Source organism: Coregonus clupeaformis, chromosome 18 (genome assembly GCF_020615455.1).
Source record: "Coregonus clupeaformis isolate EN_2021a chromosome 18, ASM2061545v1, whole genome shotgun sequence".
NCBI classification, from domain to species: domain Eukaryota; kingdom Metazoa; phylum Chordata; class Actinopteri; order Salmoniformes; family Salmonidae; genus Coregonus; species Coregonus clupeaformis.
Window position 1 is genome coordinate 12,472,834 of NC_059209.1, and position 72,089 is coordinate 12,544,922.

The 72,089-nt window shown below is 42.3% G+C and overlaps 1 protein-coding gene across 5 annotated transcripts; it reads left to right on the forward strand.

Annotated features, from left to right (window-relative positions):
• Window positions 1-9,797: 9,797 nt before the first annotated feature.
• Window positions 9,798-48,787, forward strand: LOC121587477 (bromodomain-containing protein 3). 5 transcript variants are annotated; one of them, XM_041904445.2, is made up of 12 exons: window positions 9,799-10,034; window positions 10,946-11,275; window positions 11,929-12,066; window positions 12,350-12,497; window positions 12,589-12,779; window positions 13,000-13,371; window positions 13,629-13,757; window positions 13,842-14,039; window positions 14,446-14,514; window positions 15,598-15,818; window positions 17,978-18,267; window positions 46,768-48,787. In XM_041904445.2, the coding sequence occupies exons 2-12, from the start codon at window positions 11,084-11,086 to the stop codon at window positions 46,884-46,886; spliced, it is 2,067 nt and encodes a 688-aa protein (XP_041760379.1). In that variant the 5' UTR covers window positions 9,799-10,034; window positions 10,946-11,083; the 3' UTR covers window positions 46,887-48,787. The 5 variants fall into 5 exon arrangements, with proteins under 5 accessions (XP_041760381.1, XP_041760379.1, XP_041760378.1 ...); XM_041904444.2 differs by having other exon boundaries at window positions 9,799-10,026; XM_041904446.2 differs by having other exon boundaries at window positions 9,799-10,026; window positions 13,842-14,024.
• The last annotated feature ends 23,302 nt before the right edge of the window (window positions 48,788-72,089 follow it).

The window sequence follows — 72,089 nt, forward strand, 5'->3', positions numbered from 1 at the left end:
ATCCCAGAACAACAGCAAAGCACCTTGTGAAGATGCTGAAGGAAACAGGTCTATATCCACAGTAAAATGAGTCCTATATCAACATAACCTGAAAGGCTGCTCAGCAAGGAAGAAGCCACTGGAATATTATGTGGATATATTGAAGCAACATCTCAAGACATCAGTCAGGAAGTTAAAGCTTGGTCTCAAATGGGTCTTCCAAATGGACAATGACCCCAAGCACACTTCCAAAAAGGACAACAAAGTCAAGGTATTGGAGTGGCCATCACAAAGCCCTGACCTCAATCCTATAGAAAATTTGTGGGCAGAACTGAAAAAGTGTGTGCGAGCAAGGAGGCCTACAAACCTGACTCAGTTACACCAGCTCTGTCAGGAGGAATGCGCCAAAATTCACCCAACTTATTGTGGGAAGCTTGTGGAAGGCTACCTGAAACGTTTGACCCAAGTTAAACAATTTAAAGGCAATGCTACCAAATACTAATTGAGTGTGTCACGGTTCCCTCAGACAGAACCCAGAAGCAGACCAGGACAAGGAGAGTTGAACGAAGGTGAGGGTTTATTACAGATTCAAAAAGGTGCAGAATAATCCAGGGAACAGAGCGGGCGGCGTGGATGAGTTGTTGAGGGTGCAGTTTGTTGGTCCAATGATGGCTCGGCAGCCGCCGACCATCAGGCAGAGGTAGGGTGAGGGTTCCGGACGAGTGACTGTAGATGGAACAAAAACGGAGGTAAGTCAACAATAAACCAACAAGGTACAAAACAACAAAACTAACGCTAGAAGCTCTAGGACTGATACTCTGATAAACCTACTGTTCATGGCTAACGATCCGGCAGGAACTGGATGTTTGGCCAGAGCCTAAGAAGGGTGATGATCAGGACCAGGTGTGCAGATTGCTGATGGGATGCAGGTGCGGAAAACAAGAGAGCTCCCCGGAGCGTTCCCGAACCCTCGGGAAACTGGAGATCACGACAGGAAAAACTAGTCACCAGACAGGACCCGACTCAGACTGCCGGGATCGTTACAGTACCCCCCCTCCGACGAACGCCACCGGGCGGACCTCCCGGAGCGCCAGGATGGAGGCGGTAGAAATCACTGATGAGGTCAGCATCTAGGACCTGTCGCCGCGGAATCCAACTCCTCTCTTCAGGACCATACCCCTCCCAGTCCACGAGATACTGGAAACCCCGGCCCCGCCGTCTGGAATCCATGATGCGACGCACCGTGTAGGCAGGACCACCTCCGATCATCCGAGGAGGAGGAGGAGGAGGCGGAGGAGGCAACAGAGGACTGAGGAAGACAGGCTTGAGGCAGGAGACATGAAAGGTGGGATGGACTCTGAGCGTCCTCGGTAGTTTGAGTCGAACTGCCACTGGATTGATCACCTTCTCCACCACAAACGGACCAATGAACTTCGGTAACAACTTCCTAGACTCAGTCCGTAAAGGAAGATCCCGTGTGGCCAACCAGACCCTATCTCCGATGGTGTAGGTGGGAGCGGGGATCCGGCGACGATTCGCCTGGAGCTGATACCGGTCCGAAACTCTAAGGAGTGCCTTCCTGGCCCGATGCCAGGTCCGGTGGCAACGACGAATATGGGCCTGAACAGAAGGCACTGAGAGCTCCTTCTCCTGAGAAGGGAACAAGGGAGGTTGGTAGCCATACAGGCACTGGAAGGGAGACATCCCAGTGGCAGATGTAGGGAGAGTATTGTGGGCATACTCAACCCAAGGCAACTGAGAGACCCAGGAGGTGGGGTTGGAAGAGACCAGACAGCGTAGCGTGGATTCCATCTTCTGGTTGGCTCTCTCCGCCTGACCATTGGATTGGGGGTGAAAACCAGATGTGAGACTGACTGTAGCTCCAATGGCCAAACAGAAGGACTTCCAGACAGCAGAGGTAAACTGAGGGCCACGGTCGGAAACGATATCACTGGGCAAACCGTGGACCCTGAAAACCTCCCTAACCAGGATCTCGGACGTCTCCGAGGCAGAGGGAAGCTTGGCAATTGGCACAAAGTGGGCGAACTTGCTGAATCTGTCCACGATAGTCAGAACGACCGTGTTCCCCTCAGAAGCGGGCAACCCAGTGACGAAGTCCAGGGCCAGATGCGACCATGGTCGCCGGGGAATAGGAAGGGGGTGAAGTAGTCCAGAGCTGGGCCGATTGGTACTCTTATTCTGCGCACACACTGGACAGGCAGCAACAAAACCCCGAGTATCCTCGGCCATGGCAGGCCACCAAAACGTCTGCGAAGAAACGCCATTGTCCGAGCCACGCCAGGGTGACAAGCCATCTTACTGGCGTGGGACCATTTGAGGACAGCAGGACGAACCGACTCAGGCACAAACAACCGACCGGGTGGACCGTTACCGGGACCGGGCTGAGTCCGAAGGGCCGCCAGCACCTCCTCCTCAATCTTCCACATAACTGCTCCCACGACGCAGTTCCGGGGGAGAATTGTCTCGGTCTTGGACCCACTCTCCTCCGTCTTGGAGAACATCCGGGACAAGGCGTCCGCCTTGCCGTTCTTAGATCCAGGTCGGAACGTCAGGAAAAACTTGAATCGTCCGAAAAACAACGCCCACCTGGCCTGACGGGAGTTGAGACGTTTAGCCGATTGCACGTAAGCAAGATTCTTGTGGTCAGTCCAGACAATAAACGGTTGCTCCGCCCTCCAACCAGTGGCGCCACTCCTCCAAGGCAAGTTTCACCGCGAGAAGCTCCCGGTTACCCACATCGTAATTCCTCTCCGCAGGCGAAAGCGCGACGAGTAGTAGGCGCAGGGATGGAGTTTACTGTCCGTGGAGCATCGCTGCGACAGGATGGCGCCAACTCCCACATCAGACGCGTCCACTTCAACGACGAACTGACGGGCCGTGTCCGGTTGAGAGAGAATCGGTGCGTTGGTGAATCGCCTCTTCAAATCCAGAAACGCTCGATCCGCCTCCAGATTCCACTTGAAGGTCCTGATACTGGAAGTCAAGGCAGTTAATGGAGCGGCCACACGGCTGTAATCCCGGATGAATCTGCGGTAGAAATTCGCAAACCCCAAAAATCTCTGGAGCTGCAATCTCGTACCGGGCTGGGCCCATTCCAGAACCGCTCTAACCTTCTCCTGGTCCATCCTAATCTCTCCCCTGGAGATGATGTACCCGAGAAAGGATGTCGTGTGGGCGTGAAACTCGCACTTCTCGGCCTTCACGAACAGGCGATTCTCCAACAATCGCTGCAGAACCTGCCGGACATGCTGGACGTGGTCGGAAGGTTCCTTCGAGAAGATCAGAATGTCATCCAGGTAAACAAACACAAAGAGACCGATCATATCTCTCAGGACGTCGTTCACCATACTCTGGAATACCGCTGGAGCATTGGTCAGTCCAAACGGCATCACCTGATACTCGAAGTGACCCATCGGTGTATTGAAACCCGTCAACCACTCGTCCCCCTCTCTGATCCGGACCAGGTGATACGCATTGCGTAGGTCTAGCTTGGTGAACACCGTAGCACCCTGTAAGGAGTCGAAGGCAGAACTCATCAAGGGCAGGGGATACTTGTTCTTGACCGTGATGTCATTCAACCCCCCGATAATCAATACACGGTCGAAGAGAGCCATCCTTCTTACCCACAAAGAAGAATCCTGCCCCCAGGGGTGATGACGAGGGACGAACGAGACCAGCAGCTAGGGACTCCTTGATGTAGGTCTCCAACGCCTCACGTTCAGGTCGGGAGATACTGTATAACCTTCCCTTGGGGTAGACAGCTCCAGGAACCAGGTTGATGGCACAATCATATGGTCGGTGGGGAGGGAGTGACAGAGCCTTCTGCTTACTGAAAACTTCCCCCAAATCGTGATATGTCTCGGGAACCAGGGACAAATCTGGGGGGTTTAGCCTCAATCACCTGACTGGGAACCGAATGGGGGCAGGCAGTCTTGAGACAGTTAGCATGACAATCAAGGCTCCAACTCGTTACCTTGCCCGTCACCCAATCGAACGTGGGATTGTGTTCCTTCAGCCAGGGGTATCCAAGGACCAGAGGAACATGGGAAGACGGCAGAATGAAGAATGAAATCATCTCAGAATGATTCCCCGACAACCGCATCTTAACCGGTTCAGTCCTCATCGTGATACGTGCCAGACTACTGCCGTTCAGAGTGGTCGCTTCAATGGCTTCCGGCAATTGCTCCTTGGAAAGCCCCAGCTGTTCCACCAACTCGGCATCAAGAAAGCTTCCATCGGCACCTGAATCGATAAAAGCGTTAAGCGCTAAGCTCTGATTCCTGTTCACAAGGGTAGCCGGAAACGGGGTCTGACAGAGGTACTGAGAGGTTGAAACTGGCTCGCTAAAAGTCCTCCCAACTTTAGCGAGCCGGGCAGTTTGACGACCGCCGGGAACAAGTGGAGATGTAATGTCCCGAGCTACCACAGTAGAGGCAGCAGTTGGTCTTACGTCTATGTTGACGCTCCTCCTTGGTTAACCCGTGCCGCCCCACTTGCATGGGTTCAGAATCGGGAGAGAGGACCTCTCCACTAATCCATTGTGGTGGAGAATGATCGACGTGTTCTGGTCCACCACCCGACCCGACTGGGAACTGAGAAGCTGATCGATTGGACGGACCCCATTGCTTCTCCCTCCTTCGCTCTCGGACTCGATTATCCACCCGAATAGACAAGGCTACCAAGCTGTCCAGGTCACTAGGCTCCGGATAGGAGATCAACTCATCCTTGAGCTGCTCCGACAGCCCCTGGTAAAAGGCCGCTTGCAGAGACTCCTCGTTCCACCCACTCTCCACCGCCAACGTCTTGAACTCGATCACGAAGTCGGCCACGCTGCGAGTTCCTTGGTGAAGCGAAAACAGGCGCCTAGCTGCGTCCCTCCCTCGGACGGAATGGTCGAAGAGCTTCCTCATCTCGGCCGTGAACCCCTGGTATGAAGCCATGCAGGGGTCTTGTCGTTCCCAAACGGCTGAAGCCCACTCCAGCGCTCGACCACGCAGCAACGCAATCACAAAAGCTATCCTAGCCTTGTCTGTGGCATAAGAGTAGGGCTGTAGATCGAACACTAATCCACACTGCATAAGGAAGGAACGGCATCTTCCCAGCTCCCCCTCATATCTATCCGGCGTCGGAACCTCGGGCTCACGGAAGGACACAGCTCCAGAAGCGGCAGGCGAGATGGGTGAAACCGGTAGTGGATCCTCCACCGGAAACTTGCGTTGGTTCTGGACCTCCGTCAGACCGGTAGAAAGGTTCCGAACTGACAACGCGATCTCCTGTAGTACCGTGCTATGATGGCCCAACATCTTCTCCTGATGGGTAATGGCATGGCGAACAGAGTCCAGGTCCGCTGGGTTCATTACTGGCCGGATCGTTCTGTCACGGTTCCCTCAGACAGAACCCAGAAGCAGACCAGGACAAGGAGAGTTGAACGAAGGTGAGGGTTTATTACAGATTCAAAAAGGTGCAGAATAATCCAGGGAACAGAGCGGGCGGCGTGGATGAGTTGTTGAGGGTGCAGTTTGTTGGTCCAATGATGGCTCGGCAGCCGCCGACCATCAGGCAGAGGTAGGGTGAGGGTTCCGGACGAGTGACTGTAGATGGAACAAAAACGGAGGTAAGTCAACAATAAACCAACAAGGTACAAAACAACAAAACTAACGCTAGAAGCTCTAGGACTGATACTCTGATAAACCTACTGTTCATGGCTAACGATCCGGCAGGAACTGGATGTTTGGCCAGAGCCTAAGAAGGGTGATGATCAGGACCAGGTGTGCAGATTGCTGATGGGATGCAGGTGCGGAAAACAAGAGAGCTCCCCGGAGCGTTCCCGAACCCTCGGGAAACTGGAGATCACGACAGGAAAAACTAGTCACCAGACAGGACCCGACTCAGACTGCCGGGATCGTTACAGAGTGTATGTAAACTTCTGATCCACTGGGAATGTGATGAAATAATAAAAGCTGAAATAAATCCTTCTCTCTACTTTTATTCTGACATTTCACATTCTTAAAATGAAGTGGAGATCCTAAGTGACCTAAGGCAGGTAATTTTTACTAGGATTGTCAAGAATTGTGAAAAACTGAGTTTAAATGTATTTGGCTAAGGTGTATGTAAACTTCCGACTTCAACTCTAGGTGTTCCTTTTGTCCAGGTGGGAAAGGGCAGAGTGGAGTGGGATTGAGATTGCATCAATTGTGGATCTGTTGGGGCGGTATGCGAATTGGAGTGGGTCTAGGGTTTTCAGGATGATGGTGTTGATGTGAGCCATGACCAGCCTTTCAAAGCACTTTATGGCTACCGACATGAGTGCTACCGGGCGGTAGTCATTTAGGCATGTTACCTTCGCTTCCTTGGGCACAGAGACTATGGTGGTCTGCTTGAAACATGTAGGTATTACAGACTCGGTCAGGGAGAGGTTGAAATGTCAGTGAAGACACTTGCCAGTTGGTCCGCGCATGCTCTGAGTACAGGTGCTGGTAATCCGTCTGGCCCAGCAGCCTTGTGAATGTTGACCTGTTTAAAGGTCTTGCTCACATCAGCTACGGAGAGAGTGATCACACAGTCGTCTGGAAGAGCTGGTGCTCTCATGCATGCTTCAGTGTTGCTTGCCTTGAAGCGAGCATAAAAGGCATTTAGCCCGTCTGTTAGGCTTGCGTCACCGGGAAACTTGCGGCTGGGTTTCCCTTTGTAGTCCGTAATAGTTTGCAAGCCCTGCCACATCCGACGAGCGTCAGAGCCGGTGTAGTAGGATTCAATCTTAGTCCTGAATTGACGCTTTGCCTGTTTGATGGTTTGTCTGAGGGCATAGCGGGATTTCATATAAACGTCCGGATTAGTGTCCCGCTCCTTGAATGCGGCAGCTCTACCCTTTAGCTCGGTGCGGATGTTGCCTGTAATCCATGGCTTCTGGTTGGGATATGTACGTACGGTCACTGTGGGGACGACGTCGTCAATGCACTTATTGATGAAGCCGGTGACTGAGGTGGGATACTCCTCAATGCCATTGGATGATCACGGAACATATTCCATTCTGTGCTAGCAAAGCAGTCCTGCAGCGTAGCATCCGCGTTATCTGACCACTTACGTATTGAGCGAGTCACAGGTACTTCCTGCTTTAGTTTTTGCTTGTAAGCAGGAACCAAGAGGATAGCATTATGGTCAGATTTGCCAAATGGAGGGTGAGGGAGAGCTTTGTGTGCGTCTCTGTGTGTGGAGTAAAGGTGGTCCAGAGTTTATTTTCCTCTGGTTCCACATGTGACATGCTGGTAGAAATGAGGTAAAATGGATTTAAGTTTGCCTGCATTAAAGTCCCCTGCCACTAGGAGCGCCGCTTCTGTATGAGCATTTTCTTGTTTGCTTATTGCCTTATACAGCTCGTTGAGTTCGGTGTTAGTGCAAGCATCAGTTTGAATAGACGGCTACGAAAATTATAGATGAAAACTCTCTTGGTAGATAATGTTGTCTACAGCTTTCCTCAGGCGAGCAATACCTAGAGACTTCCTTAATATTAGACATCGCGCGCTGTTATTGACAAATAGACACACACCACCACACCTCGTCTTATCGGACGTAGCTGTTCTGTGCTACCGATGCATGGAAAACCCAACCAACTGTATATTATCTGTGTCGTCGTTTAGCCACGACTCGGTGAAACATAAGATATTACAGTTTTTAATGTCCCGTTGGTAGGATAGTCTCGAACGGAGCTCATCCAGTTTATGCACGTTGGCCAATAGAACGGATGGTAGAGGCAGGTTACCCCCTCACCGACGAATTCTCACACGGCACCCCGATCTCCGCGCCCTGTACCTCCGTCTTTTCTTCACGTGAATGACAGGGATTTGGGCCTGGTCTCGGAGAAACAGTATATAATTTGCGTCGGACTCATTAAAGAAAAAATCAGCAAACTGCTCACTCATAAGACACCATACATGTGGTATGCGGTTGTGAGGCCGGCTGGACGTACGGACAAATTCTTTAAAATTACGTTGGAGTTGGCTGATGGTAGAGAAATGAACATTAAATTATCTGGCAATATCTCTGGTGGACATTCCTGCACTCAGCATGCCAACTGCACGCTCCCTCAAAACTTGAGACATCTGTAGCATTGTGTTGTGTTACAAAACTGCACATTTTAGAGTGGCCTTTTATTGTCCGCAGCACAAGGTGCACCTGTGTAATGACCATGCTGTTAATCAACTTCTTGATATGCCAAACCTCTCAGGTGGATGGATTATCTTGGCAAAGGAGAAATGCTCACTAACAGAGATGTAAATAAATTTGTGCACAAAATTTGATAGAAATAAGCTTTTTGTGTGTATGGAACATTTCTGGGCTCTTTTATTTCAGCTCATGAGACATGGGACCAAGACTTTACATGTTGCATTTATATTTTTGTTCAGTGTAATACACCCTAGCAGTTTATAAAGAATTTAGCTAGTGTTTCTACATAACAGTATTCTCTCTTGAATAGAGATCCTGGAGTGTCCCAGCCGTACCCTGCCTTGGCTATATGTCTGCGCTCTAAATCAACAAAGGTAGGCATAAAGTTATTGTTTAAAAATATGTATGATTGGTACTGGCAGCTAAACTTAGCAACACTAAATAGACAATTTAACTATACATGCCACAATTCCAGACGTAACAATGCACAAACAGTATTTTCTGGCAATTTATCTAATTAGCATAATACAAAAATCCCCTTAAATTTGTCAGTTTAAGCATTGGATGCCACTCAATCCACCACATCCGCCCATGTCGCACTTCGTTTGTCTGACGATGAGATGGTCTTCTCACAAAATTGTCTGTAGCGTTCAAACTATTATGATGAGACTCCCACGAACACAATGGTGTTCTCTGTTTTGCTCTACGACCCCCACAAGCGTCTTGGGACTCATCTGATTGTCCTTGTCGGTATTAGATAGAACACCCACTTGTGGGGAAAACATCCTGTGGTTACCTAAGTTACCCCATTGGCTCACAGCAAAAACATGACCCCATTCAAACGCAATTTTCTTGTTGTCTGCTTGTTCTAGTGAATTACAAAACTACATTTAAGAAAAGTACATGTCTAAAGATTACAGCTCCAGAGCGTTCTCACTACTTAGAAAAACTTAATATTGTAGGGCCGCTTTTCATAACAGTGCAAGCAGCCACTTGAGTGCTAGCTAGCTACCGACCGGAACATTAAGCTAGCCAAGACCAACAACACAAACAAATAGACTACACAGATGCAAGTAGTGAGTGGACTTACAAATGGAATATACTAACAAGTTAAATGTCTTATTTGTGATTAAATGTTTTCCACACACATAGCTACTTGTAGCCTACTTGGACACTGTGTCCCCACATTTCACACTCCCATGCCAAATAGCCTGAAGCCACATAGCTCTTCTCCCAGGCTCTATTTCCCTACTTCCCTACTTGGGAGCGTTGCGATCCTTAGGTCTGGATTTTTGACCTTGTTACATGTACATTGAACAACACAGCAGCTTTTGGCATGTTTTGTTTTTCTGTAAAACAAAATCGACGAAGTTGGCTTTGGAGTGGTGGTAAATTGGAAAGAATGTTTGTTTTCCCCAATCTGTGGGCGTGGTCGAGGGAATTCCTTATTATTATATGAATATCGACTTGGAGTGTTGTGTGACGATATGCTTAACAACCGCGTGACGCAACGTGATAACGTAAACGCGATTGGTCGACAGTCTGCTGGGTAGTAAATGTCCATTGGGATTTCTATCTCCTCCTTTCTGTAATATCTCTGGCCTTTACCACTCAAACGCTCCCTGTGCCAAAACATGGCTTGCGTTTAAGGAGGTGCATCCCGGGATATGTAGTCAGTAATTTAGCAACATACCTCCAATTCCGAATACTTTACCCATCAAAACACAACAAGGACCATGATGCTGCTCGAAATTGCGCATGGGATATCGCAGACAGCCGATAACTCATCTATTATGCTACTTCGCTGAAATAAAAAGGTACCAGAAAACTGCGAGCGAGCAACCACTGGAGCCACTTGAGAAAGTAATAAAGTAAAATATGTACTTTTTTTTTTCTTCCTGATTTGTGTAATTTAAAGGATGGGATGCATATCGAAGTGTTTTTCAAATACACTCAATCTATAGGTTGCTTTCTGAGTCAGCCTGCCCGCTCGGCGCCTTGATTGAAACAATGCATACAAAGCTTAGTTAGCGAGGATTTGTCAGGCTAGTAGTTAACCTTAGCTAACGCTACATTTGTCGTATGCGAAGTTGAAATGGTAACCTAGTTATCTATTCATTATTTTCAGCGCTTCTACAACGCACTGCTCAGCATTTTAGTTGTACTTCAGGTGAACTAGTGTGTAAGTTAGCTCTTTGCATTGCGTGCACATTTAGCATTTTGCCGATTGAGAGGCTAGTTACTGTAGCGAATAGCTAGCATTGCATTCCCCTGCCCGCCATCTTTTTAAAGGAATAGATGTGATGCACAATCATCAGATGCACCCAGTCGCTAAATTGCAAATAGCGACTATTTCGTGAGATAAAGGGTGTACTCTCAGTCGAGTAACTAGCTAATCTGTCTACGTTTAGCCATATGGATTTTTAATTGCTAAGCGTGGCATATTTTGGCGTAGTTATAAAAAAAAAAAATGCTTTTGTGAATGTTGATCTCTGCACCATTGCTGTTGCCCAGCGAAATGCTCACTTCTTTGCCCATGTTACGAATTCTAAGTGGTATGTGTACGCTATATTACTTTGGCTACATGTAATGTGTACAAAGTTTAGATTATTTTAATTTAGCTACCACTCCATAACTCAGTCATTCTCATAAAATACTAGCCCAATTGACTCGAGATGTAACTTTACTGTCTGTGAGGATGGCAGCTGAAGGTCTCATATTTTCTGAACAACACTTCTCCTTTAATTTTCTAATTCCAATATTTGACTATTTTGTTTGGCAGGGCACATACACTCAGGTGGTGATGGGATGTGTGTACTGCTGGAGGAATAATGAGCTGAAAGGGGAGCAAAGTATCCATTGAAAACACTAGACTCAGACGTTTTGTAGAACAGGGAAGAAGAGCTCTCCTGTTGCCAGTATGTCGGCTGTTCCTGCGGCTGCCCCGGCACTTGTCAATCCCTCGCCACCAGAGTTCACCAACCTCAACAAGCCTGGCCGGAAAACAAACCAACTACAGTACATGCAGAACGTTGTGGTGAAGACTCTATGGAAGCATCAGTTTGCGTGGCCCTTTTACACACCTGTGGATGCCATCAAATTATGTCTTGCCGTAAGTCCAGTCCACACTCAGTAGTTTTCTCTCTGTTATTGGTAGTCAGTAATTCGTTCTAAAAGCAGAGCCTTAAAGCTAGAATCCTTCATTGAAACAATAACAAAGTGGGGACCCCGCCTCTGTTTTGATTAAAATCTGAGGGATGGACCTGGAGAAACGTAACCACTCTCAAATCCATAGACTGAGCTATGGATTCAAGGACTGACCATCCATGATATCAAATGCATAGTTTTAACCATGTTTTGAGGCTACAATGTTTGTTTACATTTATGTTTAACAAACATTGGAGTAAAACAAGCTTATATATTGGGTTCTGATGGGGTATGACAGTTGAAATAAGCTCATGAGACATTTATAAGTTATATTGTCCAATAATCAATGAGGTATATGTCATTAGTCATTAATTACGTCTAAAATTGATCTAGCAACTAAGGATTATAGCTTTAACAATATTTGTCTCTGGGTAGAAGTAGGCTGTTGCATTTTAATATAAACACTGTGTGGATGTGTGTACATTTAGGTGTGGTTCCTAACTAACCCTAACCCCTCATTGAACAATCATAATCTTAAAATGTTTTCTTTATTTCCTGGCTGTTATTTTATTGCTCATTCATAGTGAATGCTACTTTCCTCTTGATGCTGTCATACAGGACTATCATAAAGTTATCAAGAGCCCAATGGACATGGGAACAATAAAGAAGAGGCTAGAGAATAACTACTACTGGAGCGCCAGCGAGTGCATGCAGGACTTCAATACCATGTTTACCAACTGTTATATCTACAACAAGGTAAATTCTCCATTGCCATTCATAAAAATCTAGATGCGAAAAACAATAAGGTCTGCACTCAACAAGTAGTTCAAAGAGCTTACTTTAGCTGTTTTTTCACTGGATCTCATACAGATGGTTACACACAGATGGATGTATTTACACTTCCTCTACTCTTGTCTAGAGGTGCCCCATCACCTCTGTAGGCATTGTTGATAGCTGTGATGAGTTTGATCAAGCGAACCATCTGACCATGTTCACCTTCATCTTGACCCATAACTCATCCTTTCTTGTGTTCCCACAGCCTACAGATGACATTGTTCTGATGGCCCAAGCTCTAGAGAAGATATTCTTACAGAAAGTGGCCCAAATGCCTCAGGAGGAGGTGGAGCTGCTACCACCGGCCCCCAAAGTCAAAGCAGCCCGCAAACCAGGAGCGCCCGTTAGTGCAGGTAAGTCCAGCCTTTCACAGTTGGGAGGGACTCATGCACTGCGGAAATGTCTGTCATTTACAAATTTTTGCTTCCCTCATCTTTCTTACAGAGAGCCAAGCACAGGGTGAGTCGACGGATTCACCCCCATCTTCTTACCCCAGCTCCCCTCCACTTCTGTCTCAGACTCCTGTCATAGCAGCCACGCCAGTGCCAACCGTTACATCTGTTACCCCTGTCCAAGCTGTGCCTACCGCTGCCTCCATGATGGCTGTGGTTCCCACGGCACAGCCAGTCATCAAAGTAAGTCCAGAGAGACAGGCCGCTCTAGGGGTTCTTTTTATTTAGTTCTACAGTCTAACGGGGGATTCTTGTGGGGAGCGTATTTTACAATTCTACTCCTCAAAATGTTGTCTAAGTATATAATCTATTAGAAATCTGAGAAAAATTATAATATACCATATCTTGGTAAAAAGAAACAGGCCACTGATATATTTGCATTTGGCCATTGTCATTTCCACAGAAAAAGGGGGTCAAGCGGAAAGCAGACACAACAACTCCCACCACCTCAGCAATCTCGGCCAGTAGAAGTGACTCCCCTACCCAGCTCCTGGAATCCAAACAGGAGACTGTCTCGTCCAGGCGGGAGAGCACAGTGCGGTTCGTCCAGCCCCCCAAGAAGGACACAGAGGATGGAGAGGCGCCTCTGCTCGGTGGCAAGAAAGGCAAGCTCGGCGAGCAGCTGAAGCACTGCGACGTCATCCTGAAGGAGATGCTGTCCAAGAAGTACGCGGCCTACGCTTGGCCTTTCTACAAGCCTGTAGACGCAGAAGCGCTTGAACTGCATGACTACCATGAGATAATCAAGCACCCCATGGACCTGAGCACTGTCAAAGTAGGTTACCTATTCACTCCCTCGACTCACTCCTAACTCTTCTAAATTACCCTCCAAGCATGGCTGTTTACTTGGTGGAGAGAGTGTTTTTATTTGGTGGTTAAGAATAGTTCCAATGGAACTATCCCTCAACAACAGTCGACACCATCACTGCTAAGGGGAGGACAGTTACATGTTTTGCTAATATATTTGTTTAGCGTTTTATAGTGATAGCTATCTCAGTAATAAGGCTCTGACTGTTTGCTCTGTATCCACAGAAGAAAATGGACAGTCGAGATTACCAAGATGCCCAAAGCTTTGCGACAGACGTCCGGTTAATGTTCTCAAATTGCTACAAGTACAACCCCCCCGACCACGAGGTTGTAGCCATGGCCAGGAAGCTCCAGGTAGGATAAAGTTAATCAGATATCCACATCACCTCATTGGAGGGCTGTCGGTTGAACTGCCCCTTGTCTTCTTGTGTTTCTCAGGATGTGTTTGAGATGCGATTTGCCAAGATGCCAGACGAGCCCATTGAAGCCATCCAGCCCTCCACCACGCCGGTGGTAAGCAAGAGTACAGAGAGCAGTGAGAGCAGCGGCAACACCTCCAGTTCGGAGAGCTCCGACTCAGAGGATGAGCGGGCCACGCGGCTCGCCGAACTGCAGGAACAGGTGGGTTCGGAACAGGTGGGTTCTCACAACCAAGGACCAAGATCCAAAACCCATGGATGGATGAACAGGGAGATGCCCCCCCTTCATCCCCCACTTCAGATTTTAGACCGCTACCACTTCAAAATCAAAGCCGCTCCACGATGTTCAGAGATGATTTTCAGCCAGCCATCCAGAGTAAAAGTGACATAGTTAGCCCTCTACCGCCACAAATGCTGCTATAAACTGTTAGAATAACTTGGTATTATGGCTTGCATGCTGAAAATGTAGAGCTCACATTTAGAGCAATGTTTTACATTTCATTCATACCAATGGTGACAGTATTTAGCTGTAATGAATAGTTTGTTGTGCTGCTAGGATGTTAACATGATCTTTGGAGTTTTCTATCTTTGTCCCCTGATTTCCCCTTTGGCTTTCTTACCAGCAAATCACTGTGGAGCACCCCAATGGTAACAGGGCGGGGGGAAAAAACGGGTGTGCCAAACGTTTTCAGGTGATTTATCTCTTACTTCCCCGTCCCCACAAAAAACATTTATTTTTATTTTTTGTATTACACCTTGTTGAAAGAGCGGTAGAGGGTTACAGGTGGGGATCAGAACTCTTAAACAGGTTGTAAGTGTGCTAGAGGGCTTTCCTCAGTAGTCAGCTTGCTCTTTGACATGTAGACCTGGATAGTCCTTTCTAAGGTTTTTTGTAAGATGCAGGTAGTTACTTTTTCTCCCATTGTCACATTATTTTAGTGGTTTAAAAATGGGTGGTGGTGACAGTGTTTGCTGGTGACGGTAGTGTTAAGTGTTTTTTTGATGATTCTGGCAATGATTTCAAATGCTTTTGTTGCATTTAAGGTTCAGTATTTCCTCCTTTTTTCAAGTTGAATAACTGTTAAAGACCAATGTTTTTGTGCTGAAGACAAGGAAGTGTCAGTGTGAGAGCACTTTGGGAGTCAGCGTTTGCTTATTGTTTTAAAGTGTTCGGTAGATAGCTACAGTACAGGCTGGTGGCCCGGTGTGCTTCTCTGCCAGCTTTTTTCCAGAGGCCAATGGGAAATTATTTAACGAGACGCTGCATTTGCATGCCAGTATAGTACTGTCAATGACTGATCAATCTATTTACACGCACGCTCTTGATTGTTTCCTCTATGAATATTCTGAGCTTTCATTTGAGAATATATGTAGAAACATGAGTACTGTATAGTTAATTAATTAAATACAATACATGAATAAGAGAACTTGAGGATGATTTAAGATGCAGCAACCCTTAAAAGCGAAGTAAATCAAGCAAACGCATGTATTGACTAGAAAATGAGACTGCTTCAAAGTCGATGGAAAATAAAACGTTCCTCCCAGGGCAAATATATAACTAGTATAACTGTCATAATTGTGACATAATGGTCCAAGACACAATGGTGCAGATGTTCTGCAACAGGTTACACATGCCTACATTCCACAATAGCTAACTCGATGCCTGTATTTTGCCATCACTTCCAGTATCTTGTCCCAGTCTCTGCAGCAGCTTCACCCTATATAAACCAACATCTGGGCTCATAGGTGACTCTTTATTCCACTTCTCTCCTCAGCTGAAGGCCGTTCACGAGCAGCTGGCTGTTCTGTCGCAGGCCCCAGTAAGTAAACCAAAGAAAACGGAGAAAAAGCAAAAAGATAAGAAGAAGGACAAAGACAAAGCCAACAAGGGGAAGGCTGATGACGAGAAGAAGCCCAAGTCGACACAGCAAGCCAAGCCAGCTAATCCGAAGAAGGCTCCAGCCCGGAAACCAAACCGCACGGTGGCGGCTACCAGGTACTACTGCCCAGTCTTATCATACAGTGCCTTGAGAAAGTATTCACACGCCTTGACTTTTTCCCCCAAAAATTGTGTTACAGCCTGAATTTAAAATGGATTAAATTTAGATTTTGTGCCACTGGCCTACACACAATACCCCAAAATGTGAAAGTGGAATTATGTTTTTAGAAATGTTTACAAATTAATTAAAAATGATAAGCTGAAATGTCTTGAGTCAATAATTATTTAACTCCTTTGTTATGGCAAGCATAAATAGGTTCAGGAGTAAAAATTAACTCTGTGTGCAATAATAGTGTTTAACAAGATTTTTTCATCTCTGTACCCCACACATACAGTTATCTGTAAGGTCCCTCAGTCGCGGAGTGAATTTCAAACACCGATTTAACCACAAAGACCAATGCCTCGCAAAGAAGGGCACCTATTGGTAGATGGGTAAAGATGTAAAAAGCAGACATTGAAAATCCCTTTGAGCATGGTGAAGTGAATTACACTTTTGATGGTGTTTCAAAACACCCAGTCACTACAAAGATACAGGCGTCCTTCTTAACTCAGTTACCGGAGAAGAAGGAAGCCGCTCAGGGATTTCACCATGAGGCCAATGGTGACTTTAAAACAGTTACGGAGTTTAATGGCTGTGATAGGAGAAAACTGAGGATGGATCAACAACATTGTAGTTACTCCAGAATAATAACCTAAAATGACAAAGTGAAAAGAAGGAAACCTGTGCAGAATAATAAATATTCCAAAACATGCATCCTGTTTGTAATAAGGCACTAAAGTAAAACTGGCAAAAAAACTGGCAAAGAAATTAACTTTATGTCCTGAATACAAAGCGTTATGTTCGGGGCCAACACAACACATCACTGAGTACCACACTTCATATTTCCAAGCATGGTAATGGCTGCATCATGTAATGGGTATGAAGAATCAAATTGTATTTGCCGCATGCACCGAATACAACAGGTGTACACCTTACAGTGAAATGATTACTTACAAGCCCTTAACCAACAATGCAGTTTTAAGAAAAATATGTTGAGTAAAAAATAGATAAGTAAAATAAAATAATAAAGAGCAGCAGTAAAATAAAATAACAGTAGCGAGGCTATATACAGGGGGTACCGGTACAGAGTCAATGTACGTGGGCACAGGTTAGTCAAGGTAATTTAGGTAATATGTACATGTGGGTAGAGTTAAAGTGACTATGCATAAATAATAAACAGAGAGTAGCAGCAGCGTAAAAGAGGGGGTGTGGTGGGGATGATTGTCATCGGCAAGGACTAGGGAGTTTTTTGGGGGATAAAAATAAACGGAATAGAGCTAAGCACAGGCAAGATCCTCGAGGAAAACCTGGTTCAGTCTGCTTTCCAACAGACACTGGGAGACATTCACCTTTCAGCAGGACAATAACCTATAACACAAGGCCAAATATACACTGGAGTTGCTTACCAAGACGACATTGAATATTCCTGAGTGGCCTAGTTAGTTTTGACTTAAATCGGCTTAAATCTCTGGCAAGACTTGAAAATGGCTGTCTAGCAATGATCAACAACCAACTTGACAGAGCATGAAGAATTTTGAAAATAATAATATACAAATATTGTACAATCCAGGTGTGCAAAGCTCTTGTAGACTTACCCAGAAAGACTCACAGCTGTAATCGCTGCCAAAGGTAATTCTACCATGTATCGACTCTGGTGTGTATACTTATGTAAATGAGATTTCTGTATTTCATTTTCAATACATTTGCTACAAATTCTAAAAACATGGTTTCACTTTATCATTATGCGGCATTGTGTGTAAATAATATTTAATACATTTTGAATTCAGGCTGTAACACAAGAAAATGTGGAATAAGTCAAGGGGTATGAATACTATCTGAAGGCACTGTATCCGTTTCATAATTCATCAAAATTAATTTGCTTAAAACTGCTGGTAACTTGATCTTTTGGATGAATCATCGTTACCCATGCCACTTGTTGTAATAGTGTGACGCACTGCTGTGTTACACTTTGACTCGTATCCCCTTGTAGCCTGATCCAGACCTGTCAGTCTGTCACAAATCATCTGTACTTTACATTTTTCTCAGTGCTAATCTGAGCATCCTGAGAGAGGCAAAACCTGTAGGCCTAACAAAGATCTGACCGAAACATTTTCAGGCAACCGAAGAAAGGGTCCAAGGTGGCGGCGGCAAACAACGAGTCTGAAGAGGAGCCGTCCCTTCCCATGTCATACGACGAGAAGCGCCAGCTCAGCCTGGACATCAACCGTCTTCCGGGTGAGAAGTTGGGCAGGGTGGTCCACATCATCCAGTCCCGGGAGCCGTCGCTGCGTGACTCCAATCCGGACGAGATAGAGATAGACTTTGAGACACTCAAGCCCTCTACCCTTCGTGAGCTCGAACGATACGTCAAGTCCTGTTTGCAAAAAAAGCAGCGGAAACTTTTACGTAAGTTGTGAGCTATTACTCTTGTTGTTTTTACAGATGCCCTTCTCCAGTCACTAATGATTACCTGGTTCTTCAGGGGTAAACCTCTCTTTTCTCTGCCTGTTGACTAAATGCTCTCAAGCTCCCTTGCGTTTGTTCCACCCCTTTTGAACGCTGAGGTTACTCACCCTCCCACCCTTTGTGCATTTGGTATTTTGTATTTTATTAGGATCCCCATTAGCTGTTACGAAAGCATCAGCTATTCTTCCTGGGGTCCACACGAAACATAAAACATGACATATTACAGAACATTAATAGACAACTAAAGCACGAGGACAGAACTACATGAATTTAGAAACGGCACACACGGCCTTCATATCAATACATACACACAAAATATCTAGGTGAAATAGGGGAGAGGCGTTGTGCCGTGAATTAGTGGTGCACGGGTCAACTGTTCACCCGCCCGCAATTGCTAATAACCCATCCGCAACCAAATTTGATTTGTCACATGCACGTGTTTAGCAGATGTTATTGCGGGTGTAGTGAAATGCTTGTGGTTTTAGCTCCGACTGTGCAGTAATATTTTCAACAATTTCACAACATATACCCAATACACACAAATCAAAGTAAGGAATGGAATTTAAGAATATGTGGTAAAGTGAAAATCTGTGGCCCGCACCCAACCCTAACCTAAATAAAGAAAATGCGCTATAGGCTACAGTCAAAGACTGCCAAACAATTTTTTTTGACGGGGGAGAAGGATTTTCTTTTGCCTTATTTAGATATGTTTCTGCTTATAATATCCAATATTTTGGTAGGCTATTTGTTAGTCAACTTAATAATTAAATACATGTAGCTTCTCTTTTGTCATATGTTCCCCTAGAAGACTAAATAAACCCTTGCTTAACAGAATAATGTAATAGCTTGATAGAATGAATGCTTCAATCTAGTTGACATCGGGAAAGTTTTCTGTCATCTTTCGCGGAGCAAAGACGTTTAGGGACTGGGGAGAAAATACAATGCAATATATATTTATTTTTTTACGGGTAAGACTTGATGTGCAAAATGTCCAAATGACATCAGTTTGACCAATTTGTAAGGAAAAAGAATGCTGTGAAAACGACCCAACATGTTTCTGCTAAGATTTCAGTTTGGCTTCGATGCATATTTTATGTGGTTGAAATCAGTGGTGGAAAAAGTACCCAATCGTCATACTTGATTAAAAGTAAAGATACCTTAATAGAAAATTACTCAAGTAAAAGTTGAAAGACAGCCAGTAAAATTCTACTTGAGTAAAAGTCTAAAAGTATTTGATTTTAAATATACTTAAGTATCAAAAGTAAAAGTATAAATCATTTAAAATTCCTTATTAAGCAAACCAGACAGCACCATTTTCTTGTTTTTCATTTATTTACAGATAGCCAGGGGAACACTCCAACCCTCAGACATCATTTACAAACAAAGCATGTGTGCTATGAGTCTGCCAGATCAGAGGCAATAGGGTTGACCAGGGACGTTCTCTTGAGAAGTGTGTGAATTTGACCATTTTCCTGTCCTGCTAAGCATTCATAATGTAAATACTACTTTTGGGTGTCAGGCAAAATGTATGGGTTGAAAAGTACATTATTTTCTTTAGGAATGTAGTGAAGTAAAAGTTGTCCAAATTATAAATAGTAAAGTAAAGTACAGATACCCCAAAAAACTACTTAAGTAGTACTTTAAAGTATTTTTACATAAGTACTTTACGCCACTGGTTAAAATACTATCAGCTTTTATGATGAAGACAGCACCTCTAAAGATCGTATCTAACTGAGCATAGCATTCTCTCAAGATGCAGAAAGAAATCATATATCTCCACTCCTGTTCCCAAGTACATTTGGTGTATCATTTTACTGCAAGAAATGCTTAGTTCTGCAGGAGTTATTAGTAAGGCTATAGCCCTATTTGCATGGGACTAGTTGGTTATGTATTTATGGACAGGATACGTTTTTTCCAAATAGCCCCCTGTAATTTATTTTTAAATCTAAATTGACAGTTATGATGGAAGCCTGGAGGTTTTTTCTAGGTGTGAAGATATTTCAAGAAGTCCAGGCGATAACAGGATACACTGATAACTCGAGCTTGGTTCCCAAGTTTCTAAACCATGCCAAACCATCTTTGGTAAATGGTTGCCGTAATATTTCAATTGAGGAAGTGTGATCATAATCATTAGGTTTTTTAGCGATCCGCAGTAGAAGATGTCCTAAATGCCCCCCAAGCCTTCAGATGTGAGCTAAACAGCTAACTTGCACTTGATATGTGTTTTTAGGCTATGGATGAGAAAGTGAACTTGTTCCAAACGTTTAGCTCTGTTGTATGCTGCTTTGCGATCTATTAACAGCAAGGGTCACATTAAATAGGCAGTACGTTATTCTGGTTAGTCGTCCAGAATTTGTATAGCGCCTCACAATCATCACACGTAACGTAGCCGGCACTGCTATCATCCTCTTTTACCACTTCACCAAATCTTTTCCAAACATTACTTTTCTGGCCCTCCCTTCTATTTATTTTCAACTCTCCTTTCGCAGCTTTTGTCTTATTGAATTCAACTTCGACAATGTCCTTTTTGCCTCCGTGGATTGTTAACTTTTTCTGCCCGTTCCCAAAATTGGCTGTGTAGGCAATTTGGTGCTTGTAGAGTTAAGCCCTAAAGCGTAGGTTAATGCACTAATACAAGATAGCCTAAAATAGTGAAAGAAAAACCTCAATGTAGACTATATAAATTGCACAATAATTATACATTCATGGATTTTTTAAGGTGGTGTTTCTCGTTTTTCAACACGCCCGCCGCCCATTAGCCACATTATTTAATGACCCTAAACTCGTCCGCCCCACGGATATAGCCCCGGGGACTGCAGGTTATGAGTCAACCCATGCATCACAACCGTGAGGAGTTGCTTGATCTGTTTTTTGAAACCAGGTTTGCTGTTCATTTGAACAATATGAGATGGGAGTTCCATGCAATCATGGCTCTATATAATACTGTAAGCTTTCTTAAATCTGTTTTGGGGACTGTGAAAAGACCCCTGGTGGCATGTCTGGTGGGGTAAGTGTGTGTGTCAGAGCTGTGTGTAAGTTGGCTATGCAAACAATTTGGAATTTTCCACACATTTAATGTTTCTTATAAAAAGAAGTGATGCAGTCAGTCTCTCCTCAACTCTTAGCCAAGAGAGACTGGCATGCATAGTATTTATATTAGCCCTCTGATTACAATGAAGAGCAAGGCCGTTTGGACATACTGCTAAATTCTCTAAAACGACGTAGTAGAGAAATGAAGATACAATTATCTGGGAAAAAGCTCTGGTGGATATTCCTGCAGTCAGCATGCCAATTGCACGCTCCCTCAAAACTTGAAACATCTGTGGCATTGTGTTGTGACAAAACTGCACATTTTAGTGGCCTTTTTCATCCCCAGCACAAGGTGCACCTGTGTAATGATCATGCTGTTTAATCAACTTCTTGATATGCCACACCTGTCAGGTGGATGGATTATCTTGGCAAAGGAGAAATGCTCACTAACAGGGATGTAAACAAATTTGTGCACAACATTTGACAGAAATAAGCTTTTTGTGCGTATGGAAAATGTCTGTGATCTTTTATTTCAGCTCATGAAACATGGGACCAACACTTAACATGTTGCGTTTATATTTTTGTTCAGTGTATATGTTTTGACAATGACAGTTTACGATCTAAGGTAACACCAATAATTTAGTCTCCTCAACTTGTTTATCAGCCACACCATTCATTACCAGATTCAGCTGAGGTATAGAACTTAGGGAATGATTTGTACCAAATACATTGCTCTTAGTTTTAGAGATGTTCAGGACCAGCTTATTACTGGCCACCCCTTTCCAAAACTGACTGCAAGTCCTTGCTAAGAGCTTCCTCTAGACTCAGATTAAAGATATGACAGATCGGAGTGGCCATAGTCAGCAACCATCCGCAGTAGCGTTCCATCTAAGTTGTCAATGCCAGTTTTGTCATTATTGAGTGATAACAATAATTTTCCATCTCTCCCACATTTAACTTTACAAAACTCTAACTTATAATGCCTTTCTTTCATTATTTGTTTTTTATGCATGAATACGATGGCTCACTGTTTCGTTGTTGGCATTTCCTTCCTAAGTTTGCCCACTTTGCCAATAAAGTAATCATGAAAATAATTGGCAACATCAAATGGTTTTGTGATGAATAAGCCATCTGATTCAATGAAAGATGGAGTTGAATTGGTCTTTCTGCCCATAATTTCATTTCTTTATATCATTGATCTTGGCTTCATAATACAGTTTCTTCTTCTTTTTGTTGAGTTTAGTCACATAATTTTCCAATTTGCGGTAAATCAGCCAGTCATATGTGCAGCCTGACTTACTAGCCACTCTTTTTGCCCCATCTCTTTCAACCATACAGTTTTTAAATTCCTCATCAATCCATGGAGCCTTAACAGACCTAACAGTCAGTTTCTTAACAGGTGCATGTTTATCAATAATTGGGAGACACAATTTCATAAATTAATCAAGTGCAGCGTCCGGATGCTCCTTATTAATCACGTCAGACCAACAAATATCTTTAACATCATCCACATACGTCACAGCAAAATCTGTTGTATGATCTCATACACTATTTTAGGCCCAGCTTTTGGAACTTTGGCTCTCCTAGGTATAGCCACCGTGATCACTGCATCCAATGGGTACAGATATAGTTTTAGAACAAAGTTCTACAGTATTAGTAAAAATGTGATCAATACATGTGGATGATCTTGTTCCTGTAGTGTTTGTAAACACCCTGGTAGGTTGATTAATAACCCGAACCAGATTACAGGCACTGGTTACAGTAAGAAGCTTCCTCTTGAGCGGACAGCTTGATGAAAACCAGTCAATATTCAGGTCCCCAAGAAAGTAGACCTCTCTGTTTACATCAGATACTCTATCAAGCATTTCACACGCATTATTTAGATACTGACTGTTAGTACTTGGTGGCCTGTAGCAACACCCCAAAATAATTAACTTTAGATGAGGCAGGTGAACCTGCAACCACGGCACTTCAATAACACTTGACATGAGATCTTCTCTAAGCATTACAGGGATATGGCTCTGAATAGATAGATAGATAGATAGATAGCTATACACTGAATTAAAATACAAACGCAACACGTAAAGTGTTGGTCCCATGTTTCATGAGCTGAAATAAAAGATCACAGGAACTTTCCATACAACCAAAAAATGCATTTCTCTTGTGTGCACAAATTTGTTTACATCCCTGTTAGTGAGTATTTCTCCTTTGCCAAGATAATCCATCCACCTGACAGGTGTGGCATATCAAGAAGCTGATTAAACAGCATGATCATTACACAGGTGCAGCCTTTTGCTGCAGACAATAAAAAGCTGCTTTAAAATTTGCTGTTTTGTCACACAACACAATGCCACAGATGTCTCAAGTTTTGACAGAGCGTGCAAATTACATGCTGACTGCAGGAATCTCCACCAGAGCTGTTGCTAGAGAATTTAATGTTAATATCTCTACCATAATGCTCTTGTGGCAGAATGGAAGCAACGTCGTTTTAGAGAATTTGGTAGTAAATCCAACCGGCCTCACTACCGTAGACCACGTGTAACCACACCAGCCCTGGACCTCCACATCCAGCTTCTTCACTTGCGGGTTTGTCTGATGGAGGTAGGGGGGGTGCTGAGGAGTATTTCTGTCTGTAATAAAGCCCTTTTGTGTGGAGAAACTCATTCCGATTGGCTGGGCCTTGCTTCCTAGTGGGTGGTCTTCGGCCTATGCGCTCTTAGGCCCACCCATGGCTGCGCCCCCGCCCAGTCGTGAAATCCACAGATTAGGGCCTAATGAATTTATTTCAATCGACTAGTTTCCATCTATGAACTGTAACTCAGTGAAATCTTTGAAATTGTTACATGTTGCGTTTTAGATTTTCGTTCAGTGTTTGTGTATGTAAACTCAGCAAAAAATGAAATGTCTTTCAAAGATAATTCGTAAAAATCCAAATAACTTCACAGATCTTCATTGTAAAGGGTTTAAACAATGTTTCCAATGCTTGTTCAATGAACCATAAACAATTAATGAACATGCACCTGTGGAACGGTCGTTAAGACACTAACAGCTTACAGACATTAGGCAATTAAGGTCACAGTTATGAAAACTTAGGACACGAAAGAGGCCTTTCTACTGACTCTGAAAAACACAAAAAGAAAGATGCCAGTGTCCCTGCTCATCTGTGTGAACGTGCCTTACACATGCTGCAAGGAGGCATGAGGACTGCAGATGTGGCCATGGCAATAAATTGCAATGTCCGTACTGTGAGCTAGGGACCCTGGGACTAAACACCTCCCTCTGCAACTGGATCCTGGACTTCCTGACGGGCCGCCCCCAGGTGGTAAGGGTAGGTAACAACACATCTGCCACGCTGATCCTCAACACGGGGGCCCCTCAGGGGTGCGTGCTCAGTCCCCTCCTGTACTCCCTGTTCACCCATGACTGCATGGCCAGGCACGACTCCAACACCATCATTAAGTTTGCCGAAGACACAACAGTGGTAGGCCTGATCACCAACAACGATGAGACAGCCTATAGGAGGAGGTCAGAGACCTGGCCGTGTGGTGCCATGATAACAACCTCTCCCTCAACGTGATCAAGACAAAGGAGATGATTGTGGACTACAGAAAAAAAAATAGGACTGAGCACGCCCCCATTCTCATCGACGGGGCTGTATTGGGACAGGTTGAGAGCTTCAAGTTCCTTGGTGTCCACATCACCAACAAACTATCATGGTCCCAACACCCCAAGACAGTCATGAAGAGGGCACGACTAAGCCTATTCCCCCTCAGGAGACTGAAAAGATTTGGCATGGGTCCTCAGATCCTAAAAAATGTATACAGCTGCATCCTGACTGGTTGCATCACCGCCTGGTATGGCAACTGCTCGGACTCCGACCGCAAGGCACTACAGAGGGTAGTGCGTATGGCCCAGTATATCACTGGGGCCAAGCTTCCTGCCATCCAGGACCTCTATACCAGGCGGTGTCGGAGGAAGGCCCTAAAAATTGTCAGACTCTAGCCACCCTAGTCATAGAATGTTCTCTCTGCTACCGCACGGTAAGAAGTACCGGAGCGCCAAGTCTAGGTCCAAAGGGCTTCTCAACAGCTTCTACCCCCAAGCCATAAGACTCCTGAACAGCTACTCATGGCTACCCGAACTATTTGCACTGCCACCCCACCCCACCCCATCCCCCTCTTTTAAGCTTCTGCTACTCTGTTTATTATTTATGCATAGTCACTTTAACCCTACCCACATGTACATATTACCTCAATTACCTCGACTAGCCGGTGCCCCCGCACATTGACTCTGTACCGGTACCCCCCTGTATATAGCCTCCCTACTGTTATTTTATTTTACTGCTGCTCTTTAGTTATTTGCTTTAGTTTTTTTACTTAACACTTTTTTTATTTTACTTTTTATTTTTTTTTAAACTGCATTGTTGGTCAAGGGCTTTTAAGTAAGCATTTGACTGTGATGTCTACACCTGTTGTATTCGGCGCAGGTGGCAAATCAAATTTGATTTGATTTGAGTCGCCTAAGACAGCGCTACAGAGAGACAGGACGGACAGCTGATCGTCCTCGCAGTGGCAGGCCACGTGTAATAACACCTGCACAGGATCGGTACATCCGAATATCACACCTGCGGGACAGGTACAGGATGGCAACAACAACTGCCCGAGTTACACCTGGAACGCACAATCCCTCCATCAGTGCTCAGACTGTCCGCAATAGGCTGAGAGAGAATGGACTAAGGGCTTGTAGGCCTGTTGTATGGCAGGTCCTCACCAGACATCACCGGCAACAACGTCGCCTATGGGCACAAACCCACCGTCGCTGGACCAGACAGGACTGGCAAAATGTGCTCTTCACTGACGAGTCACGGTTTTACACTGAGGCCTGTACTCTGGAGCGGGATCGATTTGAAGGTGGAGGGTCCGTCATGGTCTGGGGCGGTGTGTCACAGCATCATCGGACATTGCAGGAACTTTCTCAACGCTGTGTGACGTTTCTTTTTTCTGTGTGACGTTTCTTTTTGTTGTTTGAGTTTGTGTGTACATATGTGTGTGTATATATACAGTGAGGGGGAAAAAGTATTTGATCCCCTGCTAATTTTGTACGTTTGCCCACTGACAAAGAAATGATCAGTCTATAATTTTAATGGTAGGTATATTTGAACAGTGACAGACAGAATAACAACTAAAAAATCCAGAAAAACGCATGTCAAAAATGTTATATTGATTTGCATTTTAATGAGGGAAATAAGTATTTGAACACCTCTCAATCAGAAAGATTTCTGGCTCCCAGGTGTCTTTTATACAGGTAACGAGCTGAGATTAGGAGCACACTCTTAAAGGGAGTGCTCCTAAATCTCAGCTTGTTACCTGTATAAAAGACACCTGTCAACAGAAGCAATCAATCAATCAGATTCCATACTCTCCACCATGGCCAAGACCAAAGAGCTCTCCAAGGATGTCAGGGACAAGATTGTAGACCTACACAAGGCTGGAATGGGCTACAAGACCATCGCCAAGCAGCTTGGTGAGAAGGTGACAACAGTTGGTGCGATTATTCGCAAATGGAAGAAACACAAAAGTATTGTCAATCTCCCTCGGCCTGGGGCTCCATGCAAGATCTTACCTCGTGGAGTTGCAATGATCATGAGAATGGTGAGGAATCAGCCCAGAACTACACGGGAGGATCGTGTCAATGATCTCAAGGCAGCTGGGACCGTAGTCACCAAGAAATGAATTGGTAACACACCACCGTGAAGGACTGAAATCCTGCAGCGCCCGCAAGGTCCCCCTGCTCAAGAAAGCACATATACAGGCCCGTCTGAAGTTTGCCAATGAACATCTGAATGATTCAGAGGAGAACTGGGTGAAAGTGTGGTGGTCAGATGAGACCAAAATCGAGCTGTTTGGCATCAACTCAACTCGCCGTGTTTGGAGGAGGAGGAATGCTGCCTATGACCCCAAGAACACCATCCCCACCGTCAAACATGGAGGTGGAAACATTATGCTTTGGGGGTGTTTTTCTGCTAAGGGGACAGGACAACTTAACCGCATCAAAGAGACGATGGACGGGGCCATGTACCATCAGATCTTGGGTGAGAATCTCCTTCCCTCAGCCAGGACATTGAAAATGGGTCGTGGATGGGTATTCCAGCATGACAATGACCCTAAACACACAGGTTCGAGTTGCCAAACGTCAGGCTCGAAACCTTAATGACTTGGAGAAGATCTGCAAAGAGGAGTGGGACAAAATCCCTCCTGAGATGTGTGGAAACCTGGTGGCCAACTACAAGAAACGTCTGACCTCTGTGATTGCCAACAAGGGTTTTGCCACCAAGTACTAAGTCATGTTTTGCAGAGGGGTCAAATACTTATTTCCCTCATTAAAATGCAAATCAATTCATAACATTTTTGACATGCGTTTTTCTGTTTGTTTATTTATTTATTCAGTCTCGCACTGTTCAAATAAACCTACCATTAAAATGATAGACTGATCATGTCTTTGTCAGTGGGCAAACGTACAAAATCAGCAGGGGATCAAATACTTTTTTCCCTCACTCTATATGTATATATGTATGTATATGTGTATATATACAGTACCTGTCAAAAGTTGGACACACCTACTCATTCAAGGGTTTTTCTTTATTTTTACTATTTTCTACATTGTAGTATAATAGTGAAGACATCAAAACTATGAAATAACACCTATGGAATCATGTAGCAACCCAAAAAGTGTTAAACAAATCAAAATATATTTTAGATCTTAGATTCTTCAAAGTAGCCACCCTTTGCCTTGATGACATCTTTGAACACTCTTGGCATTCTCTCAACCAGCTTCACCTGGAATGCTTTTCCAACAGTCTTGAAGGATTTCCCACATATGCTGAGCACTTGTTGGTTGCTTTTCCTTCACTCTGCGGTCCAACTTATCCCAAACCTTGTCAATTGTGTTGAGGTCGTGTGATCGTGGAGGCCAGGTCAACTGATGCAGCACTCCATTACACTCCTTTTTGGTCAAAGAGCCCTTACACAGCCTGGAGGTGTGTTTTGGGTCATTGTCCTGTTAAAAAACAAATGATAGTCCTACTAAGCGCATACCAGATGGGATGACGTATCGCTGCAGAATGCTGTGGTAGCCATGCTGGTTAGGTGTGCCTTGAATTCTAAATAAATCACAGACAATGTCACCAGCAAAGCACCGTCACACCTCCTCCTCCGTGCTTCACGGTGGGAACCACACATTCGGAGAGCATCTGTTCACCTACTCTGCGTCTCACAAAGACATGGCGGTTGGAACCCAAAATCTCAAATTTGGACTCATCAGACCAAAGGACAGATTTCCACCGGTCTAATGTCCATTGCTCGTGTTTCTTGGCCCAAGCAAGTCTCTTGTTCTTCATGAATGAAGGCCTGATTCATGTAGTCTCCTCTGATCAATTGATGTTGAGATGTGTCTGTTACTTGAACTCTGTGAAGCATGTATTTGGGCTGCAATCTGAGGCTGGTAACTCTAATGAACTTATCCTCTGCAGCAGAGGTAACTCTGGGTCTTCCTTTCCTGTGGCGGTCCTCATGAGAGCCAGTTTCATCATAGCGCTTGATGTTTTTTGCGACTGAACTTGAAGAAACTTTCAAAGTTCTTGAAATGTTCAGGATTGACTGACCTTCATGTCTTAAATTAATGATGGGCTGTCGTTTCTCTTTGCTTATTTGAGCTGTTCTTGCCATAATATGGACTTGGTCTTTTACCAAAAAGGGTTCTCTTCTGTATACCCTCCTACCTTGTCACAACACAACTGATTGTCTCAAATGCATTAAGAAGAAAATAAATTCCACAAATTAACTTTTAACAAGGCACATCTGTTAATTGAAATGCATTCCAGGTGACCACATCATGAAGCTGGTTGAGATAATTCCAAGAGTGTGCAAAGCTGTCATCAAGGCAAAGGGTGGCTACTTTGAAGAATCTCAAATATAAAATATATTTTGATTTGTTTAACACTTTTTTGGTTACTACATGATTTCATATGTGTTATTTCATAGTTTTGATGTCTTCACTATTATTCTACAATGTAGAAAATTGTTAAAATAATGTGTGTGTATATATACAGTTGAAGTCGGAAGTTTACATACACTTAGGTTGGAGTCATTAAAACTCATTTTTCAACCACTCCACAAATATCTTGTTAACAATCTATAGTTTTGCCAAGTCGGTTAGGACATCTACTTTGTGCATGACACAAGTAATTTTTCCAACAATTGTTAACAGACAGATTATTTCACGTATAATTCACTGTATCACAATTCCAGTGGGTCAGAAGTTTACATACAGTAAGTTGACTGTGCATTTAAACAGCTTGGAAAGTTGCAGAAAATGATGTCATGGCTTTAGAAGCTTCTGATAGGCTAATTGACATTATTTGAGTCAATTGGAGGTGTACCTGTGGATGTATTTCAAGGCCTACCTGCTCATATCAATCCAATTATTTTTTCTCTCTCATGGTAATTAACATTACTCAATAATATTACCTAACCCAACAATTAACCTACAACCATTTAAAATACAATGTTCTCCAATCATTAGTATCTATATGACTAGAGTCTAAACTATGCTACCAAAAAACATACATAGTAATAAATGGTACACGTCATGACATCATCCCCTCAAATACAATTATTACATGACACTTCCTAAGTTACATGGAAATCAGATCATATGAAAATAGCATAACCCCATGTTAGTAACCATTTAAGTACTTGCCTAGCAACATAGATATGTATCACTCTAAACAGCCATATCAATATCACCCAATACTTCAGATATACAGTGAGGGAAAAAAGTATTTGATCCCCTGCTGATTTTGTATGTTTGCCCACTGAAAAAGAAATGATCTGTCTATAATTTTAATGGTAGGTTTATTTGAACAGTGAGAGACAGAATAACAACAAAAAAATCCAGAAAAACGCATGTCAAAAATGTTATAAATTGATTTGCATTTTAACGAGGGAAATAAGTATTTGACATCTCTGCAAAACATGACTTAGTACTTGGTGGCAAAAACCTTGTTGGCAATCACAGAGGTCAGACGTTTCTTGTAGTTGGCCACCAGGTTTGCACACATCTCAGGAGGGATTTTGTCCCACTCTTTGCAGATCTTCTCCAAGTCATTAGGTTTCGAGGCTGACGTTTGGCAACTCGAACCTTCAGTTCCCTCCACAGATTTTCTATGGGATTAAGGTCTGGAGACTGGCTAGGCCACTCCAAGACCTTAATGTGCTTCTTCTTGAGACACTCCTTTGTTGCCTTGGCCCTGTGTTTTGGGTCATTGTCATGCTGGAATACCCATCCACGACCCATTTTCAATGCCCTGGCTGAGGGAAGGAGGTTCTCACCCAAGATTTGACAGTACATGGCCTCGTCCATCGTCCCTTTGATGCGGTGAAGTTGTCCTGTCCCCTTAGCAGAAAAACACCCCCAAAGCATAATGTTTCCACCGCCATGTTTGACGGTGGGGATGGTGTTCTTGGGGTCATAGGCAGCATTCCTCCTCCTCCAAACACGGCGAGTTGAGTTGATGCCAAAGACCTCCATTTTGGTCTCATCTGACCACAACACTTTCACCCAGTTCTCCTCTGAATCATTCAGATGTTCATTGGCAAACTTCAGACGGGCCTGTATATGTGCTTTCTTGAGCAGGGGGACCTTGCGGGCGCTGCAGGATTTCAGTCCTTCACAGCGTAGTGTGTTACCAATTGTTTTCTTGGTGACTATGGTCCCAGCTGCCTTGAGATCATTGACAAGATCCTTCCGTGTAGTTCTGGGCTGATTCCTCACCGTTCTCATGATCATTGCAACTCCTCGAGGTGAGATCTTGCATGGAGCCCCAGGCCGAGGGAGATTGACAGTTCTTTTGTGTTTCTTCCATTTGCGAATAATCGCACCAACTGTTGTCACCTTCTCACCAAGCTGCTTGGCGATGGTCTTGTAGCCCATTCCAGCCTTGTGTAGGTCTACAATCTTGTCCCTGACATCCTTGGAGAGCTCTTTGGTCTTGGCCATGGTGGATAGTTTGGAATCTGATTGATTGATTGCTTCTGTGGACAGGTGTCTTTTATACAGGTAACAAGCTGAGATTAGGAGCACTCCCTTTAAGAGTGTGCTCCTAATCTCAGCTCGTTACCTGTATAAAAGACACCTGGGAGCCAGAAATCTTTCTGATTGAGAGGGGGTCAAATACTTATTTCCCTCATTAAAATGCAAATCAATTTATAACATTTTTGACATGCGTTTTTCTGGATTTTTTTGTTGTTATTCTGTCTCTCACTGTTCAAATAAACCTACCATTAAAATTCTAGACTGATCATTTCTTTGTCAGTTGGCAAACGTACAAAATCAGCAGGGGATCAAATACTTTTTTCCCTCACTGTATATAAAGACTAATATGTTAATACGTTAACCCAATTAATCAATATATTCATGATTTCAGTCACAATCCTCACATTAACTTCCATGTTTCAAAACATTATGATTCAACAATGTCTACTCAAAATAAATCATATAAGTGTATCTTAAGACATTACCATAATGTATCATTGTTTTAACCTGATATCTATGTAAGACAGTTATATACTAACACATACTAATGATTCACTTAAATCACTCAGTCAACTTATAAATTATAACCAACCAAATGACTTAACTCAACCAAATTTAAAATGACAATCCTTATTGATTCACTTGATCCTTATCAATGAAAATGAAAACCCTCAACTTTATCACCCATTACAACTGTCAGAATGTACACATATTAACATACAGTATAAATATCCATAATTCAATTATGACTTTCCTCATCTTGATAATAAAGATCATTATCTCAATGCATTCTTAATACTATTAATTTAGCAGTGTATATACCTACCACCCAAATTAGCAAATGTATATAAACCCAATTTTATTATCAACACAGCTAAGCAACCCCTTTATTTCTCCGGCACTTAAATCTTCTGGCGTCTCTTCATTATGTTCTTCAGACAGCTTCATAGTTCAAAATTACTTCCCCATGACAATGTCACAACTACAACGTCTCATCCGAGTCACCACCTTTTCTACAACCCATTGTCTTGTCCATTTGCCAACCATTTGCCCACAACATTAGAAATGTTGTATCTGAACATATATTTCTCTATTCTCACTCAATGGTGGACTCCTGTCCCACTCTCTTGATATAAAAACATGATAAAATCCTTTGATAGCTTTGATTGTCTGTTGCACACCATTTGCATGTAGAAGTGGTATTTTACAGAAACATCTTCAACGCCTCTGATATTAATCTTCAGCCGGTTCATAGGTTGTAACTTTTATTTAGGTTCACACCATTCTAGGCCAAATTATCCCTGCTATGCATCAAGACACCATCTGTATTTACCTCACTAGAAGACAAACATTTTAATTGATTTAATTTCTAATCCAATAAATCCCTACAATCATTGACTATATAACAAATGATTATGTTTTAACAATTATTCTTACTACCAATTTCTAATATACTACCCAATTTCTATTCACATCGCTCTGTGTAGTGTCCTTCTTGCATCGCACCAACAGGGAAGTCGAGATTCACTGCTGCAACGACACACAGACATAGACACAAAAACAATGCTCCACAGTGGCAGTTCCATCTTCCTCCTCTGATTTGTATTACCTCCTACAGTGGGACAAATAGATGCAGGTATCTCTCTCTTCTACTGTCCCCTCCATCGAGGTAGCCAGCAACACCTAGTACTAACCACTCCACCTAGATTCTGTCCAGCTCTGACTTCTGTAAACCTCTACTGCCACACAGTCTCCCATGCACAGAAAATGCCCAGATTCTCCTGTTAGTTCTTGCCAAGAAACCTTCACCTTTTTGGAAGAAAGTCTTCAGAACATTGTTAGTGGAGACACAATATGCTACTTTACCATGTCTACTTATCAGTCAGGAAAAGCCTTTAGATTAGGAAGTGCACATTCTTGCAGCTTGTTGTAGTCACTAGTTTCAAATGTACCAATAAATCCTCATGCCATCAGTACTACCCCCTTTTGAACACATGACTCACAACTTGATTCATGCTTTCAAAAACAAAACACCAACATTGCCTATTAAACCAAAATAATAAATGAAATTAAAATGACATTTGATAATACCTTAACTTACTTCTATCCCGTAAAGTAATTCAAGAATAGTTCAATTGACTAGCAACAGGTATCCCTCATTCAGGGATAGCTCTCACTCTTTCCTATTCATGGTCGAATCATATATATATATGTATGTATGTGTGTGTGTGATTATTGCCAAATTATAAACTTCTTCATCATTTTCAGTATTATAAATTACCCTCAACTCTATAAAATAAACAATCTTAAAGTCCTCATCTCATGCCTCTAGGATTTCCAGTGTGGGTGATCAATTCACACTAGAAAGTCAGGACAGAGCTCAGAGGTCATTGAAATCAATCAACGAATTGTTCCATTCTATAGTATACTAATCATTACCAACATTCAAAACATTTCATAAATGTTACTTATCCCAAGTGTACATTAAGTCCTCATGACATTTCTTCTCATAAGAAATCATGTGTATACCCAAATCTCACTCAAAAAGAATAAAACACTTCATAAAATCCACTGTGTGTGCTCCTTTAAGACTTACCACCTTTTGACCTGTAAAATAAAAATAAAAATAACAACCCTTTTATAAACATCATACTAGGTGTGTTGTGTGTTTATTTGAAAAACCCAATTGAAAACAACAAACAAAAATAGCCAGGCCTTACTTAATTCAGTAGCTCCCTTTTATGACCTAATACTGCCTAACTTCACTAAACTGCTCCCCCTAGCCCTGGGCAACATTCCAATGAGATAAGGAAATCCCCTTTCTCCTGGAAGAGAAATTATACATTTCATTAACATTCAATTACAATCAGTAATCCAAAGATAGTAAGTACACACAAAACATGATACAGATATACACAGTCCTATCTCATCCATAATCGTTTGTATCAATCTAATTCCTCATAACTACTCCATAAAAAGATTATATAAAATCTCTCAAAAGATGAAAACCACTACAAGTTCTTTGAGTTGATAATGAGTATTTTTAATTGATTACTCTTCAGACTTTATCCTCTGTAATTCTCACACTGATTATTGAACCCCTAAATCTGCTCCATGTGATCCCATATCAAATTATCCATTATCGTTTACTTGATCAACAACATAGGAAATATCTGTTTCCCCTTCTATTGTTCCTGTCACCCCTGTAAATGTCATATTTCATTCATTAGCCAATACATTCACGTACTCCACGTAAGTAAGCCTTGATATTTTATCCCAGGCATCTATTTAAAAATGGTTTGATACGTTGTCTCCTACTTAACCCTTAACATAATTCTATAGGAGACTTCCATCAATCCTGGAAAAAACTCCCACTCAGAAGACACTAGATAATACCACGTTTCATGAAGTTCACTACACCTTCTACTATAAACCTATAACCCCTTCCTAGTAATTTAATCATTGCAACCTGTTGCATTGATGTTTTAAAATAACAACCTATTGTTTAATAATTTCATATCTTACAAAAACATGTTTACTAATCCATCAGTCTAATAGTAACAACTATCTCCCACTGTTCAACATACCATAAACAGATTATCGTTTTTAGAATTTATGATCAGTCTGCATTACTCCTTGTTGTTTAAACAAACTATAGAATTTAATAATTTTAAAAAAATTGTCAAAGAACGTTCCATATTCAACTACCTAGATATGTGCTCCACATTATCCCAATGCGTCCTTCATATGTCAATATAGCCCAACTATCACTACCTTCTTTCACCCTCTTACGAAATCATGTCATTAGTAAATTGTATCCACAAACCACTACTACCTAATAACATATTTTCATAGACCTTACTAGAAAGCATTATTTTAATACCATTCTATTCAAACAATCCAAGTCAACCTTTCACATCTCCCAATAAACCTACTTAACCTTCTTCAAACAATCCAAGTCAACATTTCTCATCACCCAATTAACCTACTTATCCTTCTAACACAATATCTATTATTCTCTACCGCTGAATTTCCATCTAACGGTATTTTAAGATATGACAAGTTATTTTAAATTTATGGTCAAAACTAACAAAACCTCTATTCACAGAGATGCCACTTTAATTTACTATGTTATACTATCCGCTATCTCTTTCCTATAATGTTATCAATTAAACCAGTAATTCACGTCAACATTATCAATGTAAGAGTTTGCTTCCGTCCCCACCTGGGCTTGAACCAGGGACCCTCTACACACATCGACAACATTCACCATCGAAACACCGTTACCTGTTGCTCCACAAAATCTGCGATCCTTGCAAAGCAAGTTAAACAACTACTTCCACGTCGCATAGCAAGTTACGTCACCACTCTAAACGTGACTAGTTCGCACCTCACGTTTCAGCGAGCCCCATTCGCTAACACCCGCGCACAAAAACATGGAAACTCTTCCATTTTTACTAGCAGACCAAATACAACCCATGCTCAAACAGCGTTCAACATTTACCTCTATCGTAAGTTTTAAAAACGAACATAACAACATTAACCATCCTAATTTGCTATAGTAACGTCATGTTTTGTTCAGTTTATCTGTTACGATGGTGTGACAGTAATATTTCTGTAGTAACCTCAACCAAAGGTTGCTATATTCCTCAGTCAATGTTATCTTTCATTACTCTGCTTCCTTCCAATGCTTCATTATCCCTAGTGTTAGTTTAATATTCCTATTATTCTCTGAGTTCCCTTGCTTCACTTCCCATGAATATAAGACATTCGCTTTTCTATGCGTCGTAAACTACATCCTATTTCCCCTGTTATCAACTAAGATCATAGCCACAGCACTTCTGAAACCACCAATCCGCCATTATTAGAATACAGCAGATGTAGGTAACTGTCCTTTCTAAGTAGGCTACAAGTAACACCAAACACTTGCTGTAGTTTACCAGCATAAATTTAATTTATATCCAGAGTATCAATATTCAATTTATTTATAGACATTACACCACCATTCTCAATCGTTTAATTTAGCAAACCCTTAGGCAACGCAAAAAAAATTACTACCACGCAATCGTCTCTCTATTCCTGTTAAATAAGTGAGTCTTTCCATTTGAACCACGCACACTTTAAACCTTACATTCTACATCACCAAACCAAATACTCTGTAGTATCCGTTCAAGCAACTCATACCAGCAGTTGAATTACACTCATAAATACAGATTTTACTCTGTGCCATTGAAATGACAAATAAATCCCACCAATAGCGCAATTACAGTGGTTTGTCATCTTAACCTCTGATACAAAATGAAGTACCTTCACTTCACTACCTTAGCTCTACACTGATAATTAGTTTAATGGAAACCCTAAATTGGCTTTGTACTATATTATAAATTACGTCTATAACCACATTACTTATGGTCAGTTTATTCCTTAAACCTTATCTCTATCACATGATCCCACAACGGTACAATTTATAAAACACTACGTTTGGGTGAGCAAGTTAATACATATATAACGTTAGAAACTTTTAGGTACTCACGTCAAAGAATCCCTTCGTGGTGTTTTTAACCAATTCTCAATAGACACAAATCACTTCTACAAACACTCCCCGTGGACCAAAGAATTGACTGTAATTTCAGGACACTGCCCTGCCAGTCCAGAAAATACAGACATTTCTACTACTCTCTAAAATAACCTCACAATCTCCATACCACTCCTTGATATTCTATTAATTAATGATGTTATATATTGTAACTTCTTATCCAAACTTATATCAAATTATTATACCCATTTTTAGAACTTATTATGCACCCTTCAGATTCAAATATTGTAAATGCGTATATGCCTGTAATAATTTAGTCATTTCCTGTCTCTCACTTCGAGTTAAATGAAGCTCCGCTTTACTTTTAATGGTCTACTAAGCTGGACATTCATTACTGCTATTAGTTCATGCAATATTAGTAATTCAATACTTAAATAAAATCCCTATCCTGATCTGTATTAAAATTTAGTTTGCCTATTTGTCGTTTTTGGTGCTATGATGCAATATGTTATGTTGCTTCTGCTCCATCTCCTGGCCGTTTTTCAGTAATTCACGAAATACTAATTCTCTCTTCACCACAGTACTGAACCTTCTTAATTTGTACACATCAAAAGGGCCTCAAACCCACTCATTTATTTTAACCATTATGACTTGAACATAATGATAAAGGGCTCTAACATTTATCCCGAAGTCTGCTGAGGACTTGAACCTCACAACTTTTCACCTTTTTAGTATCGTCTTTCTACTAAGGACTGTAATCTTCAACCGAAGAATTTTAACCTTCAACCGTAGGCTTCGAACCTACACCAAAATACCTTATAGGGCCTTTATAACCTTATACCAAAGACTTGAACCTCTTCATATCTATATTCTGTCGACACAGGACTCAAACCTATATACCAAAATACCTTATTCTATTTCATAATGTCGTACACTCTATAATCTACACTCTAATCTCGTCATGTTGAGGACTCAAACCTCTGACCCATTCTACAATGTTATACACCTTATAATCTCGTCACCTTGAGGACTCGAACCTCTAACCTAATCTTCTCCTTCTCCTCTGTTGTTTTACTCATTACTCTGACCAAACCCTATTTCGAATCATAGCACCATGTTATTGTCTAATTTGATAATTCTCCTTACATCCCTTCTATACAACTCAACACCACTCATCGTCCCCCTTTAAGAAATATTTAATTTTAAACGTCCGTTATAGCTAAGCCTTACCACAGATAAGCTGAATTTGTCATAATCAAAAATAAATGAAAGTCTGCTTACCTGTTAATTTGGCTGTGAACTGCATCCTGTTCGTTTAGACGGCAGTCTGTTATGATAAGTTTCTCGGGGATCAAGTAATTAAGAATGTAAGAATAGATTTAGACACTTAGCTGGGAAGTTCATATGAGTATTTAATAGTTATTATGGTTCGTTATAACAGAAGGACAGAGCTTTGCCTCTACCATCTCCAAACTCCAGAACAAAGAGCTACTCTCTCTATATATACTCTGTTACAGGTTTCTTCACGAACATCTGTTACCCCTCAGTGGGCATTACCTTCTTTGATGTTATTACCCTTTACCCCAAGTCATATATCCTGTCCATCAATTATTCTAAGATCAACCTCAGTAATCTACTTTGACATAAGGAATGCAGACTCTGTGGCACCAAGTCACTTATCTACTAACTCTACCTTGGTTTCCCACAACACTATAAAAACCTCATATCAGGCACTGAGTTTGAAGGTAGGCCTTGAAATACATCCACAGGTACACCTCCAATTGACTCAAATGATGTCAGTTAGCCTATCAGAAGCTTCTAAAGCCATTACATCATTTTCTGGAATTTTCCAAGCTGTTTAAAGGCACAGTCAACTTAGTGTATGTAAACTTCTGACCCACTGGAATTGTGATACAGTGAATTATAAGTGAACTTTATTTATTACTTAGAATTAAATAGAAATTAAACCAAAAATGCCTTACATCTACAGTGACTTTGAATAATATTTTGAAACATGAGTTTGGCCAGTCTATGGCTTCAGGCTCATGCGATGGTTCCTGGAGAGCAGGCCAACAGCGGAGAATACCCTATCAGCGCTTGCAGAGCCACTGGGGATGCTAAACACCCTTCGGGCCACTCTTGCCAGGCTGGGCAGGGATACGTCGTTTTTTTTTTGTGTTTTTTTGTCGGTCGGCCTGAAGGATTGTAGGTCAAATAACCCTATCAAAATGGAAAGCTCCTTGAAAGAGGTAATATGCTAGGCCTATTGGGCCAAAGTCAATAATGGGCCTATTGTATAGATAATAGATCGAAAATGAACTAAACTGATTTTTAGTTCATAAATACGTTGCTACAATGACACACTTAGCTAGCTACCCATCTCATTCCTTTCTGTTGGCATGTGCACATAGTAAGTACACGATCATGCTTTCGGGATACCTGTCTTTTCAGATTCCACAATGATTCTTTAGTTGTGGACACTACATCACCTCACTCCTTCTCTTGCTCTTGGTCCTTCTCATCTTTGTAAGTCACCTTGTTTTTTCACCTGTGTGTTTTATCAGTTTCTTTATGAAAATATTTAGTATAGTAGATGACAGTGGCTAAAGCAAGCGGCTATAGCAGCACGCAAATAGACCACAAATTCATGCCAGGCCAGGCATGACCTGAGCTCATGAAGTGAGCGCTAATCTAGCGAAATTGGAGTGGGCGAGAAGATGCTCTAGCCTTTGGGAAACACGCGCCAAGCTTCAGTCAAATTAGGCACACTGCACTCCTCGCTCCGCTCACATACTCTGGTCTATTACCAGAATGCTAACAAAATTAGCACAAGTAATAGCGAATTTCCATGGAGGCTGCTAGCTAAATATGCTAACGAGCGCAACGAAAATAAACAAATTGCAAGGACAGGCAATCCAGCTTATAAAGTTTTACATATACAGTGAGGAAAAAAAGTGTTTGATCCCCTGCTGATTTTGTACGTTTGCCCACTGACTAAGAAATTATCAGTCTATAATTTTAATGGTAGGTTTATTTGAACAGTGAGAGACAGAATAACAACCAAAAAATCCAGAAAAAAGCATGCCAAAAATGTTATAAATTGATTTGCATTTTAATGAGGGAAATAAGTATTTGACCCCCTCTCAATCAGAAAGATTTCTGACTCCCAGGTGTCTTTTATACAGGTAACGAGCTGAGATTAGGAGCACACTTTTAAAGGGAGTGCTCCTAATCTCAGTTTGTTACCTGTATAAAAGACACCTGTCCACAGAAGCAATCAATCAATCAGATTCCAAACTCTCCACCATGGCCAAGACCAAAGAGCTCTCCAAGGAAGTCAGGGACAAGATTGTATACCTACACAAGGCTGGAAAGTGCTACAAGACCATCGCCAAGCAGCTTGGTGAGAAGGTGACAACAGTTGGTGTGATTATTCGCAAATGGAAGAAACACAAAAGAACTGTCAATCTCCCTCGGCCTGCGGCTCCATGCAATATCTCACCTCGTGGAGTTGCAATGATCATGAGAACGGTGAGGAATCAGCCCAGAACTACACGGGAGGATCTTGTCAATGATCTCAAGGCAGCTGGGACCATAGTCACCAAGAAAACAATTGGTAACACACTACGCCGTGAAGGACTGAAATCCTGCAGCGCCCGCAAGGTCCCCCTGATCAAGAAAGCACATATACAGGCCCGTCTGAAGTTTGCCAATGAACATCTGAATGATTCAGAGGAGAACTGGGTGAAAATGTTGTGGTCAGATGAGACCAAAATCGAGCTGTTTGGCATCAACTCAACTCACCGTGTTTGGAGGAGGAGGAATGCTGCCTATGACCCCAAGAACACCATCCCCACTGTCAAACATGGAGGTAGAAACATTATGCTTTGGGGGTGTTTTTCTGCTAAGGGGACAGGACAACTTCACCACATCAAAGGGATGATGGACGGGGCCATGTACCGTCAAATCTTGGGTGAGAACCTCCTTCCCTCAGCCAGGGCATTGAAAATGGGTCGTGGATGGATATTCCAGCATGATAATGACCCAAAACACACGGCCAAGGCAACAAAGGAGTGGCTCAAGAAGAAGCACATTAAGGTCCTGGAGTGGCCTTGCCAGTCTCCAGACCTTAATCCCATAGAAAATCTGTGGAGGGAGCTGAAGGTTCGAGTTGCCAAACGTCAGCCTCGAAACCTTAATGACTTGGAGAAGATCTGCAAAGAGGAGTGGAACAAAATCCCTCCTGAGATGTGTGCAAAGCTGGTGGCCAACTACAAGAAACGTCTGACCTCTGTGATTGCCAATAAGGGTTTTGCCACCAAGTACTAAGTCATGTTTTGCAGAGGGGTCAAATACTTATTTCCCTCATTAAAATGCAAATCAATTGATAACATTTTTGACCTGCGTTTTTCTGGATGTTTTTGTTGTTATTCTGTCTCTCACTGTTGAAATAAACCGACCATTAAAATTATAGACTGATCATTTCTTTGTCAGTGGGCAACCGTACAAAATCAGCAGGGGATCAAATACTTTTTTCCCTCACTGTATAGGTAGGAGCTACCTAATGTCATTTTTGGTGAATTTTGACATTTACAAGCAAATGTGAACGAGAGACATAGTGCAGATGAACAAAGTTTTGACACATGCTTGTCTGAAGGAAGAACAATACTGACTCTGGAACAGCATGTCCTGTGCACACTCTGTGTGGAATCTGAAGTCGCTAGGGCAACGGGACTGCCTGCTCTGCTCGGAGAAGAGGGTTGGGCGCAGACGGGCCGAGAACGGAGAGGAGAAAAAACTCAAGGAAATCAAGATTGTGACAGCTGTACAAATGTCTCATCCAAAGGACTTTGACTTCTCAAACACGGCAGAAAGCTAACAATATGATGCCCCATCACCTTATTAATTCAGCCACTTACTTAGATTAACTAGCAAGTTAAATTTAGGGGTCGGGTTAACGCAGTATTTTGCGTTTTTCATGCAGGAAAAAAAGATCAAGCGCATTAGAAATATTGTGTTGCGTTTTGTAAATGCAGATGTAAAATGCTTCTTATTGTAATTTCTGCTCTGCATCAGACTAATTTTATGCTTCAGTTACATCTTCTCCACTCGGATGAGAGTTCACGAACGGGCGTTCTTTCAGCAGATGGCGCTCTGACTGATGTGTAGCTACTTTACTCCTGAACTTTTCTCCGGTTAAATGCAAGATTAACAATACGCAAAACATTAGGAAATGTAGCTGGCTACATTTAGAAATATGGTCATGCAGCATTTTGCAAAAAAATTGTAAGGTCATTTACTTGTGTGGCTGCCAGCCAAATAGCGTTGCACTTCTGTTGTCATCTGATGAAAATGAAGCTATTTTCTGCCGAATGTGTTGTGTTAATGTATTTTCTGTGAAGGAAAACTATAGTTGCACATCCCTGAGCACACTATTGAAGCAAACATTTTTACTTTGGGGACCCCTGTCAATGCACAGCTGGACTCACCTGCTCCCACTTTCTCCCGTTGTGCTATTTACAAACAAACATGTGACTGGCTCAACTGTTCTGGGGAACTACAGTAAGCTTCATAATGTAAAATAATGTGACAGGTGAAATTAAGAACATGATCTGCTTTATCTCCTAACATATTGCAAAAGTTAATTGCAGGTATTTATTTAAGCTGTAAATGTTCAAATGTATTGAAAAACTTCAAAGAAATAGTTTCAAAAGTATTGAAAAACCATCCCATGGCTATTTCCAAATACCCTGCTATATGGTGGATATACGGTATACCGCCCAAGCCTAGTAGGGATGTAACGATTCACTGAGATACACATTGGTCCCCGGTTCAAATGTTTAAGATGCAAGTGCATCAGCCCGTGGGACCCCACTGTGGGACCCCATTGATCATCCTTGAGATGTTTCTACAACTTCATTGGTGTCCACCTGTGGTAAATTCAATTGATTGGACATGATTTGGAAAGGCACACACCTGTCAATATAAGGTCCCACAGTTGACAGTCAAAGGAGCCTAAGCACACTGTCAAGACGACGCTGGCCCAGCCAGAGCCCGGACTTGAACACGATCTAACATCTCTGGAGAGACCTGAAAATAGCTGTGCAGTGAAGCTCCCCATACATCCTGACAGAGCTTGAGAGTATTTGCAGAGAAGAATGGGAGAAACTCCCCAAATACAGATGTGCCAAGCTTGTAGTGTCATACCCAAGAAGACTCGAGGCTGTAATCACTGCCAAAGGTGCTTCAACAAAGTACTGAGTAAAGGGTCTGAATACTTATGTAAATGTGATATTTCAGTTTATATATATATATATGTGTATATATATATGTATATATATGTGTGTGTGTGTGTGTGTATGTGTGTGTATATATATATATATATATATATATATATATATATATATATATATTATATATTATATATATATATATATACACACACGCATTTGCACAAATTTCTAAAAACCTTTTTTGATTTGTCATTATGGGGTATTGTGTGTAGATTGATTAGGCGGCATGTAGCTTAGTGGTTAAGAGCGTTGTGCCAGTAACCGAAAGGTCGCTGGTTCTAATCCCCAAGCCGACTAGGTGAAAAATCTGTCGATGTGCCCTTGAGCAAGGCACTTAACCCTAATTGCTCCTGTAAGTCGCTCTGGATAAGAGCGTCTGCTAAATTACTAAAATGTAAATGTAAAAATGAGGGGTTAAAACAACTAAATCAATTTTTGAATAAGGCTGTAACGTAACAAAATGTGGAAAAAGTGAAGGGGTCTAAATACTTTCCGAATGCGCTGTACATGTACATCATTTACATGAGCAGGCGGGTTTGGGAAGATGAGATGTAGTCATTGTTTGTGTGTCTGTAAGTTATTGTTTGTATGTATAAGTTTGTATATATATATATATATATATATAAAATATATATATATATATATATATATATATATATATATATATATATATAAAATATACTGCTCAAAAAAATAAAGGGAACACTTAAACAACACAATGTAACTCCAAGTCAATCACACTTCTGTGAAATCAAACTGTCCACTTAGGAAGCAACACTGATTGACAATAAATGTCACATGCTGTTGTGCAAATGGAATAGACAACAGGTGGAAATTATAGGCAATTAGCAAGACACCCCCAATAAAGGACTGGTTTTGCAGGTGGTGACCACAGACCACTTCTCAGTTCCTATGCTTCCTGGCTGATGTTTTGGTCACTTTTGAATGCTGGCGGTGCTTTCACTCTAGTGGTAGCATGAGACGGAGTCTCGACCCACACAAGTGGCTCAGGTAGTGCAGCTCATCCAGGATGGCACATCAATACGAGCTCTGGCAAGAAGGTTTGCTGTGTCTGTCAGCGTAGTGTCCAGAGCATGGAGGTGCTACCAGGAGACAGGCCAGTACATCAGGAGACGTGGAGGAGGCCGTAGGAGGGCAACAACCCAGCAGCAGGACTGCTACCTCCGCCTTTGTGCAAGGAGAAGCAGGAGGAGCACTGCCAGAGCCCTGCAAAATGACCTCCAGCAGGCCACAAATGTGCATGTGTCTGCTCAAACGGTCAGAAACAGACTCCATGAGGGTGGTATGAGGGCCCGACGTCCACAGGTGGGGGTTTTGCTTACAGCCCAACACCGTGCAGGACGTTTGGCATTTGCCAGAGAACACCAATATTGGCAAATTCGCCACTGGCGCCCTGTGCTCTTCACAGATGAAAGCAGGTTCACACTGAGCACATGTGACAGAGTCTGGAGACGCCGTGGAGAACGTTCTGCTGCCTGCAACATCCTCCAGCATGACCGGTTTGGCGGTGGGTCAGTCATGGTGTGGGGTGGCATTTCTTTGGGGGCCGCACAGCCCTCCATGTGCTCGCCAGAGGTAGCCTGACTGCCATTAGGTACCGAGATGAGATCCTCAGACCCCTTGTGAGACCATATGCTGGTGCGGTTGGCCCTGGGTTCCTCCTAATGCAAGACAATGCTAGACCTCATGTGGCTGGAGTGTGTCAGCAGTTCCTGCTAGAGGAAGGCATTGATGCTATGGACTGGCCCGCCCGTTCCCCAGACCTGAATCCAATTGAGCACATCTGGGACATCATGTCTCGCTCCATCCACTAACGCCACGTTGTACCACAGACTGTCCAGGAGTTGGCGGATGCTTTAGTCCAGGTCTGGGAGGAGATCCCTCAGGAGACCATCCGCCACCTCATCAGGAGCATGCCCTGGCGTTGTAGGGAGGTCATACAGCCACGTGGAGGCCACACACACTACTGAGCCTCATTTTGACTTGTTTTAAGGACATTACATCAAAGTTGGATCAGCCTGTAGTATGGTTTTCCACTTTAATTTTGAGGGTGACTCCAAATCCAGACCTCCATGGGTTGATAAATTTGATTTCCATTGATAATTTTTGTGTGATTTTGTTGTCAGCACATTCAACTATGTAAAGAAAAAAGTATTTAATAAGATTATTTCATTCATTCAGATCTAGGATGTGTTATTTTAGTGTTCCCTTAATTTTTTTGAGCAGTGTATATATACACACTCACTCACTCACTCACTCACTCACTCACTACCGGTCAAAAGTTTTAGAACGCCTCAATTTTTCCTGTTTTTATTGAAATGTTAACCCATTACTTGTTCCCTGAAAAGGGCCTTTTTTCTCTCTCTCTCTGGTAGTTTACCACTTACCTTTGTACCATTTCAGGCTATTCACTGGACTAGAACTGCTTAAATAAAAATTAAAAAACTGGAAAAATGGGGGTGTTCTAAAACTTTTGACCAGTAGTGTGTATATATATAGCCTAAATCTAGAAAGCAAACTGACTTGAACTGGAACTATTGTCTTGGTCCATTTGAATTTCAAGTGGACTCGTTAACACCACCAAAACAGAAAAACGACACGTTAGAAGGGACAAAGAGAGGCAGCTTATTGCCACATCAGCAAGGTAAACATGTGGGAACTTATTACATGGCGTTGTCTCTCACATTGGGAAAAAGAGTGCCAAGTCTAAGGAAGAACTGGTTCAGGAAAATAAAAAAATTGTTAGAAAAGAGGCTACAGGACGTGAGCAGACAACTGAACCACATTAAGAAACTGCCTGAAAAAGATACCAGCGTTTCAGAGCTCACATGGGAGCCAAAATGGGCTAGATTAGTTTAGCCAGTGAAAACTTAAGGCCTTGACGGCTGTTTTTGTTGTTGCTTTGTGATATAGAAGATGTTTTTTCTAGTTTCAAGGATTAATAACCCTACCCACCACCTAGCGAAGGCATGGAGCTCCTCATGTCAAGAAGTGGCATAGACCTACTCAAGTTGTCACTGTCCAGTAGCTATATGATGGCACATGCTCATAGTGATTGACAGACAATCCATAGAAATAATATAAACATGGAATGGGACATAATGTCTGTGTTTCTTGCGTTAGGCTTTATGCACCTCCTCTCAAAGTGTTTGCTATATGTGTGGGTGTCTTTATACTCAATTCTAACCTATTGTTTGAGGCTGGGTGTGATGTTGCTTTGGCCGACTACTAACATTCTCTGAACATTTGTCTTTGAACAATGTTACCATAACTGCATCTTCCATTGAAGTAGTATTGCGTGAATGTGTCCTGTTACTAATTATGCCGCTTTGGGCTGTGCATAATATATTGTCCATTGATGCTGTCTGTGAAAAGGATGTTTGTCTGTTTTCTCTAGTTGATATGTCTGGATTTGACTGTATGCCTCAGTATTAACCCTCCCCTTACCCCCTTCCTTCTCCTATGCAGAGAAGGCAGGCTCAGCGCCAGCAGGGGGCGCCTCTCGAATGAGCGGCAGCAGCAGCTCCTCTGACTCTGGCAGCAGCAGCTCCAGTGGCTCCAGTTCAGAAAGCAGTGACTCCGATTGATCAGAGAAAGACCCCCATACGTTGAGTCCCTCTCTCACTTTAGTTAATTTACCCCCCTTTTTAGCTAGTAGTCTACTCTCTTTTTTCTTCCCGTGGATGACTTTTATAAGATAATGAAAATACGTTCGATGACTGAGGATATTGATAATGTTTTGTATTTAGAAATGCCTTTAAAGAAAGAACGTAGGAAACGTGTAAGAAGATATAGCTGACTGAACATAGTCAGGGTTTGTTTTTGCTGGCTCTCAAAGGGAAATGCCTGGTATCACCAGAACAACATGTGTTAGTTCTTTTTTTTTTTTTTTTTTTTTTTGACTATGTAAGTAGTAAACTGTTAAGAAACACAGATTGATTTAGGTTTGGATAAAATTGTCTCAAGGAACAAATATGGTCTTTCTCTTCATGGGATGGCTGTTGCCTCTAGTTTGACCTTTGCCACCTCACATTATTACTTTGTTTTTCTCGGTTTTATGGATAGAGCTATATTTAAGAAATTAAGATAATTGTTATTTTTATGATCACATCTAATTTCCGTTGACAATGTAAAACAAATGGTTTTAACGATCATCTATAGCAGAGAATTGATAACAGTTTATTTTTGTTCTCAATCTTCCATTCTCCATTCAGTGTTTGTAAATCTGTTGTCTCAATGGTCTGTTCAATGTATTTGACGGTTAACACTAGACTGCGGTTGAGGAGTACATTGACTTAATCATGGCCCTACTTGTATTTACTGAGTGTTTTATCTACACATTTGTGGCAAAGTAAAGTTGCTATTTGATATTCTGTCCCCAGTATGTGGTGGCATATACAAATTCACTTTTTGATGCCAGTGTTAATGTTAAATGCTCCCCTACTAAGATGTAACACACATCACACACTCTTGTGGTTTGTTTCCCAGCCTGTTTGTATATTTGGCATGTGCCATATCTGACAACTTTCACTATTGAATGTAATAACTTTTTCCTTTGTCTGTGTATGGGCTAGTCTTTCATTTGAACATGGTTATATTCCATATGTAGGTGAATTAACACTTACAGTATAGCCTGTTTCTTTTAAGAGTGGAGAGCAATGGGCTCTCCGTCTCCTCTGTGTAAACGACTAATTGCCACGTGTACAAAAACTTACTCAAGACAGAACATTTGAATCTAAAAGTAAATAATCATATAATTGTAATTTTGTTAATATTTGAGCATTACAAACACCTCTGTAAACGAAACTTGGTAGATGTGTCATAATACACAATCTAGTCTTCCTTCCAAATTCAGAATCATGAATTCAAACTGCTTCTTGTTTACCTTTTACAATACACCTATTGTGACTGGATTTTCACAATTATGTATCTGTCATTTATGAGGTGGTAAGTGTATTTTCTATCAATATGAGATAATTTACAACTGCAGTTCACGAAGCTGAGATCATTTGGTTAGTTGTTAGTAGTGATGATGTTTTAAACTTTATCTGCTATATTCCCATTAACCTCATTATACAGATTCAGACAGCCTCTTACATAAAAAATATAGCTGGGTTTGCCTGAGGGATGTCATACGAGTTGAGACTTGAGTATATAAATAATTGTTTTCACCATATTCACTTATTTGTTCATTTTAGTTCTTGGTCAACATACAATAGATAATTTTTATATTTTAATAAAATAATTTTATGTATTTGCATGCACTCCTGCTGTAACTTTCTGAAATATGTTTTAGCACTGAATAGTAACTTCTGTAGACATCAATCTTTGAGAACTAAAGATGAATGTTGTAGTTTTAGGGTTGTTTAAGGGTGAAATTACATAGGGATGCAGGGCAAACAAAAAGTTAATATTTGATGTAATTATTTACATGGGATACCTTATTTTCTGAGTTCCTTTGTTTTCATAAATAAACCACATAAACATACATGATTGTGAGCTCCTTTGTATCCCATCCACATCACAGCTGTTTAGGCCAATAACTGGCAGGGGCATAGCTATGTCAAAGGTTTGTGGTAAGTCAGAACTTATAGTAGTAGACAGACATTTTATTGAAAAAGCACACTTCTATTCCACATGACAGTACACATAATCAACCTTTACTTGCTGTTGGAACGGTTTGTTTATTTTTTGTAAATGTGAGACAAGCACACATATTGACAATACTGCAGTTTGTCAGTTTACTTACAATAATACTGCATTTAAATGCAAAAAAATCAAGATAAAATATACATAGGCCTGAGCTTATACTGCCATGCCCCAATACAGTGAGGGAAAAAAGTATTTGATCCCCTGGTGATTTTGTACGTTTGCCCACTGACAAAGACATGATCAGTCTATACTTTTAATGGTAGGTTTATTTGAACAGTGAGAGACAGACTAACAACAAATAAATCCAGAAAAACTCATGTCAAAAATGTTATGAATTGATTTGCATTTTAATGAGGGAAATAAGTATTTGACCCCTCTGCAAAACATGACTTAGTACTTTGTGGCAAAACCCTTGTTGGCAATCACAGAGGTCAGACGTTTCTTGTAGTTGGCCACCAGGTTTGCACACATCTCAGGAGGGATTTTGTCCCACTCCTCTTTGCAGATCTTCTCCAAGTCATTAAGGTTTCGAGCCTGACGTTTGGCAACTCAAACCTTCAGCTCCCTCCACAGATGTTCTATGGGATTAAGGTCTGGAGACTGGCTAGGCCACTCCACGACCTTAATATGCTTCTTCTTGAGCCACTCCTTTGTTGCCTTGGCCGTGTGTTTTGGGTCATTGTCATGCTGGAATACCCATCCCCGACCCATTTTCAATGCCCTGGCTGAGGGAAGGAGGATCTCACCCAAGATTTGACGGTACATGGCGCCATCCATCGTCCCTTTGATGCGGTGAAGTTGTCCTGTCCCCTTAGCAGAAAAACACCTCCAAAGCATAATGTTTCCACCTCCATATTTGACAGTGGGGATGGTGTTCTTGGGGTCATAGGCAGCATTCCTCCTCCTCCAAACACGGCGAGTTCAGTTGATGCCAAAGAGCTCGATTTTGGTCTCATCTGACCACAACACTTTTACCCAGTTCTCCTCTGAATCATTCAGATGTTCATTGGCAAACGGGCCTGTATATGTGCTTTCTTGAGCAGGGGGACCTTGCGGGCGCTGCAGGATTTCAGTCCTTCACGGCATAGTGTGTTACCAATTGTTTTCTTGGTGACTATGGTCCCAGCTGCCTTGAGATCATTGACAAGATCCTCCCGTGTAGTTCTGGGCTGATTCCTCACCGTTCTCATGATCATTGCAACTCCACGAGGTGAGATCTTGCATGGAGCCCCAGGCCGAGGGAGATTGACAGTTATTTTGTGTTTCTTCCATTTGCGAATAATCGCACCAACTGTTGTCACCTTCTCACCAAGCTGCTTGGCGATGGTCTTGTAGCCCATTCCAGCCTTGTGTAGGTCTACAATCTTGTCCCTGACATCCTTGGAGAGCTCTTTGGTCTTGGCCATGGTGGAGAGTTTGGAATCTGATTGATTGATTGCTTCTGTGGACAGGTGTCTTTTATACAGGTAACAAACTAAGATTAGGAGCACTCCCTTTAAGAGTGTGCTCCTAATCTCAGCTCGTTACCTGTATAAAAGACACCTGGGTGCCAGAAATCTTTCTGATTGAGAGGAGGTCAAATACTTATTTGCCTCATTAAAATGCAAATCTATTTATAACATTTTTGACATGTGTTTTTCTGGATTTTTTTGTTGTTATTCTGTCTCTCACTGTTCAAATAAACCTACCATTAAAATTATAGACTGATCATTTCTTTGTCAGTGGGCAAACTTACAAAATCAGCAGGGGATCAAATACTTTTTTCCCTCACTGTACATGCACAGGTAGCCTCTTTTTAGAATCCGAGATTGAAATACTTACACATTCATCTCTAACATAACGTAGGCTCAGCATTCCCGAACAGTCTAATTACAAATCAGGATGTTGAACAAACTTCATTTCAACTTACTTTACCTGTTGTCCGCTGATATTTGTCCCTATGTCGGCGGTAATCTGATACAAAATATCCACAGGTAAGTGTTATCAAACCGAACTTCAGTACGCTGGTCTGTATATCAGTTTGTATTTCGGTTTTTATTTTCAATACTGATGCAATTCGCACATGACAAACACTTGCACAATATGGCCGAGCCTAACCAAACCACAGACCGAACAGCAAACACTTCCAGCTGATTGCAACGTGCTTCAGTCCACTAAGTTCGGTGTTCGGTTACAATCGGCTATTGGTGATATATTGTGCATCACATGCAATGCCTCGAGACTGAAATGGCAAGCTGCGCGGCAGAAAGTCGGGTAAACAACACTTTCCTGTGGATACCCTATCTCCACCTCCTACCGCCAAAAGGACCAACAGCATGTACAACCGGTAAAGTAAGTATAAATGCTTTATTTAACATTCTGGCTTGTAGAATAGAGTAACCATGGTAACAGTCTGATGTTTAGGCAAATGCACAGGCTACTTTGCTTTGAGCAGCACAATGGTTAACCAGTGAATGGTCATGACATCTTTCTGGCTGAGATTGACACATTTATTGACCGACATCTTTCAGGGCACTCAAGCCTTATCAGCGCCATATGGTTTTTGCATAGCTAAGCTGTTTACAAATATGGAAGTGTAGGGCGAATACATATTAGGTTAGTGCTATCTGGGATCCTTGGGACGTGCCTAGCCTAAACCCTTACCGTTGAACATTTAAACGTCAATGGGGTGATGTCAGAGTGGGGACGTCCCAAGGATACTGTTTCGACTTTTCCATAAATGTTAATGTGTCACGATAACTATCACATAATCGAACATATTAAGGAACGTCTGGTGTCAGCAGGTGGAGCCACTGTGACTGTTCATTTGTCCCGTACCACGACTGCCTAGTTTCCACACTGACTGTACCATGTACTTTAACTCCGACTGATGTAGTTACTCGGTGGTCCCTGTTTCTGGGCTCAACACCCTTCTAAGGGGGTCAGAGGGCATGCAATAGCTGTGAAATGGTTGTTTCTGGTGCATTTTGAAGGGAAAATACATCCCAAACTTTCCTGATGGTGAGACCATTAAAATATAACTTTCCCCTCCAAAAATGAGCCTAACAACATATTGGTCCATATTATCAGGCTGGTGTGTTATTTAGCAAAAAGCATTATCGGTCACACTTTGTCATACTATCAACAAACTATCTGTTGATAAGCAACTGCTTGCTAATGTTACAGTTAGGGTTAGGTTTAGAATAAGGGTAAGGGTTAAGGTTAGGGTAAGTGCTGAACAATTAACCGAAATGTCTGTACTTTTTTGGATTTAAAACAATTCTGTGTGTTTATTTTATGCCTACTATGGAAGAATGCGCAATCGTGAGGGGATTTAGAGAGCAGCTGTTGCTTCGCAAGGTATCTCTACCTGAAAATACAAGATCTAAGTGATTGATAGTTGGTATTCCGCAGTCATAAAAGTATGCCTTATTTACTTTGAAGAACTACCAAATAGTGATTTTGTCAGACAGCATAGGCAGCAGCTCTATAAAGATGAGATGACTTGAAATGAAATAATAAAGTAATCAAATAAAACAAATGTAATATACACAACAACTGAAATATTTTATTAAAGTAAAGTCGTGAATAAATGATGGTTAATAAGTGATAAGCAGTAATGGGCAGTCACTACCATCATGGGACTTTTATTAATTGTTTTATTCTATGTTACAGCATTCAACCCGCATAATGCATAGTGCATTTATTGTTTTTTAATTGTATTATAGAAATGGAAAACCGTGATTATGTTTTAATGATCTAACCGAAACTGAACAGAACTCAAAAAGCACTAATCGCTGAGAACTAGTGTTAGGGTTAGGATAAGGGTTAAGATGTTAACAGAATGTGTAATTTAGCATATTAAACACAAAACTATGTTTCAAGTGAGAATTAGAAAGGGGTGATGCTGAAAAATAAAATGTATATATATTTTAAAAAATATGTGTAGTTCCAGTAGTTAGCTACACCGCTACATGGCAAAACTACTGAAAACACTACCTAGATTTGAATTTTGTTCAACTACCACCAAGCTACTGCAAAATGTAGTTAAATTACTAGTTGAACTACATGTAGTTCACCACTCCCCAGTGGTGTAGTGCTATTTCTTTATGTGAGGGAGTGCAAAAAAAAATATGTAAATCAGTTCATCAATCAAAGTTAGTCCTGACAGATATAGACTATTGAATAGCCTATCATTATAGAATATGCAGAAAATGCATCCTCCAATTGCAACATCTGCCTATGCCCACACTTAGGCATACCTAATTTTAAAATAGGCCATCATTACTGTCAGTCGTGAATTATAATTATTTATGTTTTACCAGTTAAAAGTCCAAACTGCATCTGCATGCTAATCACTTGATTGACCTCAATCAGTTGGGAATATGCATTTAGTTCATAAACTACATGACCAAAAGTATGTGGACACCTGTTCGTCAAACATCTCATTCCAAAATCATGGGCATTAATATGGAGTGGTCCCCCCTTTGCTGCTATAACAGCCTCCTCTCTTCTGAGAAGGCTTTCCACTAGATGTTGGTACATCGCTGCAGGTACTTGCTTCCATTCACCTTTAGTGAGGTCGGGCACTGATGTTGGGCGATTAGGCGTTCCAATTCATCCCAGAGGTGTTCGATGGGGTTGAGGTCAGGTCTCTGTGCAGGCCAGTCAAGTTCTTCCACACCGATCTTGACAAACCATTTCTGTATGGACCTCGCTTTGTGCACGGGGGCAAATTGGAACCACAGAATCATCTAGAATGTCATTGTATGCTGTAGCGTTAAGATTCCCCTTCACTGGAACTAAGAGGCCTAGCCCGAACCATGAAAAATAGCCCCAGACCATTATTCCTCCACCAAACTTTACAGTTGGCACTATGCATTGGGGCAAGTAGCGATCTCCTGGCATCCGACAAACCCAGATTAGTCCGTCGGACTGCCAGATGGTGATTCATCACTCTAGAGAACGTGTTTCCACTGCTCCAGAGTCCAATGGTGGCGAGCTTTACACCACTCCAGCCGACGCTTGGCATTGAGCATGGTGATCTTAGGCTTGTGTGCAGCTGTTCGGCCATGGAAACCCATTTCATGAAGCTCCCGACGAACAGTTATTGTGCTGACATTGCTTCCAGATGCAGTTTGGAACTCGGTAGTGAGTGTTGCAACTGAGGACAGACGATTTTTACGTGCTACGCACTTCAGCCCTCGGTGGTCCCGTTCATTGAGCTTGTGTGGCCTACCACTTAGCGGCTGAGCCGTTGTTGCTCCTAGACGTTTCCACTTCACAATAACAGCACTTACAGTTGACTGGGGCAGCTCGAGCAGGGCAGAAATTTGACGAACTGACTAGTTGGAAAGGTGGCATCCTATGACGGTGCCACCTGAGCTCTTCAATAAGGCCATTATACTGACAATGTTTGTGTATGGAGATTGCATGACTGTGTGCTTAATTTTATACACCTGTCAACAACAGGTGTGGCTGAAATAGCCAGAATCCACTAATTTGAAGGGTTGTCCACATACTTTTGTATATAGTGTATATATTAGATCCGAATAAACCAATAAACAATCAAAGCATATGTGACCGACCGCCTTGAATCGGTCTTATGTAGCAACATTTGAAATTGTGTTTTTTACACATAGAAGTTGAGACTCAGAGCTACAAAATGGTATATAATACGCTGCATTTGAGGAACATTTGGAAAGTAATTCTGCTTTGAAAATTGATAAACTTGTAACGCCCACTTTTGGAGAAAATGGCCCTCAAATGCTTTGGTACACCTACTGGAGAGCTCTTTTGTCTACAACCATTCAATATTGTTCACACCCTCTTAAGCCTTAGCTCCACCCATAACTTTAAGGATTCACATCACATTTACATCATTTAGCAGACGCTCTTATCCAGAGCGACTTTCAAATAGGTGCATTCAACTTATGATAGCCAGTTGGGGGGTAGGGGGGGGTAGGTAGAAGGATTACTTTATACTATTCCAGGTATTCCTTAAAGAGGTAGGCCATGTGAGGCCATGTGCTAAAGGTCATGTAGTGTGGTAAAGATTAAGACTAAAAGTGGTAAAAGTAGTAGCCTACAATTAGGACAACATTTCAGGTAAACAGAAAGTGTCCAGATAAAACTATTTTATAAATATTAGATGACGCTTACACAGACACACTTGTCTAAATTGATGGGTCATGTGAAAGAAATGCTATAACCCCCAGTCACATCTTGCTAAGTGGATGGGTCTCTACAGAAGGTGTAAACAGTACAGCGAAATGGTTACTTGCATAGTAGCAATATCAAAAATAGATAGTGTCAATATAAAGAAAAAAAGAACAAGTGTCAATGCCAGTAGAGAAAGAACAAAATAATGATATCAGTGATACTGGGGATAGATGAGGTAGTTATATGCATACAATCAGGGGTAAAGTGGCTGAGAGCAACGTATTGCTTGTGTGTTAGGAGAGAGTCATGTGAATGTCCATAGAGGCACTGCAGATAGTGCTGATGACTGGGAACTCGCCCCCAGTGATGAACTGGTCTGTCCGAACCATGCATCAACAAGGGTATCTATATTCGGAGTGCCTGTTTCTGTCCTGCCCTTGACTTTGGTGCAGGGCATGTGATGTCCATAGCCTCTTCGTCGCAAAACTCCCTGATCTTCTCAAAAAGAAAAGTTTGTCTAGCTGTGTCCAGTCCACGCGGGAGGAAGGATGTCAGCGTTGCGCAGCAGCTGAAACCTGGTCCCGACTGAGTCCGAACGCTCCTTGGCGACAACAACAACACCAGGCTCCAGAGCATCGAAGCTGTAAAACAGGAAATAACACAAAAGAAATTGAAGACATTACAACCTTGCATAAAATCTATTCACCTCCCAAGTTTAGATAAGAAGAATAACCTCATACAATGCAATTAAAATTATATTCACCTGAAATGCTGGTGCTGCTTGATCTGTGGCAGCGGCCTGAAGTACGGAGTCAGGTGTTGTTGCCAGCCATAGCTTTCCACCAGCACCGTACCATCCTCCAGTCCAACCAGCTGTGGGATGTTGACCCCTGTCACAGTGCTGTCCTTCACATCACAAGCAATCTCGGACAAAGTGTTCACTCTGGTCTTTCTGAAGCACTGCTTGATGAGGCCGAATCACAAGTCGGGGGAAAACTTGGTGTGCCCTGTGATCAGGAAGTGAAAGTCCAGACTGTGGTGGAGCTTGTGCATGGTCCGCCAGGCACAATACCAGAGCACAAACTTGTTCTTGTTTTGGCCACTGCAGTTATCACAATTCAGGTCCACACGTGTTTCCCCGACTCCGTAGTTGGGGAAGAAATGGTGCATGTAGTTGATGACTGCGTTGCTGCCTTTGCTGGATGATATGCCTTCATCAATTAAGTGGTTGACTTGTTGACTGGTGAGTCAGGCGTGTTCTACTGATGCTGAAAGACAAATTCCAGACACAAATATTTTGGCATTATTATACAATAGATAGCCGTAATCACCGTCAGACACACCTGGCTAACTTGATGGGTCATGTAATCATCTGGCGAATCATCTGGACTCTACCTTTCTTAAAAACTACAAAGAGTCACTCATTGGCCCCATTACTAAGGTCACCAACACATCTATTGGTCTCGGGGTGTTTCCAAGGGTATGGAAGTCGGCCATAATAACGGCCATATTTAAATCAGGCGACCCTGCTGACGTGAGTAACTACAGGCCCATTAGTATACTACCTGTGGTGTCAAAGGTTGTTGAAAAGTGTGTAGCAGAACAACTGATTGCCCACCTCAACAACAGCCCCTTCACATTACATTCCATGCAGTTTGGCTTCAGAGCGAAACACTCCACAGAAATGGCCAACTGCTTTTTTCTGGAAAATGTGAAGTCCAAGATGGACAAAGGGGGCGTTGTTGGGGCTGTGTTTCTGGACCTAAGGAAGGCTTTTGATACTGTTAACCATGAGATTCTCATCACAAAATTGTCCAAGTTCAACTTTTCCCCCCGATGCCTTGAGATGGATGAAATCATACCTTGAAGGCAGAACTCAGTGTGTCAGAGTGAGCAATGAGCTATCGCCCACTCTTAGCTATGATGTGGGTGTGCCCCAAGGGTCAATACTGGGGCCCCTCCTGTTCAGCCTGTACATTAATGATCTGCCTTCTGTCTGTACTGGGTCTGAAGTTCAAATGTATGCAGATGATACAGTGATATATGTGCATGCAAAGAGCAAACAACAAGCTGCACAAGAACTCACTACTGTAATGGTCCAGGTTACAAAGTGGCTCAGTGACTCGTGTTTGCATCTCAATGTGAAAAAAACAGTTTGCATGTTCTTCACAAAGAGGGCAACAGATGCTACTGAGCCAGAAGTCTATGTGTCAGGGGAGAAGCTCCAGGGGGTATCTGATTTTAAGTACCTTGGCATCATACTTGATTCCAACCTCTCTTTTAAAAAGCATGTGAAAAAGGTAATTCAAATAACCAAATTCAACCTAGCTAATTTCCGATTTATACGAAATTGTTTGACTACAGAGGTAGCAAAACTGTACTTCAAATCTATGATACTCCCCCACTTAACATACTGCTTGACTAGTTGGGCCCAAGCTTGCTGTACAACAGTAAGACCTATTCAGTCTGTCTACAAACAGGCTCTCAAAGTGCTTGATAGGAAGCCCAATAGCCATCATCACTGTCACATCCTTAGAAAGCATGAGCTCCTGAGTTGGGAAAATCTTGTGCAATACACCGATGCATGTCTTGTATTCAAGATCCTAAATGGCTTGGCTCCCCCTCCACTCAGTATTTTTGTTAAACAGAAAACCCAAACATATGGCAGCAGATCCACAAGGTCTGCCATGAGAGGTGACTGTGTAGTTCCCCTAAGGAAAAAGCACCTTTAGTAAATCTGCTTTTTCTGTGAGAGCTTCCCATGTCTGGAATACACTGCCATCAGACACACACAACTGCACCACATATCACACTTTCACAAAATGCTTGAAGACATGGCTAAAGGTCAATCAGATTTGTGAACATGGTCCCTAGCTGTGTGTTGCCGCTTTCCATGTCTGTTGTCTGTAACTTGTGAGGTGTGGAAACACTTTGTTGCTTTTATGAATTTTGTCTTGCTGCTTTTTGTTCTATGTTGCTCTGTCTGTATGCTACGTCTTGCTTGTCCTATGTTGCTATGTCTGTATGCTATGTCTTGTTCTATGTTGTTATTGTCTATATTGTAATTGTTTTTAATAACCTGCCCAGGGACTGCGGTTGAAAATTAGCCGGCTGGCTAAAACCGGCACTTTTACTGAAACGTTGATTAATGTGCACTGTCCCTGTAAAAAAATAAATAAACTCAAACTCAAGTCTTTTGTTAAGGCAAATCGCTTGCTGAGATAATATTACTACACAGATCATAAACAGAATGTTAGCTAGTGACCCAGTCATCTAACGTCTGATAGCTAGCTAAGAGTATGCTTTAACTTGGGGTCTTTTGTTTAGACATCTAGCTAGCTAGCTAGCTAGCTAGCTAAACAATTAACAATAATCCAAATCCATAGAGTACTAGCAATACAAACTGATTGTCATAGCTAGCTAAAGTTAACCAAATAGGTTCAATGTTAGCTAGTTAGCTAGCTAACATTAGGCTATAACTAGAAATACAAATGGCTTGCTGAGATAATATTACTACACAGATCATAATGTTAGCTAGTGAGCCAGCCATCTAACGTCTGCTAGCTAGCTAACAGTACGCTTTAACTTGGGGTCTTTTGTTTAGACATCTGGCAAGCTAGCTAAACAATAACTTGCAATGAAAACAACTTTCTGACAAAATTAGAAACATATAATATCTGAAACTGTAGCTAGACTCTTACCCGTATACATGGATGAATGCTTCACGGCAGACTGCAACCCCTTTCATTAAATAAGACGTCCAGTGTCGTTTCCATTTTGTTTGTACAGCTTGCTTGGCCCGTTGTGTCAAATCACTCTGGTTCACATTGACCATGTGCAATGCCATAATAATTATCTGATCTTTCTCCCTCTCAGTCACAGATGCCATGGTTGCCCTTAGTTTGAAGATGAAATCCGAAGACAGATGTTTTATACAACAGCCTTCTGTTCTCTTTTTGACTCCCTCTGCATTTGCAATCAAACGCCAGAATTGTATTAATCTTCTTATCATACTCTGCTTCTACCAGACATTCCACAGATTTCATAACTCGGTCAACTTCTTCCGTGACCACAACACTGTTGATCGCCGTTTCTTCCCCATCACTGTCATCAGAAGACTCTCTTCTTCAATGAAAATATTTTAACCTAAATCAGGGATTTCCTCATCGTCTGATTCATTTTCAGAGTCAGAAAGAGTCAGCATGTTACAGTCGTCCTCCTGTAAGTAGTCCATTACAACCTTTTCCCACTGACCAATCTGAAACTTTGAAGAATCTAAAATATATTTTGAATTCTTAACACTTTTTTGGTTACTGTATGATTCCATATGTCTTTTTTCATAGTTTTGACGTCTTCACTATTATTCTACAATGTAGAAAATAGTACAAATAGAGTAGCTGTGTACAAACTTTTATCTGGTACTGTATACAGTGAGGGAAAAATGTATTTGATCCCCTGCTGATTTTGTATGTTTGCCCACTGACAAAGACATGATCAGTCTATAATTTTAATGGTAGGTTTATTTGAACAGTGAGAGACAGAATAACAAAAAAAATCCAGAAAAACGCATGTCAAAAATGTTATAAATTGATTTGCATTTTAATGAGGGAAATAAGTATTTGACCCCTCTGCAAAACATGACTTAGTACTTGGTGGCAAAACCCTTGTTGGCAATCACAGAGGTCAGACGTTTCTTGTAGTTGGCCACCAGGTTTGCACACATCTCAGGAGGGATTTTGTCCCACTCCTCTTTGCAGATCTTCTCCAAGTCATTAAGGTTTCGAGCCTGACGCTTGGCAACTCGAACCTTCAGCTCCCTCCACAGATTTTCTATGGGATTAAGGTCTGGAGACTGGCTAGGCCACTCCAGGACCTTAAAGTGCTTCTTCTTGAGCCACTCCTTTGTTGCCTTGGCCGTGTGTTTTGGGTCATTGTCATGCTGGAATACCCATCCACGACCCATTTTCAATGCCCTGGCTGAGGGAAGGAGGTTCTCACCCAAGATTTGACGGTACATTGCCCCGTCCATCGTCCCTCTGATGCGGCAAAGTTTTCCTGTCCCCTTAGCAGAAAAACACCCCCAAAGCATAATGTTTCCACCTCCATGTTTGACGGTGGGGATAATAATAAATAATAATATGCCATTTAGCAGACGCTTTTATCCAAAGCGACTTACAGTCATGCGTGCATACATTTTTGTGTATGGGTGGTCCCGGGGATCGAACCCACTACCTTGGCGTTACAAGCGCCGTGCTCTACCAGCTGAGCTAGTAGAGCAGCATTCCTCCTCCAAACACGGTGGCAGCATTCCTCCTCCTCCAAACACGGTGAGTTGAGTTGATGCCAAAGAGCTCGATTTTGGTCTCATCTGACCACAACACTTTCACCCAGTTCTCCTCTGAATCATTCAGATGTTCATTGACAATCTTCAGACGGGCCTTTATATGTGCTTTCTTGAGCAGGGGGACCTTGCGGGCGCTGCAGGATTTCAGTCCTTCACGGCGTAGTGTGTTACCAATTGTTTTCTTGGTGACTATGGTCCCAGCTGCCTTGAGATCATTGACAAGATCCTCCCGTGTAGTTCTGGGCTGATTCCTCACCATTCTCATGATCATTTCAACTCCACGAGGTGAGATCTTGCATGGAGCCCCAGGCCGAGGGAGATTGACAGTTATTTTGTGTTTCTTCCATTTGCGAATAATCGCACCAACTGTTGTCAACTTCTCACCAAGCTGCTTGGCGATGGTCTTGTAGCCCATTCCAGCCTTGTGTAGGTCTACAATCTTGTCCCTGACATCCTTGGAGAGCTCTTTGGCCTTGGCCATGGTGGAGAGTTTGGAATCTGATTGATTGATTGCTTCTGTGGACAGGTATCTTTTATACAGGTAACAAGCTGAGATTAGGAGCACTACCTTTAAGAGTGTGCTCCTAATCTCAGCTCGTTACCTGAATAAAAGACACCTGGGAGCCAGAAATCTTTCTGATTGAGAGGGGGTCAAATACTTTTTTCCCTCACTGTATATACTGTATGTACATTACCACTCAAAAGTTTGGGGTCACTTAGAAATGTCCTTGTTTTCGAAAGAAAAGCAATTTCTTTCCATTAAAAGAACATCAAATTGATCAGAAATACAGTGTAGACATTGTTAATGTTGTAAATGGCTATTGTAGCTCGAAACCGCTGATTTTTTTATGGAATATCTACATAGGCGTACAGAGGCCCATCAGTCTTGTGTTCCAATAGCACGTTGTGTTTGCTAACTTTATCATTTTAAAAGGCTAATTGATCATTAGAAAACCCTTTTTCAATCATGTTAGCACAGCTGAAAACTGTTGTACTGATTAAAGAAGCAATAAAACTGGCCTTCTTGAGACTAGTTGAGTATCTGGAGCATCAGCAATTGTGGGTTCGATTACAGGCTCAAAATGGCCAGAAACAAATAACTTTCTTCTGAAACTCGTCAGTCTATTCTTGTTCTGAGAAATGAAGGCTATTCCATGCGAGAAATTGCCAAGAAACTGAATATCTCGTACAACTCTGTGTACTACTCCCTTCACAGAACAGCGCAAACGGGCTCTAACCAGAATAGAAAGAGGAGTGGGAGGCCCCGGTGTACAACTGAGCAAGAGGACAAATACATTATAGTGTCTAGTTTGAGGAACAGGCGCCTCACAGGTCCTCAACTGGCAGCTTCATTAAATAGTACCCGCAAAACACCAGTCTCAACGTCAACAGTGAAGAGGTGACTCCAGGATGCTGACCTTGAAAAATATAACTTATAAATGCCTCATGAGCTTAGTTCAACTGTCATTCCCTATCAGAACCCAAAACACAAGCTTGTTTAACTCCAATGTTTGTAAACAAAGTGAATGTAAACAAATACTGTAAAGCCTCAAATAATTGTTAAAACTATCATTTTTAAACCATTGGATGGTCAGTCCTTGAATCCATAACTCTGTCTATACATTTTAGTGGTTACATTTCTCCAGCCCCATCCAAGCTTTTTACCAAAACCGTGGCGGGAGACCACTTTGTTATTGATTCAACTGCTGATTGGCGCTTTAAGGTGGTGTTACTTTGGCAGATAATTTTATCCATCTTAAGAAAGTTTTTTTAAATAATCAACAATGTATGATGTTTTTGGTTTATGGGTATATTTGGACCATTATTTGCATTGTTCATTTTTATGCTGTAAATTGCTATTTTATGGTTGTAAGTGATACAATTAACTAACAAATATTTTATATTTTGCAATTCTGAGTAATTAGTACTTCAGTAAGGATTACTATACACTTATTCAGTGACCTTGGCTTTAGAAAAGTTTTCATGGTCTGATCAACACATTGCTTAAGGTACTGCAAAATATTTCCAATAGATTGCTGCATAAGACCACGAATGAAATTTCAGACAATTCATTTTCTAGTTATGTGCGGGTTGACTCATAACCCGCAGTCCCCGCTGTTATGCCCGCGGGGTGGAGGGGTTTAGGGTAATTAAATAGGCCAGTTGTGTGGCTGAAGGGCGGGTGGGTGACGGGCGGGTTGAATAAAGAGAAACAATACCTTTAAAAAATCCATAAATGTATGCTACCAGTCAAAAGTTTGGACACACCTACTCATTCAAGGGTTTTTCTTTATTTTTACTATTTTTTACATTGTAGAATAATAGTGAAGACATCAAAACTATAAAATAATACATATGGAATCATGTAGTAACTAAAAAAGTGTTAAACAAATCAAAATATATTTTATATTTGAGATTCTTCAAGTAGCCACCCTTTGCCTTGATGACAGCTTTGCACACTCTTGGCACCAAAACACCAAAAGAAAGATGCCCAGCGTCCCTGCTCATCTGCGTGAACGTGCCTTAGGCATGTTGCAAGGAGGCATGAGGACTGCAGATGTGGCCAGGGCAATAAATGGCAATGTCCGTACTGTGAGATGCCTAAGACAGCGCTATAGGGAGACAGGACGGACAGCTGATCGTCCTCGCAGTGGCAGACCATGTGTAACAACACCTGCATAGGATCGGTACATCCGAACATCACACCTGCGGGACAGGTACAGGATGGCAACAACAACTGCCCGAGTTACACCAGGAATGCACAATCCTTCCATCAGTGCTCAGACTGTCCGCAATAGGCTGAGAGAGGCTGGACTGAGGGCTTGTAGGCCTGTTGTAAGGCAGGTCCTCACCAGACATCACCGGCAACAACGTCGCCTATGGGCACAAACCCACCATCGCTGGACCAGACAGGACTGGCAAAAAGTGCTATTCACTGACGAGTCGCGGTTTTGTCTCACCAGGGGTGATGGTCGGATTCGCGTTTATCGTCGAAGGAATGAGCGTTACACCGAGGCTTGTACTCTGGAGCGGGATCGATTTGGAGGTGGAGGGTCCGTCATGGTCTGGGGCGGTGTGTCACAGCATCATCGGGACTGAGCTTGTTGTCATTGCAGGCTATTTCAATCCTCCTCCCTCATGTGGTACCCTTCCTGCAGGCTTATCCTGACATGACCCTCCAGCATGACAATGCCACCAGCCATACTGCTCGTTCTGTGCGTTATTTCCTGCAAGACAGGAATGTCAGTGTTCTGCCTTGGCCAGCGAAGAGCCCGGATTTCAATCCCATTGAGCACGTCTGGGACCTCTTGGATCGGAGGGTGTGGGATAGGGCCATTCCCCCCAGAAATGTCCGGAAACTTGCATGTGCCTTGGTGGAAGATTGGGGTAACATCTCACAGCAAGAACTGGCAAAACTGGTGCAGTCCATGAGGAGGAGATGCACTGCAGTACTTAATGCAGCTGGTGGCCACACCAGATACTGACTGTTACTTTTGATTTTGACCCCCCCCAGGGTAGCGAAACAGTTCATTCAGCCTCATTTACTGCCTTTTTAAAAACCATAGCTGATATGGCTGACTTGCTTAAACAAATGTGGTTACTGCTGACTCCTTGTGGACTTGTGTAAGTCGATAAGAACTTAATTCTCCTTCAATAATAACAAATGCCAAAATGAGTTTTTACTTTTGAACCATACACAAACATTATTACATTAATGTTCAGTAAATTCATCATGTTTATTCTTATATCCTTAACACTTAGCTCTAAGTATAAGCAAGTGCAAGCAAAGGAGCTGCGACGAGGTAGGCCTATTCGTTCAGCACTTTTAAAATGGACACCGACCGAAATTTAGATAGATGTTAGCTCAGACAAATTCAGCAAGATGTTGAGGCCTTAACTTTACTCTTCTTTAAGTCACCACAGAGAGAGAGAGAGAGAGAGAGAGAGAGAGAGAGAGAGAGAGACTCAGTTAGCCTACAATTTGAAGTATTTTATTAGGCCCATGTGGTCTAAAAAGGAAGGAAAATACAATCATGAGGATCCACTTTTATATACAATATACAGACGCACTGTGCAAACAAAACAACTCTTGTGATATCAACTGGAATTACATGGGTCTATTACTGAACTTTTTGTTTAAAATAAATATTTGAATGGGAAGAGACTGTCACTGGCAAACATGGTTACAGACCCAACAACATTATATAGGACCTCCTCCTCCTCAAGAAAAGCACATGAGCTAATTATAATACACAAAGCAAGCAAAACAATGAAATCATTCCAACATTGCCTAAAATGATGAATACGATACAAATGAGAGAGACCAATATAAGCAATAGGCCTATAACAATTGAGATGTCCAAACTATGGCATAAGGGTATGATGAGCAGATAAGAGGCAATCCGTAATTTCGATGAAGACATCAATGAGCGAGCTAATATGGACGTAGTCAATATAACTATTTGTTCAGCACTTTTGAAATGTACAGCGACAGAATTCAGAAAATGGGCCATTCTTGCAGTATTCTCCCTGTACACCAAGTCAGAACCGTAGGATAAATAAAGGGGGCATATAAGAAGACAAAGAAAGCTCTTACAATATTCGATGATGACATTTCTCTAAAACAGGCTATAGGCTACATGTGCACCACCAAGTCAGAACAGTAGGCTAAGTTCTGAGGGGGAAAGGGAGCAAATATTAGGGTGAGGCACATGGGCTACTAACAGCTTACTACACAACATACACTTGTGGTATCTGAACAATTTATGACTTTGCTGACGGTTGCAAATGGTCTTAGAGGATGTTGACTCAGCTTAAGGGAGCATCTGGAGAGTAGTTCTATAGGGGCACCCTAAAACAGAGGAAGTCTGCTAGGTGGAGTCCTGGGATTGGTCTGTAGGGGAAAACACCCATATCAGGTTACATAGGATATATATAATATGGTTTGAGACAAAGGAGGGGAGAATAACATATTAGAGATTGGAGCCGGTTATTCTCCAGATGTCTGCAGATGTCTGTAAATTGACGCTGAAATCCTTTGATATAATAAACCTCTATAATCAAAGTACAGTGTCAGCGGACTCTTTGTTCTCACAGCATCTCAGCATCGTTTTCTTGACACTACATTAATGGCGACGAGGATGCCCACCCTGGGAAGCTACATTAATGGCGACGAGGTATTTGGGTCGTGTTGTGTCTTTTCTCAGCGTTCCATTCATGGGCGCCGAGCTGACTCTAGCTCCAGAGTCCGGCAGATAAGGGTGAGTTTTCTCACCACTTTGGGCACTGGTCAGTTCGTGTGTCTGTGTGTGTGTGCGTTGAATGAATGCACCGTTAAGAACTTGCGTGTGTGCTTTGCTGTTATTTGCTGTGGGATAAGAGTCCGTTCTACATTTCTAAATTTGTTTGCGCTGGTAACAACGCAAACAGGGGGGAGTGTCTATAGGATTGATAATACTGGACACAGGGATATTTTGCTTGAATAAAATTCAGAAAAATAATGAAGGAAGGAAAGGACAGGAACTAAGGGAAAATGTACACAAATTAGGACATCGCAAATCTATGGCAAGCCCTCAAACGAGGTGATCATTAGGATGGGCCGAAAATCCTGAAAAGTCACTAGGTTGGTTTTTGAGGTCAGTTCTGGGAACTGGAGATTGTGGTAGATATATTCGGTTGCAAGTTACCGCTCGACTTATAGGAGTAGGATTTGTGTTCTATGTTTTGTGTTGGTTTGTGAGCTCTGTTAAGTGTTACTGTTTGTCTATGGGGGAAAATAACGGAGGGCTCTTCTCACTCTGAAATCGCATTGGTGAATGAACTACGCATGCGTGGGATTTTATGAGTTTAGAGTTACGTAGAGCAAATATGCCACTCCTCTGCCTGCGCTGAGCTGCTGGGAGACGCAGACTCAGAGCAGACAGAGAAGAAGGGGGAGACTTAAACACGAATGGAGTGTTCTGTTTGTTAAATCGGCTGTTGCTTAACGATGAAACTATTTGATTGAGATCTATTGAATTGATAAATGAGAGATATGTTGACGGATTAAAAATAAAAAATAATTAAATAAATAAATAAAATAAAATGTTATTGAGCTATTTATACTATTCCTGAGTTAAGCTGTTTGCTTATTTCTTAGAGTGAATGTGAACAGAGGAGTATTGCATGGTTGAAATAACCCAGTGAGTGCATAAAATACGAAATTCTTGTCTGTTCTTTGTTCTTCTGTGATATGAGAGACGATAAGGAGGAGACAGAGAGAGAGAGGAGGTGCTGACGAGTGCATAACGCGACAGAGTGTGCTGCAACGGATCAAGTCAAATTAAGGCTAGTACTGTTCTATTCACAAAACGTACCTTCCCATAGAGGATATTTTGTGTGCCTAGCATATTTCATGTTGTGACAATTTGACAAGGACTTGGCAACAGACTGATCAATTGATGTAATTAAGAATTGCATATTGGAGTTTTTGTGCATGAGTGGGTTTGATTAGAGTTGAGTGGGGAAATCCAGCACTGACATTATTCTGTAAAATTAAGTTAATTGGGTGCTTATTAGGCAATTGGTTTGTGAGTGCTGTAGTGTTGCTGGATTAGAGGCCTTTCTTTTTTGGGTTGCTCTGAAGTTGACTACTTTCCTTTACTTTTCCTGATCGGATGTGGTAAGATTGCCACTAATCAATAATTTGGTAAAATAAAATAAATAAATAAATTGATGAAAAAATTGATACATTAATTGATTAATTAATTAATTTGGGGAAAAAAGAAAAAAGGGAGGGAACCATAAGCTACATAGTCTAAAATAATAAAATAATTCACAATAAAGGAATATAAAAGAGTTGTTACAAGGGGGGAAAAGGACATCAAAACTATGAAAGTAATTACTCCTGTTGATGTAGTAGAAAATAGTAATCCTCTAGTTAATGGTATTGCAAGGTTATCTGGAAAAGGGAATAAACTTTGGCATGACATTGAACAACCATGGCCAGTGGAAGGGACTCTTAACCCTGACGTCATCAACATGATGAAAGTGCTTGAATAATAGAGAGAGGAAAAGCAGAAACGACCATAAAGATGAATCCAAACTCCAAAAGTAAGAAGAAAACGAGATGCCTGGATAAGGAGAATAATTTAGAAGAAGTAAGAGAACTGGAAGAACAACTCAAGAAGCTGAAGATACAGAAGAAAAAACTGTTGAGAAAAGGATCCCAAGAATTGGAGAAGAAGTATACATTGAGGCCAAGGAAAGAGGGCACAAGTAAGAAGATGATGCCAGTGATGTTTCGAGAACCTAGAATATAAGCCTTTGAAGAATACCGATATGTCAGATATACTTGAGAAGTTGCCTACTCTTCAAGATGGAGCATATCCTTGGATGTCAAAATTGGAAGAAATTACGGTGGGAACACAGTCTGCCATAGGAGACATTAAGAGACTTTAGGCTAATCTCCTTGGGATTCCAGATATGGAAGAAATGTTTCAGAGAGCTGGACTTAATAGATATGTGGGGACTGCAGTGAATGACCCTGAGTTGTTGGCTGCAAGTAGAAATCGGCTGTGGAGAGCACTGAAAGATACGTTTCAAACAAATGTGCATCCTGACAACATTCTGATTGACCCACTAGGACAACAAGAACATCCGAGAGCCTATGTGTCAAGAGTTCATCAAGTGTGGAGAAATATTACCGGAAATGATCCAGATGTGAGTCAAATTGAGCAGTCAAATTTGAGAGCTAAACTGCAGATGGGACTGCCCTCACCAGTAAGGAGCAAACTGGCAGAGGTGGTTGGACTTGGAAGCATGACAAAAGGTGTCTATACAGATCATATAGCTCATCAAGTGGATCTGTACAGGAAAAAGGAACACAACCAGAAAGAACAGGACCAAGAAACTCTCAGAAAACTCAATGAAATACAACTGGGGAAGAATAAGAAGGAGAAGAAATAAGCTTTGGTTATGAAGAATCAGTGTGCTCTCAGATGTTTTTGTTTATTTCGTTGATGCTTAGGGATATTGGGTCTAGAAAGGGACAGAGAGAATCCACAGGAGGGTTCGATGGGTCGACCAGCCTGAATGTGGACAAATTTGATTGTATTTTGTTTGCTGAGGCTTTCATGTGTATTTAATTGCATCATAGTTTAAAATGCATTGATAAAGCTGTATGAATTGATCTGGAGTACTTAAGTGGTTGCCTGGGGCAGAGGGGCCGTGAGAGAATTTTACTGTCTTGATTGATTGATGGATATTTGGAAAGAAAGCTGCCAGACAGGTTTTTCGCTCTCACACTCCATAAAGATTTGTTTATATTTCATAGAAATGTATTTACACTCTATAGAAAAATGTGTTTTTGGTTTATTGCTAAAGTTACTCAATAAGAAAAATTGTTATTTGTCATAATCCTATTCTTTTTGTTTTCGAGACTTAATTAGTTAGGAAATATGTGGTATCTGAACAATTTATGACTTTGCTGACGGTTGCAAATGGTCTTAGAGGATGTTGACTCAGCCTAAGGGAGCATCTGGTATATATATATATATATATATGTATGTAGCTAACTATCAAGTAATGAGTGACCATTTTAGAAAATCATGGTCTTTGGTCTTATGCTTCCATCTAATGGGAATATTTAGCAATTAAAGGTTATTAATGTTTAATGGCCATTGCTATTCTTGATATATCCATTTATTCCTGAAGAATATAACTTATAAATGCCCCATGAGCTTAGCGCAACAGTCTTACCCTGTCATAACCCAAATATATGGTTTCCATTGTTTTCAAAGAATTTTTTTGCATACCTGATTCGAATCTGTTCTTTTTCCTGCAGTCTGAACAGCCATAAAGCACATGGAATCAGATCTTTCAAGCCCCAGTCAGATACATATCTGATTCCTGGCCATGCAACTTGTGTCTGAATGGTCAAATCTGATTTATTTTCCCTGAAGTGGTTTTTAGATAGTTATTTGGCATATCTTGTTGCTTGCTAGGTACTCTGTTGACAGTAGCTAACTAGCTTGTTCATTCTTTACAACAAAAAAATCCCAAACTCTTTCTTTTTTGATTTATTTATATTTAGTATTTGGGGGGTGGGGGGGATTTGCCATAGCACTACACAGCTGATTCAAATAATCAAAGCTTGATGATGAGTTGGTTATTTGAATCAGCTGCGTAGTGCTAGGGCGAAAACCAAAACAAGCACCCAGCGGGGGGCCCAGGACCAAGTTTGGGAAACCCTGAGCTAGTTGACTGCTTTGCTAGCCAAACTATTTTTGAATGTTGGATCTTTTTTTTCTTTGAGGCTTTAAAAGTGTTCTAACACTATGATTTTGAACATGCAAAGCAACTGGTAAACGTCCATGGCAGGCATTGTTGTCACCTTAGCTTGCTACATAACGTCTGAGTGATAGGAACCAGGAGCACAAACACCAATCAGCCTATCATTACTATGACAACTAGCGTAGCAATGTCAGCAAATGACTTCTGTCTGAACACAGACAAATCCGATTTGGTCACTTGTAACTTGCTGTTTCGACAGTCAGTATTCCAAAATGGATTTGAAAAACAAAACTGATTTGAGCATTAATGCTTATAAGGCTTTAGAGATAGGGCGTATCCAGGAACAATCCCTAGTTCAGCTATTAAATCTGCCTGGATGTTAAGCTCACTGATTGGACAGAGTCCACACACCTGGTGTCCCATTTTCCTGATTAGATGGAGAGAACGAGAGCCAGCAGTTCTATGGTCCTCAAGAGTACATTTGAAATTACTAACTTTCAGCCAATTACGACGCAAAAGTGCACACTAGTAAAAAAGTTAAATTAGACTTTTTAATATATATAGTTCAATTCTGACACATCTATTAAAACTTGTTTGTCTTGTTTTATTTACAGAACCTTGCAATACCACCACCGACTGGACCAATGTTCCCAAGACAGTTGGTATGTACTATAAAACTTTTACTGTCTTTACAAATTGTCTTGGCAAACTTTGATTATAATATTTGGTTAGGGTGCTCATACACACTGATTTGTGTGATCATCATCAGTGAGGAACAACTTATGATCATACCGTATATGTAATAAACATGGAATTGGATGAGTGCTTTACTATCACCTGTCACTTTAAGAACAATTTTCTCCCAGTGCTGTGCATAGCCTATACTGTATTGTCACGCCCTGGCTCTGGGGACTCTAATATGTTGAGCCAGGGTGTGTAAAGTCTATGTGTGTTCTAGGTTTCACATTCTGGTATTGTGGTTCTATGTTGGCCAGTGTGGTTCTCAATCAGAGGCAACGTGATTCAGCTGTTGCTTGTTGACTCTGATTGAGAACCATACTTTAGCAGCCTGTTTCCCCACAGAGTTTGTGGGATCTTGTTTCTAGTCTGTTTATGTTAGACCGTGAACTGTCACGTATCGTTTGTTGTTTTTGATCGTGTCTCTAATTAAAGAGTATGTTTGCCTGCAACGCTGCGCCTTGGTCCTCATCTCTGTTCGACGATCGTGACAGAAGATCCCACCAAGACTGGACCAAGCAGCAAGTCCAGGAGCCATCGCCTGAGAGATCTCTAGCGGATCTCCTTCGCCTCCTCGACTGGGTCAAGCCATGCTGAGGAAGAGAGGGGGCTTGACGTGGAGGCAGAAGGGCGAAAGGCTGGCGAGGAGCATGGAGACCTGGTCCACGGGTAGGAGTGAAGCCCATAAATTTTTTAGGGGGGGGCTAACGCTGTGGACGACGGGGCAGCAGGAGGCCGCCAGGTTACGGGAGTCACTGGTCACCAGGGGGAAGGAGGATGTAGAGGCACGGCGAGAGGTACTGGCGTGTGTTGCCAGTCCGGTCCGGCCTGTTCCTGATCCCCACGTAGGGCCAGTGGTGTGTGTTCCCAGTACGGTCCGGCCTGTTCCTGCCACTCGCACCAAGTCTACGGTGCGTATCGCCAGCTCGGCCCGGCCTGTTCCTGCTCCCCGCACCAAGTCTGTGGTGCGCGTCGCCAGCCCAGTCCGGCCCATTCCTGCTCCCCGCACCAAGTCTGTGGTGCGCGTCGCCAGCCCAGTCCGGCCCGTTCCTGCTCCCCGCACCAAGTCAGTGGTGCGTTTCGTCAGCCCAGCTCGGCCCGTTCCTGCTCCCCGCACCAAGTCAGTGGTGCGCTTCGTCAGCCCGGCTCGGCCCGCTCCTGCTCCCCATACCAAGCCAGTGGTGTGCGTCGTCAGTCCGGCACGGCCCGTGCCTGTTCCACCGGTGGCTGGTCCGGCACCGGTCAGATGCTTCACGCTAGAGCAATCCGCTCCACCAGTGTGCAGTCCAGCTCCGGCCAGCGGGGCCAGACCGGACCAGGGGTACTTTGGGGGGTTGGAGCGGGGATCAGGCCCGGAGCCGGATCCGCCGCCTAAGCGGAGTGCCCACCCGGTCCCTCCCCTGTGGTGTTTGGTGGGCGCGGTCGGAGTCCGCGCCTTTAGGTGGGGGTACTGTCACGCCCTGGCTCTGGGGACTCTAATATGTTGAGCCAGGGTGTGTAAAGTCTATGTGTGTTCTAGGTTTCACATTCTGGTATTGTGGTTCTATGTTGGCCAGTGTGGTTCTCAATCAGAGGCAACGTGATTCAGCTGTTGCTTGTTGACTCCGATTGAGAGCCATACTTTAGCAGCCTGTTTCCCCAC

What these genes read in the sequence shown, in the direction of transcription:
- LOC121587477 (XM_041904445.2), top strand. Translation starts at nt 11,084, where the DNA reads ATGTCGGCTGTTCCTGCGGCTGCCCCGGCACTTGTCAATCCCTCGCCA. An exon ending in AACAGGTGGGTTCGGAACAG is followed by an intron (nt 14,040 to 14,445) that starts GTGGGTTCTCAC and finishes CTTTCTTACCAG; the next exon opens with CAAATCACTGTGGAGCACCC. An exon ending in AAAGCAGCGGAAACTTTTAC is followed by an intron (nt 18,268 to 46,767) that starts GTAAGTTGTGAG and finishes TCTCCTATGCAG; the next exon opens with AGAAGGCAGGCTCAGCGCCA.